Source organism: Phascolarctos cinereus, unplaced genomic scaffold, assembly GCF_003287225.1.
Source record: "Phascolarctos cinereus isolate Bilbo 61053 unplaced genomic scaffold, phaCin_HiC Scaffold_2;HRSCAF=192, whole genome shotgun sequence".
NCBI lineage: Eukaryota > Metazoa > Chordata > Mammalia > Diprotodontia > Phascolarctidae > Phascolarctos > Phascolarctos cinereus.
Window position 1 is genome coordinate 313,700,690 of NW_027555625.1, and position 71,827 is coordinate 313,772,516.

Sequence of the window (71,827 nt, forward strand, 5' to 3'; positions counted from 1 at the left end):
CTCTCTCTCTCTCTCTCTCTCTCTCTCTCTCTCTCTCTGCCTATTCACAACTGACCTTTTTGTTTAAGACAAAATTTGCTTATGCTTCCGGTGCTAATACTGTCACTTCACTTCTCTAGCTCTCAGTTTCCCTCTCATAAAATGAGGAGGTTGGATGAGATGATCTCTAAAGTTCCTTCCAGTTCTAAATCCTGTGTACCTATCTCATGAGCTGTTATGAGGCTTCAATGAGAAAATGAGTACAAAGTCCTTTGCTATCATTAAAGCACCATATCCATGTGTTAATGATTATTATTATTATAATCCATGCTTTTCTACTCATCAGTCTAAGAACCACAAGGCTAGTCATGCCCCTTGTCACTTTCCCTTTTGGGGGTTTCTCAAGTACTAAGCCTAAAGCTCTTATTTTTATTGCTATGCTGGCCAGCATCAATTCATCATTGATGGTGGTAAACAGGGGAAGGTTTGGTCTAGACTGGACCTACTAATCATTGGTTTTCCTCTTCTTTTCTTCCCTGCCTTTCATCTGAAATCCATCTTCTCCTTTCTTTCCTCCTTTCTCCCTGAAGCTTCTGTTTATGGAATTCCAATTGTCTCAAAGTCCCCAAGTGGGTTTCTAGAACATTGTCCATTTATGTTCATTAGACCAGCTTGGCTGGACCTTTTGCTCTGGGTCCTTGATGCTGTCCAGCACAGCCTGCCTCCCTCCCTTCTGTAACACCCCACTTATCTGGATATTGGAGAACCAACTTCTAGTGACCTCAATCATCAGAGCATAATGAAGAACCAGCCAAAAAAAGCCAAGACCAAAACATAAAAACAAACAAACAAAAAACCCCTCAAGAGGCAGTATGTATAATAGAAAGAGCTTTGGAACGGGGTGTCAGGAATTCTAGGTTTTACTTCAGGCTCTCCTACTAACTCATCTAACTAATTGTGTGACTTCAGTCATTTCCTTTTTCTAGGCCTCAGTTTATCACAGCCTGAAAAATAAGGGGGGATGGTGACTAAATAATCCACGAAATCTTTTTAAGCTCTGATATTTCATGATTCATAAGAAAAGATCTCTAGTTCTATCTATATATTGATATATAAATTCTCTTGGGCCAATGAAGTAGCTGTCACAAAGCCCATGCACTTTGTTCTGTAGGAGGGGCTCTTAGGCCACCATTCAGAGCTTATTTACTCTTAATTTACATATAATTCTAACAACATTGTCTACATTTATTTGTTTTTTAGACCACAACAGATCAGAAAAAGCAAATTAGAAGGGAAACAGGTAAAAGGGTAGGTACACTGACAAATCGTAGTAACAGCTGACAGCATGACAACAGTGAAGACAGAAGAAATTACTCTATTATAGCACAGGATAATTACTAATTGTCGCAACGATGACCTTAAGTCATCAAGAAAAGGCTGAATTATCTTCAATATATTCTGTTTAAGGAGGCAGAGACACAGGTGTAACATATTTTAGAAACACTTCCACTAAAATGAACACAAAAGTCTGGCACTTAAGGGGGGAGGGGTAAGCTTCAGTAGTTTGGAACATTTGATTGTTCAAAACACCTCATTCCCCAGTGACTCCAGATGAACGGCCTGCTCTGGGGCAGTTTGCATAGATATGTCCTTTCTGCCCACAGAGATTACACACAATTCCCTTTTTGCAGAACGTGGTGCTATGTCCTTGCTCTCCACACCTGAAACACTTTTCCTGGCTACATGTTAAACTCATATGATTCTTGGAACCACATCTATAGCAGGTCTTTGGCTGTCCCTTATACCAGCTATAGCCCTTCTCTGCGCCTAAATAAAAGGCCCCTGGCAGGTGGGTAATCCCCTCCTCCCCTTGCCATAGTTCGATTTCACACTTATATTCCCCAGTCCAGACCCCAAACCGATCAGCCACTTTGACTGGGGTGGTTAACACGTCACAATGTCTCTTTAACCAAGTTACAATATCCCCTGTATCCACGGTTTCATTCCTAAAGAGGATGAACAGGGTCTTTAGCCTTGGTTTTGTCAGCTGAATCAGCACAAAGTTCTCCCAGCAGTCCTGGCCCTTTTTCTCCTGATACTTTCTCAAAAATAAGTCCAATTTCTCTGCTGATCTGAAGCTCACATCAAACTCCTTACTGCCTGGAATTTGAATGACTGCATATATGTCTCTTGGGTTCATCCCAATTGACTTGATGATCAAGGTCCCCACTACATAGTCTCTCGTTGGGCAGCTGTTGTCCTCCCCTTGGAATCGGAGCCTCAGGATGAATCTTCCATTGAAGGCATCCTCCTGCTGTCCTCTTCCCCGAATGGAGGTTGCATTGATCCTCTTCTCTTCTCTCTTCTTCTTCTCCTCCTCTCCTCCTGTAGCCCTTACAGAACACAAAACAGAAAAACCAGCAGCATCTGCTTTCTTCCTTCTCCCCCCCTTCCTCCTCCCTCTTCTTCTTTCTCACCTCCCTGCCACCAGCCTTCCCTAACTCTTCAGCGTCTCCCTGCCGGCCCTCTCCTTCCATACTCTCGCTTGGAGCGGGCGGCTGACACTCACCATGCCCCTGGCCAAAGCCAGGGGAATATAGTTCTGGGCTGGGCATCTCTGAACTCCCACAGGTCTGCTCCTTCTGCTGTTGGGCTTTGAGTGGTTCTCAGTCCTTCTCTGTCAGGCTCTGGGTGACTTGAGCTTACACCATGCTCTTCTTCCCCTCTGCCTCCCCTACTTCCTTGGCTGCCTGCCTGGGTTGCTGCGGCAACTGCTGCAGTCCCCCGCTCCCCTCCTCCTCCTTCTCCTCTACCTCCTCCTCCTCCTCCCCACCAGCAGTGGCCATGTTACCTCTTTCCCAGCATACACTACTGACTGCCAAGAGGGAAGGAGAGATTTCATTTCAGCCTCACCGGCTTTTTAGCAGAAAAAGCATTTTGGGGGTGCTCTAAATGGACAATTTCTCTCCAGTCCACTACCAGATACACACTCATTCAGCAAATCCTTATAAATACACCTCAGTTTCAGATTAATCTAAGACACACCTATTTTCATTCATTTCCCTTCCCTTGTTGTTTTCCAGTTCTTCTTCCCATATATCCCCTCCTCCTCCTCCTCCCGCAGTGGGCTGCATCTCTAGCATGTCCTCTCTCTTCTGCTATTCCCATGACATGTTGCTGCTTTCAGCATCTGGACCTCACCCATATTGCTGTGAATTTCAGTGCCTCTGGTTCTTCGAGATCCTCATCTTTCCTTTCCTTTCCTTTCTGCCTCCTATCTTTTGGCCCCATCCACTTTCCTCAGGCTCTATGACACCTTCTTTTCACCTGAGTAATTCTCATTTAGAGAGCACTTTCTGGGATTCTGCTAATAAAAGCAAGCAAAATGAGAAAGCCTTAATCTGGCATTTGAAGTCTTTCATCATATGTTCTAGTTTCTCTTTCTAGCCTTATCTCATATATTGTACATTCAATTAAAAAAAAAAAGGATCACTTACCACCACCACTGATCCTTGCCCTGCCCTTTCCTATCTTTCTGCCTTTTCTTGTGCCCAGAATGTCTTAAACCTCCCCGGCAAACACCCTCCCCCCCCAAAAGCAACCAAAGCTTTGAAACCCTTCCCTCCCTTCTCCATAGAACCTTCCTTGATCATCCCTGCCCCACCCTTCCTTGTTGGAAATGATCTCTCCTTCCTCAAATCTCTCACAGAGCTATGCTTGGATCTTTTATTCGCTTTTAGCATAGTGTAGTTTGTATCACAGTTTATTGTGTAAATCTTATCTGTTCTATTTCCATTAGTAGCCTCAATGAGAGAAGAGAGTGTCTCACTTAGTAAAGTTCTATATAAACATGCCATTATTAATAAGTTTCCATTGTTTTCTGAAGAATCAATTGATCCAGGCATTTATGGGTTAGCCAATTGGCACTGGCTCAGGGTGAGACCCTATAAGCCTTAAAGAATAGCTAACCATCCACTGAGAGGTAATATGGTGGTATAATGAAAAGACACTCTCCCTTCTCTCACTGAGCCTGCCAATGGAAATAGAACAGATAAGGCACATACAATTAATTGTGACACAAACTACATTATGCTCAATAGTCCAAGAGGTCCAAGGTTAGCTCTGTGAGAGATTTGAGGAAGGAGAGAGTATTTCCAACATGGAAAAGTGAGGCAGGGGGTATCAGGGAAGGTTTTATAGAGGTGGTAGAAGCTAAATTAAGTGGAAGGGAAAGATTTCAAAGACTTGATGTGCTTGAGGGGATGGGGTTCACATAAAGGGAGTAAGGCTATTCTGGGTACAATTTTGGGCTAGACTGTTGGAGTCAGGAAAGACTTGGATTCAAACCCTGCTTCTAACAGCCACTAGTTGATTGGCCTTAGGTTTAAGTCACTTATTATCTGGGTTTTTTTTTTCATCTTTAAGATAGTAGTGCTTACTTCACAGGGATCTGGAGAAGATCAGACAAATCAAGATATATGTATGAGCTATTCTCATTAACTAGGGCAAGTGTTGGTCTGCTCAGAGTGAGAAGTCATCTTCATCAGTTTGGTTAACACTTTTAAAATATCTATTGTATGCAGAGCACTGAGCTGGGAAGTGAAGGAGATACAAAATTCATCCCTTCCTTCCTTGAGTTTACAGTGGCCTTTAGCATCCATGCTTCAAGGATCCTGGGACAAGACATGGCTTCCATATGTTCCAGGGGCTCAATTGGTTGGAAGGGGGTAGTTCTGGTCCTTTAGAAAGGACTCACTTCCTCAAGTTAGAGTCCCCCAGTGACCCAGGCAGTTGGAGGGGATTCTCACAATAAAACAATGAGAAGGTATCAAGAGAAATATTCCCAGGGGAAATGGGGAAGAAGAAGGATTTCAGGCAAAATGAGGAGGAAGTGGTAAGGAACACAGATTAAGTACCTAGGAAGAACAATGTAGTATGCAGGGAAAAGATAATTCTTGCTCAGGAAAGGAGACAGGGTAGAAGAAACCAGTTCATCTGAGGATCACAGAAGAGGAAAGAAGGAAGAAGAAAAACATTTAGAGAAATGAAGTTAGGGAAAATATTGAGAGTGAGCATCACATAATTTTGTGAGAAAAGCAGTATATTTAGAATTTGAGCAAATGGGTTCAAATGCCAGCTCTGCTACTTATTTCTTGTTTGACCTTAACCAGGTCGATTCATTTCTCTAAGCATAAGGTCTCCAAGACCCTTCCAGCTCTTAAATACAGTACTAGGCACCAAAAAAAAAAAAAAAAAAAGAAAAAGAAAAAAAGAAAAGAAAAGAAAAGAAAAGAAAAAGAAAAAAGAAAAAAAGAAAAAAAGAGGCACGTCCAATTCAATATAGGAAACGTCAATTGTGTATCTAATACATGCAAGGCTCTGTCCATGGTTCTGAGAAGTTGAAACCTGGGTTTGAGTACTAGATCTGACCATTAATGGGCAAGTTATTCAATCTTTCTGAGGCTTAGTTTCCTCCTTGGTAAAAATGAAGGTAAAAGACATTTTCCCTATCTACCTTAAAGGGTTGGTGAAACAATAGAGGCATAGTGTAATGAAAAGAATATAGGATGCTGAGTGTGTAGACTGTTGGAGGGAAACTAGGTGGCAAAGTGGATAGAGTGCTACTCTGTCTAGAATCAGAAAGACTCATTTTCCTTAGTTCAAAACTGGCTTCAGACATTTACTAGCTGTGTGATCCTGGGCAAGTCACTTAACCCTTTTTGCCTCAGTTTTCTCATCAGTAAAATGAACTGAAGAAGGAAATGACAAACCGCTCCAGTATCTCTGCCAAGAAAATCTGAAATGGGGTCATGGAGAGTCAGACATGACTGAAAAACAACAACTTGTTAATCCTTGAGCAAGCATTCTGAGCTTTAGTTTCCTCATCCCATAAAATGGGTCTAAAAATTGCAGCACCAATCTCACAGAGATCTTGTAAAATTCAAACAAGATAATGTATTTAAGGTATTACATAAATATCTCCATGACAACGAGTGTTTTATGTGTAAGTTAAAACCATTCAGGAGGGGCAGCTAGGTGGTGAAGTGGACAGAGCACCGGCCCTAGAGTCAGGAGGACCTGAGTTCAAATCTGGCCTCAGACTCTTGACACTTAATAGCTGTGTGACCCTGGGCAAATCACTTAACCCCAATTGCCTCACAAAAAAAAAAAAGCACTAAAAGCATACAGGATTCCCTCGACAAATGTGACCATAGAGATAAGCCTCAATGACCTTATTATTATTATTATTTTTGGCCAGGCAATGAAGTTAAGTGACTTGCCCAGGGTCATACAGCTACTGAGTGTCAAGTGTCTGAGGCCAGATTTGAACTCAAGTATACCTGAATCCAAGGCTGGTACTCTATCCACTGCACCATCTAGCTGCCCCAAAATGACCTGATTATTAGTGTGAAGCAAGGTATAAAATAGGGAGAGAGGTATATATGCCAAAGTTGTTCACCACTACTATGGGGTATGAACGACATATGGAGAAGGCATTACCAATAATTTCAAGTGCTTCTGTTTCATTTTGTTTTATTTTTGCAGGACTTTACATTTACTTTTTAAAAACATTCTTTTTTAAAGCACCGGCCATGGATTCAGGAGGATCTGAGTTCAAATATGGTCTTAGACACATAACACTTAATAGCTGTGTGACCCTGGGCAAGTCACTTAATCCCCATTGCCCAACCAAAAAAAAAAAAAAACAACAAACCAAAACCAAACCAAAACAAAAGAAAAAAAGGAAAAAAATTGGTGGGTCAAAGTACAAATCATAGAAACAATAAATAATTTCATTAAAGATAACGCCAACAACAGAGGCTCAGGGAACTCACACACCAATTTTGATTTTTAAAAGAAATGTACAGAAGGTAGAAGCAAGGTCAGATAACAATGAACACAAGAGTATGGCATAGTCCTATAAAAACAGCATCAAGGCTGCTGGAGGTCAGAATGAGGTGAGGCTGCTGAGAGAAACTAAGGAAAACAAAGAGTTTTAAACTTATATTGAGAGAAAAGTGAGAATCAAAGAAAGTTTAGAACTTTGGCTTAAGGTAGAGGGCATGATGATAACTGACACTTGAGAGAAGGCAGAGATGCTCAATCCTTATATTGTTTTGGTGTTCTCTGAAAGTAGGATAACCTTTACACTGGATATGACTGAATAGCAATGACTAACAGAGAGTAGGAGATAGTACGAAGACACATATCTGCCATTAAAAAATTCAAATCACTTGGCCCAGATCCTTGGGTCCTGAAAGAACTGGCAGTAGGGACTGCTGAGCCTGTGATGTCTGAAGGATTATAGAAAATAGAAGAGGTACCACAAAACTGGAAAAGGGCAAATGTTGTCCTGAATTTCAAGAAAGGGAAGAAAACAGTTTTGAACTGTAGGCCAAATGAGCTTGCCTTTGATACCAGGGAAAATTCTACAGCAGATCCTTAAAGAGACAGTTGTTCAACATCTGGAAAGGGAAGTGGTAATTCCAAAGAGCCAGGATAGCTTCACCAGAAAACAGGTCATGCCAGGCTAAGCTTATTTCTTTTCTTTTTCTTTCTTTCTTTCTTTCTTTCTTTCTTTCTTTCTTTCTTTCTTTCTTTCTTTCTTTCTTTCTTTCTTTCTTTTCTTTCTCTCTCTTCTCTCTCTCTCTCTCTTCTCTCTCTCTCTCTCTCTCTCTTTCTCTTTCTCTTTCTTTCTTTTTGGCAGGATTACTAACCTAGTAGCTTAAGGGAAAATTGTGTATAGTTACCTAGACCTCAGGAAAGTTTTTGGCAGAGTATCTCATATTCTTCTCATGGAGAAGATGGAGAAATATGGATTAGATGATAATATAATCACATGGATTCAGAACTGATTGGATGGCTGGACTCAAAGATTAAGTAATAATGGTTCAATGGCAGAAAGTCTCCAGTGGAGTGCCCCAGGGATCCGTGCTTAGTCCTGTGCTGTTTGATATTTTAATTAATGACTTGATTGCCACATCTGCAGATGACACAAGGCTGGGTAGGATAGCTAAGACAGAGTAGGAATCCAAAAGGATAATGACAACCACAGCATTGGGCTGAATCTAATAAGAAGAAATTCAAAAGGAGGAAATGTAAAGATTGCAACTGGATACAAAAAAAAAATTAACTTCAGAAGTGTAAAATGGGGAGGCATAGGATGATATAGCAGTTGTTCTGAAAACTATCTGGGGGTATTAATTCAATATGAATTAATTCAATATGAATGCGCCAGAAATTAAACATGAATCAACAGTGGAATACGGCTGAAAAGTTAATTCAGTCTGGGCTTGTGTAAGAAAGAGCAGAGCTTCCAGCAATCGGGAGGCAATAGTCCTACTGTACCCTGCCCTCATTAGACCTTATCTGAAGTATTGTGTTCTGTCCTGGACACCACAATTTACGGACATTGATAAACTAGTGAATGTCCAAAGAAGGACAATCAGGATAGTAGAAGGTGTTAAGTCCATATGATGATCTGTTGAAGGAGCTGGAGACATTTAGCTTGAAGAAGAGAAGATATCATAGATGTCTTCATGTGGTACAGGGATTAAATTTGTTCTGATTTAGCCCCACAGGGTAGAACCAAGAATGATGGGTAGAAGTCCAAAAGAGGAAAGTTTAGGCTTGATATCAGGAAAGCCTTCCTATAATTGGAGCTATTTACAAGTAAAATGGCCTGATATAAGAGGTGGTGGGCTCCTCCTTGGAGGGCTCCAAGAAGATCTTGGATTTGTTATGGTAGGGATTCCTTTTGCATATGGGTTTTGCCAGATGGCTGTGGCGGTTCCTTTCAACCCTCAAATCCTGTAATTCCATGAAGAATTTCAGGATTAAATGCCAGCTATTATTTTTATTGTAGACTGTAAAGCACCGATATCAAAGTGAGCTAGAATTACCATGACCTTGCTTTCTTCTGAGTGGCATTTAAGACCTTGGAAACTGTCCCTGTGTAATTATAGGTTAAATTCTTTCCTCCTAAATCTGCAAGCATAGTGGAAAGAGCACCGGCTTTGGAGGCAGAAGACTTGGGTTCGTATCTGGGCTCTGCTACTTAGTACCCATATGACTTTGGGCGAGTCCCTGTCCCTTTCTTGGCTTTAGTTTCCTCATCTGTAAAATGAGGGTCTTGGACTATATGATTCCCAATCCATCTGCAGAAGACCCTTGGGGGACTGCAGAATTATTGCAAGGGTTTATGAATTCATATGCATGCCAGGCATTGTCATTTTTATTTTCATTTAGCCTAAACAAAATTTGCACCATGACTCAGCATAATAGATATACACATATGGACATTAAAAAGGAGTTGCCCATACTTCAAAAGGCAGGGGAAGAGGGAAGGGAGAACAAAGTCCAGAGCTTAGCATAGTACCTGCATATAATAGGTACTTAATAAATGGTTTTTGGGGGTTTTTTGGCCAGGCAATGGGGTTAAGTGACTTGCCCGGAGTCACACAGCTAGTGAGTTTCATCTATCTGAGGCCATATTTGAACTCAGGTCCTCCTGACTCCAGGGCCAGTGCTCTATCCACTTTGCCACCTAGCTTTCCCCTCAATAAATGTTTATTGACTGACTGAGAACTCCCAGATTAAATGATCTCTAAGATCCTGTCCAGCTCTAAATATAAAGATATTCCAAACCTCTAATTTTACAAGTAAAGAAAAAGTTCTGAATTTGTCTCCAAAACAGATATACACCTCTCAAATGAGTATAAGATTTAGAACTAGAAGAGCCATAGAGCAGTGGGGTTCTTAACCTGGAGAAGGAGGTGGATAAGGGGTCTGTGAACTTGGTGAGGATGAAAATTACATCTTTTTTTTTAAGTTTTCTTTCCCTTGCCCATTTAATTTTTATTGTTTTTTCAAAAAAAAATTAATTTATTTTTAGTTTCCAACATTCACTTCCATATGATTTTTTTTGAGTTTTAAATTTTCTCCCCCTTCTTCTCTTCCCCCCCATCTTTATTTTTAAGAATCTGGAACTGGAATTTAGCACTTCAATCAATTATGATTTTAAAACTCCCTTATTATGAGAAAGGGTTTATAGACATCCCCAGACTGCCAAAGAGGTGGTCTATGACACACACAAAAAAAGGTTGAGTCCCTACCCTAGAGAAAGGGGAAAGTGAAACAGAGGGAGAGTGATTTTCCCAAGGTCGAAGCAGGTCTACAGATTCAAGATGTCTTGCTTTGTCCGTGTTGCTGTTGGAAGGAGCTTTCAAGATTTGCTAACCCAACCCCTCCTCATTTTACATTTGGGAAAACTGAGGCCCAGAGAGCCATCACATAGACAATAAGTTAGTAAATCTGAGATTGGAAGCCCTTGTGGGGAAAAGTGCTAATAGTCACTCCATGCATGCGCCCTTCCTCTTTCTGGGGGTCAGCTTACTCTTCAGTAGACTAAGTGCATCAGAGTGAGACAGTGGGAAGAACTAGATCATCTTAATACACATGGGATAAATCTCCAACCCTGTCTGGGCCTACGTTTCCTCATATGCAAAAGGAAAGGATTTGGCTGGAACCCAGACAAATGGTGCTGGGACCTAGCCGCTGGGTGATCTCGGAGGTGGTGTCCAGCTCTAACTCTTATGATCACTGACAGTCATTCCCCAATTCCGTGGCCGAGATTGGTAAGCAGATGGGCGAACCTCCATGGGCAGGAGGCAGGAGGTGCAGGGAGTTGATGTAACCACGCAGCGTCCTCTTTACCTTTGTTAACTAGAAGGTGCTCAAGGCCGGGTTGCCCAGCAGAGATTTATTTGCAGCACGTATAGGGTAGGGTCCATTCCGGACCGGAAGCCCTAGCCCTCCCTCTGCTGGGAGATCAAGATTTTCCTGGGAATCGCCCCGCAGCAGGAGCAGGTGAGAGTCGCTTCTTGCCCGCCCCTTCCTGGATGTTGCGCAGCTGTGCTGAAGGCGAGGGAGTGGCACGGGGCGGGGCAGGGCTGGGCACTGGCTAGGATGGTGGCCAGGCGCGTAAGTATGGCCCCAACTGAGCCTGCTATGCTGCGGGCGACTGGGGAGGGGGGGTTCTCCGAAAAGGTGCATTGTGCGGAGTGCGTAAATTCCGATTAGGTTCCCAAAAGTCCATCTTTTGATTTAAAAAGTTCCAAGGCTACTTCTCACGCACTCTGCCCACCACTTTTGAGTTTGACCTAGGTGCAAAACTACTCCCACTATCAGAATTCATAGAATGAAGCGTCCCGGTTGCTGATTGATTTTTACCCCGACACTGCCAGGAGGAACCAGAGCCTGAATGTACCCAATGTAGATAAGAAAAGCGATGTGCTTACTTGGTGGGGAGGAGGATGCCTAGAACTCACACTTATAAATGCCTTGTTTTCCATGTGAGGCAGGACGCATGGGAAAAGAGAGCCAGTGGGCTGGGACAGAGAGTTGGGACTGGGCTTCTTCATTTCTGTTGCTTTTTCAACTCAGATTTGTGGGGTCATAGGATGGTAAGATTTAGAGCTGGAAGAGAACCTTTGAAATCATCTGTGGTCTAATTTACCACAGTGCCCTGCCACTCCCCCAGTTTTACAAAGAAGGAACCTGAGACTTAGAAAGGTGTTGTACTCACAGTCACATGGGGTTACTAAATAGTTCCCAGGCCCTTGAACCTAGACTCATGGAATTCCATACTTTCAGAGTTGGAAAGGACCTCAGAGAACCTTTCATTTGATCGTATTTTTTCATAGTGCAGTCGGGGTTAAGTGACTTGCCCAGGATCACATAGCTAGTGTCTGAGGCTGCATTGAAACTCAGGTCCTCCTGACTCCAGGGCTGGTGGGTCTATCCACTTCGCCACCTAGCTGCCTCATTGGAGAACTTCAATGAGGAAAAACCTACTACTTGGAGAGACAGTGTGCCATAATGGTTAGAGTACCGGCCTTGAAATGAGGAAGGCAAGGGTTAAAAATCTAATTTTTGACCGTTATTAGCTATGTGATCATAGGCAATCTCTCTGAACCTCAGTTTCCTCATCTGTAAAATGAGGATAATGCTTGTAGTAGCTGCCTGAAATGGTTGTGAGGTTAGAATTTTAAAGTACTATGTAAATATCAGTTATTATTTTCTAAGTCAGGTCATTTCACTTTGGGGAAGTTCTTATTAAAATTTCTCCTTAAAATCAGCATGTATCTCTCTATAACTTCCATCCATTGTTACTAGCTCTGCTTCTTGGGACAAAGCAGAACAAGTCTACTCTTTCATGGAATGGTCCTTCAAATACTTGAAGACAGATATCATATCTCCCTTAAATCCTCTCTTTTTGAGGCTAGACATCTCTAGTTCCTAGCATGATCTCGTGATCCTAGAATAGCTTAATCACCCTTCTGGGGACAATCTGCAGCTTCTTGATGTCCTCCCCAAAATGTACCTCCCAGAACCGAAGGGAATAATCTGAATGTTGTCTCCTCAGAGCAGAATACTGCAGGCATGTCATCTCCCTAGTCTTAGATAGTATGCTTCTCAAAAAGCTCAGAGGAAGTTTTTTTGGCTGCCATATTATACTGTATATGGAACTTGCAGATCCATACAACCTTTGTATCATTATCAGATGAATTGCTATCTAGCCATGCCTTCTCTATCTTGTAACTGAAAAGCTGATTTTTTGAACTTAGGTGTAAGAATTTATTTCTATTTCACTTTTTAAAAAAGTATCTACTTCATTTTATTAGTTTAGCCCCAACACCTTATCCTGTTCATGTTTTTGAGGGGAGGGGGAATCCTGATTCTTTCTCGCAGTGTATTAGCAGTCCTTCCTAGCTTGATGTCATTTGCAGATTTGATAAGGATACTATATATGCCTTTATATCCAGTACTTCAGTAATCTGTGATTTCATTGGTTATAGGTTCTTCCTTCATCGATGACCATTGAGAGTTGCTGAAGATGAAAACTGAATTATTCCATAGTTATCCTGATAATGAGCATCTTTGAATTTAGTTAAATTTGTCCTCAGATGATGAATATACTCAAAGCATTTTTAACTTGTTAGGACCTTGAGAGATTATGTTTCACTGGCGTAGCCTTCAATGAGGATTCAGAACAGGAAAGCTTAGAGCCAACAACAGATCTCTGGGGTGCTCTAATGAAAAACTCTCTCCAACTGCAAACCAAATTGCAACTCTTTGGGTCTGGCCAATGAACTATTCTAAATCTACACAATTGGGAACCTGTGGCCTCGAGGCCACATGTGGCCTTCTGCGTCCTTGGGTGAGGCCCTTTGACTGAGATCAAGTTTTACAGAACAAATCCTTTTATTAAGGAGATTTGTTCTGTAAAGTTTGGATTCAGTCAAAGGGCTACACTTGAGGACCTAGAGGGCCACATGTGGCCTTGAGGTTGCAGATTCCCCACCCCTGAATTCTAGGTCATGTTTCTCTAGCTCATTCATAAGAATAGCATAAGGGACTTTGTCAAATACTTTGCTAAAATTTACAGAATTTCCTGTCTACTAGTCTGTAACCCTTTCAAAAACAAAATGAGGGGGCAGCTGAGTGGTGAAGTGGATAGAGCTCTGCCTTGGAGTCAGGAGGACCTGAGTTCAAATGTGGCCTCAGACACTTGACACTTACTAGCTGTGTGACCCTGGGCAAGTCACTTAACCCCAATTGCCTCACCAAAAAGCAAAACAAACAAAATTAGGTTATTCTTGCATTAAATCTTTTTTTAATTTAAAAATATTTTATGAGTCCTTTTAATTAAATTTCCTTTTTTCCCCTAGTATCAAGTATTTTTTTTTCTCTCTCCTACCTCCTTTCCACTGGAAAAAAAGAAAAAGAGATAACAAATAAGCATAGTCAACTAAACAAATTCCTATATTATCCATATCCAAAATGTTTGTCTTATTCAGCATATTAGTCCATCACCTTTCAGTCGGGAAGTAGGTAGAATTTTTCATCGTTGGTCCTCTAGCTTCATAATTGATCATTGTGTTGATTAGTTCTTAAGTCTTTCAAAACTGTTCATTTTTACAATATTGATGTTAGAGTATGAATTGTTCTTCTGGATCTGCTTGCTTCATTCTGCATCAGTCCATACAAGTCTTCCCAGATTTCTTATGGCACAATAGTGTTCCATTACCGTATATACCATATATTATTAATAATTATATACATATTATACATACATATGTATTATATATACATACACAAATTATATACCATAATTTGTTCAGCTATTCTTCAATCACTGGAAACCCCCTTAATTTCCAGTTTCTTTCCACCACAAAAAGCTGCTATATTTTGTTACCTATAGGACCTTTTTCTCATTTTTTGATCTTCTTGGGGTATGGGCCTAGAAGTTGTATTATTGGGTTAAAGGGTGTGCACCATTTAGTAAGTTTTAGAGCATAGTTCTGAATTACTTTCCAGAATGATTATACCAATCAGGTCTACCAGTAGTGCAGCAGTGTGCCTATTGGCCTACAGAGACCCTTTTCATTTTTTTTCTGTCAACTTTGCTAGTATGGTGGGTGTGAGGTGGAACCTTAGAGTTGCTTTGTTTTGTGTTTCTGTAATTTAGTAGTTTTCAAAGTGTGGTCTGGGGACTCAAGACCTTTCAGGTCATAAAGTCAAAACTGTTTTCATAATAATACTAAGACATTTTAATTTCTAATATGGTAAATATTAATAGACATAACCTACATAAGAAAAAGCTCTTTGGTGGTTCTCAATAATTTTTAAGAATGTAAAAAGGTTTTGAGGTCAAAAAGTTTGAGAACTACTGCAATTAGTGATTTGGAGCATTTTTCCATATGGTTGTAGTAAAGTTTCTTCCCTTGAGAACTTCTTATTTACATCCTTTGATCATTTATCAGTGGGGGAATAGCTTTTATAAACTTGAATCTGTTCATGAGTTGTTCTTGATGAAACCATATTGCTACTCTGTGATCACTAGATTCTTTTCTAACTTCTCCTTTGTAATAGGTTTTAGAACCTTTCCAGCAATCACTCAGGTTGCCTACAGTTTATAGATGCCACTCTCTCCTTTCTTTTCTTTTCTTTCCTTCTTTTTTTTTTTTTTAAAGAAATCTGGACTGTGCTTTTCCAGTTCTTCTCTCTTGTCATTCTCCATGAACTTTCAGAGATCAGCTAAGTCCAAATCTAGAGTTCACCACATGAGATTTAGAAGAGAGGCAGAGATCAGGGCAGGGTGTGAAACCACATTGATACTTCTTATACTCTATATGGACTAAAGTACTTTTGCTGGAGTTAAAAAAAAAAAGTTACTTTTCCCTTCCAAAAAAAAAATGGCTCCACCACTAGCTACATTTTGACTTAATAATGCTAAAAGTCAAACTGGTAACAAGTTTGCAGTGTCATGGAGTATGTTGAGATTGTGGTGACATTGGAACAAGCCATTGGAATAGAAAGCATTGGGGATGGCCAGACTTGTTTTTTAAAATAGTTACGAAAACACTGGTTTCACACGCTCCTGGCTTTGCTATGAACTATCCATGTGACCATAGTAAAATCACTGAGTCTCTTTGGGCCTGTTTACTCAAAGTCCCCTTTGCCTGGAATGTCCCTCCCTCCTCTTCCACTTGTTTAAGAGCCAGCCTTCAAGGCCAAGCTCAAGTTTCACCCTCAAAATGAAATTCCTGCTCACACCATGCCAGAATTCATAGGATCAAGACAAGGGATCTAGGGTCAGAAGTACTGAATTCAATTTCTAGTTCTATTTAGACTCAGTTTCCTGAGCCTCAGTTCCTAAAGAACCTCAGTTTCCTCATTTGTAAAATCACAAAATCACAGAATTGTATAGTTGGAGGGGACATAAGTATGCAACTACTACAGTTCATACTTAAAGATGTCTCCACTCTAGAATCTCTTATAAGTGCTGACCTCCAAGGAAAGGGAACCCACCACTTCTTAAAACAGCCCATTTCATTTTTGGACAATTCTAAGTGTTTAGAAAATTTTCCTGACATCGAATCCACACTGGCCTCTTTGCAACTTCCAAGCAGTTTCTCGGCGTAGAAAGCCCTTCATTTGGCCCCTGTGCAGCTAAACAGAATTATTATTGTTATTATTATTATTATTATTATTATTTATTATTATTTTGGCAAGGCAATGGGGTTAAGTGACTTGCCTAGGGCCACACAGCTTATGAGTGTCAAGTGTCTGAGGTCGGATTTGAACTCAGGTCCTCCTGAATCCAGAGCTGGTGCTCTATCCACTGCGTCACCCAACTGCCCCTAAACAGAATTCTTCTGCATGATAACTTTTATGTGGCTGTAGCTATCATGTCTCCCTGAGTCTTCTCTTCTTGCTAAAACCCCTTAGTTCCTTTAACTAATCCTATAATATGGTCTCACTGCCCTTCACCTCTCTGGTTGCCCTCCTCTTGACATTCCAGCTGAACAGTGTCTTTCCTATTCATAGAACCCCGTGCTCTAACGAGGACAGAGTATAGTGGGACTAGCCCCTCCTTATTCCTGGAAGCTGTGCCCCTTCTTCTAAAAAATATTTATTTTTGAAAAATTTTTATTCATTTTAAACTTAAATACCAAATGAGAAAAGAACAAAAAAAAATTTCCATGTATACATCAGAACATAATTTATGAGGGGACTGAATATAATGCAATAAATTTCCACTTCAAGAAAATCTATGTTATTTTCAAAGCTACCCAATTTTTCTTTGTTTCCTTCTAGATTTTCTTTTGTTCTCTGCTGTGTACTTTTTACTATATTTTTTTCTCCCTCACCCCCCTTCCCAAGAAGGCTACAATTAAACTTGGATATGTGTGTGTGTATATACACACACACACACATGCACAGATATCTATAAACATACACATATGTACACATATATACTCATACACATACATATAGGATCATACTATGCATATATTTGTCATTTCTTTCTCTGGAGGTGGATAGCAGCTTCCTTCATAGGTCCAAGTCTCTCCATGTTTTTCTAAATCAGCCAGCTCATCATTTCCTATACCGTAGCAGTATTCCAACACAATCACCTCCTATCTGAGAGACTGTGAAAGTTTTTCCCAGTTTTCTGCAGCTGTGCCCCTTCTAATGCAGCCCAAGATCACATTGACCTTGTCCTGACTCAACTCAAGCTTATAGTTCACTAAAATGTCCAGAACATCTCCAAACTGCTGTCTAACCATGCCTCCCCAACTTGTATTGACTTCTATGCCTTTGTCCCAGTTGACCAAAAATGTTTAACAGCACAGGGCCAAGTGCAGACCCCTGGGGCACTCCACTGCCACATTGACATTGAATCATTAACAACTATTCTGAATCTGGCCATCAACTGGTTTTGAATTCATCTAATTTTTTTTTTAACTCTCTAATCTATAACTCTTCATTTCTACAAAATAGTAGTACGAGACATTATGTTAAAAGTTTTGCTGAAAGCCAAATAAACTGTTATAGCATTGCCTTCATCTTAGTAACTGTCAAAAAAGGAATCAGGTTTCCTAACTTTTCTGTTTCTGGCACAATTGCTCACTTTTCCTTGTCAATCAGATTTGAAACCTTGAGATCATCTTTGCCTTACACATCAAACTATTTGCCAAGTTCTGTTTTTTCTGAGGACATCACTTCTTTCTTCTTTCTTTCTAACTCTGATGACATATTCCCCTGGGGGGCTACAGAAGACTATAACAGTCCTCAAAAAGGCCTCCCTGCCTTTCTTGCTCTTCCCTAATCTGACCTGCAGACATTGCCTGAGTTATTTTCTTTATGCCCAGTTCAGACTGTGTCCTTCCCTTGTTCAGAAACCTTTAAAATCTAAATTCATTCTCTTGGCATTTAAGGCCCTTCCCCACTCCAAATCCTATTTTCCAGACTTATTATTTCTAGCCTCCTAGCCTTAATATTATTTCATGCACTCTAGGTTTCAGCCAAACTGGATTAGACTACATTTCCTAATCTTGCCCTGTCCTATCCTGTTTTTTGTTTGATTTTCTTTAAAAAATTTTTATTTTATTTTCCAAAAACTATTTACCATTTTCTCTCCCCCCCACTTCTCATCCCACCCATTCCCATTGAAAAAACAAGAAAAACAAAACCCCTACTACAAACTCACTGGTTTTATTCTAGAATCTCTGAATTGGAAGGAACCTCAGAAGTTATCCAGTCCAAATTATACCTGAACAGAAATAACCTCAATGATGATAATGATAATTATTTGCCCTTAGACATCAGCAATCATTTATTAAGTGCCTACTATGTGCCAGGCACTGGCACATCCCCAGTGGAGATAAAGGAAAGGCAAAAAAAGTGCCGGCTCTCAAGTATCTCACAATCTTATAGGGGAGACAACACCTAAACAGCTATACAAACAAGATATATACAGTATAAATAAGAGATAATCTCTGAGGGAAGTACAAGCATTAAGAGGGTTTAAGGGATCCCACTTTAAGTTTGCAAAGTATTTTATATGTATAATCTTATTTAATCCTCCTACCAACTCTGGGGGCATTTTAAAGTCAAAGCTGAGGTTCAGGGAAGTTAAATGATTTGCCCAAAGTCACACAGATACCAAAGGCAGGATTTGCCTAGGTTCTCCTGACACCAAGGCCAGTAAGTACTCTATTTACTGTACCTCAGTGCCTCTGCAACATTCGTGAAAAGTGATCATCCAGTCTCCCTCTAGTGATAGGGAGCTTACTACTTCTCTCTTTTTTAAAAAAAAAAAACTTTTTTAGGCAATTGGGATTAAGTGACTTGCCCAGGGTCACACAGCTAGTAAGTGTCATGTGTCTGAGGTCATATTTGAACCCAGGTCCTCTTGACTCTAAGGCTGGAGCTCTATCCACTATGCTACCTAACTGCCCCTGGAGCTCACTACTTCTCAAGCCAACCTCTTTGGCCTAACTCTAATTGTTAGGAAAGTTTGGGCCATCCCCACCCCCCATGCCTGGGACAGATAGATGCCACTCACATCACCATCTAAATTTCGTGGAAGGAGCACTGGTCCTGGGTTCAGAAAGCCTGGGTTTCAGTCTTGGCCCTGCCCCTTGTGTGAGCAGGCAAATCACCAAACCAATATTCTCAGCATCATTCTCATTGTCTGTAGAATTTGGGTAGATCAATATTTGCATCATCTATCATGCAAGGTTACAAACCTTAGAGAGCCAGTGCAATATGAGCTGGTATTATTAGGAAGCTATCTTGACCCATCAGGGAAGGGAGATTGTCAGAAAGGTGAACGTCAGCTGATGAGAAGGGCCTGCTGTTGCCAAGGCAGTTAGCAGCCCAAGGCAGTGGACTGAAGAGCAGCCCAGCTGCCTGAGGAGTGAACTGGGGGTTGGTGTTGTTATGCCAGGCAATGAGGAAAACATCCTGCTGGTTCTAGCTAGAGCTGGCAGATGTCAGTGTGTTCTTCCTAGCTGATACAGCATTCTGTGGTGCAGGCATCCAGGGCCTTCCACAATCTGGCGTCAATCCACCTTTCCAGCCTAATTTCATACAACCCCCTTCCATTCGTGTTGTGCTTCAGCCAAGCTGAACTACTACTCACCATTTCCCTCAAATGTGCCTTGCACTCCCCTACCTCTGTGTCTTAGCTCATATGGCTCCCTACGCCTGTTCCCCCTCCCCTTCTTTTCCTGTTGAATTTCTAAACTTTCTTTTTTTAAAGCAGAACTCAAATGCTACTTCCTACATGAAGCTTCTGGTCTCATCTTCCTCTTCAGACTTTATACAGAACTTTGCTCATGTTTGCATCTCTACTGCACTAACTATCATGATATACAATATTGCCCAATCTCTGGTCGTGAGAAAAGTATTTTATTCTTCCCACTTAGACTGTGAGCTCCATGAGGGTAGGGACCATGTCTGATCTAAGCGCTATGCCTTTTCCAGCCCAACACACATAGTAGGATGTTAATAAGCATTTGCTTAATAAATGTTTGTTGCATTATGTTTGGAGTAGCCCTAACTGGTACAACATCTGAGACTGCTGGCTGTAAGACTAATCACTCTTTCTTAGCATGGCCTTTGAGTCCCTCCACTATAAGATTTATATGTTCCGTATATATTATGAAATGCAATGTCTACCTTAATAGAATATCCATGTTATGGAATATTATATCCACCTATAAGTTTATATGTTCTCAAGCATTGATTTCCAGCCTCCTGGTAATTTCAGTCTCAAACTTTGATTCAGCAGATTTATTCTCCTCCTAAAAATGTTTTGAAAGTTTTCGTTTTAGGGTTTTTTGGGGGGGGGGAAGGGGGCACAACTTTTAGAAAAATTTCTCAAGGACAATTAAGTAAAAAAAAATTTCTTTAAAAAAATTTTTTAAAATATAAATTTATTTTCAGTTTTCAATATTTACTTCCACAAGATTTTGAGTTCCAAATTTTCACCCCATCTCACCCCTCCCCCCATCCCAAGATGGCATGCACTCTGAATATCCCTTCCCCTAGTCTATCCTCTCTTCTATCTCCTCCCCCCTTCTCTTATCCCCCTCCCCCTCTATTTTCCTGTAGGGCAGGACAGACTTCTGTACCCCATTTCCTATATTTCCCATTTCCCAGTAGCATGCGAAAACATTGTAAAAAAAATTTCTTAAGCACTCACAGTGTGCCAGGCAGTGTGCTAAATGCTGTGGATCAAAAAAGGCAAAAGCATAGCCTCTGTTCCTAATGGCAGAAACAACACCTAAATAACTAAGTACCTACAAGACATATACAGTACGAGACAAGCGGCAGTGGTAAGGCCTGGGAAGGCTTCATGAAGAAGATGGGATCTGAGTTGAATCTTGAAGGAATCCTGGGAAGCAGGAAGCCAGAGGTGAAGATGGAAAACCTTCCAGGTATGTGACAATGAACAGGAACAACACAAGCAACATTAGGGCCGTAGCACAGATGGCACTCACGTTCATTACTCTCATTACGGTCAAGGTCCACTAGAATAAAGCAGCCAATAGATCAAAAGCCTCTTGCATGCAAACTGTCCTGGGATGTGAGTTGTTACTGAGATACACGCTGCTTCCATCAGTCCTAGCCCACCAACCAAACTCTCCTACTCCCTGGGAGCCCTCTCTGGGGGACGATAACACATACTTGCCTTTTAAGAGGCCTCTGCTGAGGGCCTGCCTACTTCTTCTGCAGCAGCTAGATAGGACTGTCCCTCACTTCATCCAGGGGCTCAGGATTACCACTAAATTAGCTAAGGGATATCCTTTCTTCCAGGTAAATTTTCAGCCACCATGAGGGGTTCAGGGAGGACTAGCACCTCTATTTTCAGAGCTACCCATCCACTTTTGATGTCCACCTTTCACCCAATTCTTACCTGTGCCTCTAAGAAGCTGTAAGCATGAGCAGCGGCCACTGCCTGGTAAAACTATCTCAGCAGCTGGGCTAAACTGGGTTGAGAGTAACTGGCAGGCCTCAAACCTGTCGGTGAGTCAGGGGGATGTCTCCTCTAAGCATGTGAAGACTTCTCCTGGCAGAATGGGTGGATGAGGACACTTTGTTCCAATGACCATAAAGGCAGCTGAAGCTGGTGCTGTGGAGTGCTTAGAGCTTGGTCGGGTACTGAAGACATCAAGGTCATCCACTGCATCCTGGGTCATCTCCAGTCATCCTGACTTGTCACTGGACTTTGATGACTCAGCAAGAGAGAGTGAGGCCCAGGACTTTGTGCTACTCTGTTTCCCTTAAATCCAGTTCACTCACAGGTCAAGACATCACCCTGTGATGTCATTGGTCCTCTTAAAAAATGAAGGATAAACAACAACAGTTAAAGAGGCAGTTTCCCCTCCTTTCATGTCATCTCCCCATAATTCTACCCATAGTCCCCCAAACACTTTCTGGGAAGGGGTTGTCTGAACCAAACTGGGGAAAGAAGAGCTATCATTTGAAGGGGACCTGAGCCATTTTCCCAGGATATATGATGACTCCCTTAATAGGAAGAGACTATGAAGATGTGGTGACTTGGGGTGGAATAAAGAAGGACCAGAGTGGGTCAGTTAGGATTATATCTAAAAGCGGACCATCTTTATCTGGTAAGTCTTCTTAGAGGCCAAATCCAAGAAACTATTGGACCAGACATTCTTTCCACTTCCTAGAGTAGCATCAATTTGTTGGGGACATGGTTTCTGGGAGATGGGACACCCAACTAAGTTAGTCAGGGCTATGATGGCAAAATCATTATTTCCCAAGGCAATTCCAGACTTCAACAATGCCTGCTACATAAGGATGATTTGGGAGATGGAAAACCCAATATATGTGAAGGCATCATTTTTGAGGTGAAGTGGGTACCCTGATCAGAGATAATGGTGCAGGGGGGTTATAAGGATTAAAGATGCATACTGTGAGAACTTAGAAGGTAGCTGCTATGGCAGCAGACTCATCTAGCATAGCAATATCATATCTGGAATAGGTAACAAATGCATTACAGGCAACCTTTTTGTCCTGAGATGTGAGAAGAGGGCCAATATAATCCATCAGTTGGAAAGAAAGTTGGGGACCACATAGGATTATACCATATTGGTCTTTCCAGAGGTGGGTGCTCCAGTTGGCAGAAGAAACACTGTTGAAGTCAAAGTAGCCATTTTGTCCTTAGGAGAATCATAGTGTCTCATGTTCATCACAACATGGCATTGTGGTTCCCATGTCCAGGTTGGTGATAGAACAACTCCCCAATCTCTACCGTTTTTGTAAGGATATCAGCTTGGCTGTTCAGTTCACCAGAGGTGTGTGATTTCTCTGATGGGTGTTGACGTGACCTACAAATAACTATTTGTGGCAAACCAGCAAAATTCCTCTCTTGGTCATGTGCTGAAAGGGGAGAGCCTTTGATTGTCCATTCTTGTACTTACATGTGGACTCCAGTCCATGTGGCCAGCCCATGGCCACTGTGTGGGAATATAAATATATGAGTATATGAATATATGAGTATATGAGTATATACTCATATATATGTATATATAGAAGTATATGAGAATATATGAGTATATATGAGTACAAAGGAAGTTGTTATCTCACGTTCTTATCTCTTCTGTCCCTTAAAGCTTTCTCTCTCTCTCACACTAGCTATTTGGCCATCAGTTTAGTCCACTGGGAGGATTTGCTGAGGATGTATCAAAGTGCCAATTTTATCCTCCTCAAATGCACAGGTTCTTAAAATCTGGCCTGCTTGTATTGGCATCACAAATACTGCAGACTCACTAGCAGTCTGGCCTGCCTCTATTGGTGTTACAATAAACTTGCTACTTGGACTGAAAGAAGGCTTGAGTGGTTGAATTCTTTCAAGGCAGACTCCTGCCCTGTACCCTTGCATTTTGGGGTTCCTAGCACCCCTAGACCTTTTAGTCAGAGACAAGGTTTATTATGTTGCAAATAGAAGAGGGCCGGATTCTTAAAGAATCTGCACATTTGATGAGGATAAAATTTGTACTTTTATACAGAAAGACTGGAAAGATCTGGATGGGGTCTAGGAGTGGCAAGTAGCCTGGGGTGGGCCAGGTATACACAATGAGGGCCACAACGAAAGGACAGTTAAAAGGATTATTGACTAGGGTGGGCTGGGTGCCTCAAGTGAACATCAGAGATCTGGATTCAGGGGCTTTGAGGTCCAGGTCCCAAAGACATGGTCTTTTCCTTTTAGGGGTCCAGTGCAAATCCTATCCCCCATTACTTCTATTTCTCTGAGTTGTTACTTTTCCCAAAATTACCTTAAATTTGTTTTGCATATATTTTGTACTTCTCTATCAATATGTTGCAACCCCCACAATAAAATATAAACTCTTGGAGGGCAGAATGTTTCAATTTGGCCTTTATCTCTTCAGCACCTAGCACAGTCCCTGGCACATAGCTGTTGTTTGTCCTTCATTTCAAAGAGCACCAATGACATCATGGGGTGATGACTTGACTTGTGAGCGAATTGGATTTAAGTTAGGCAGAGTTGCACAAAGTTGTCAGCCTCACTCTCCCAGAGGCATCTAAGTTCAGTGGTGAGACAAAAGTCGGGATGACTGTCGATGGCCTGGGATGTAGTGGATGACCTTGGAGTCTTATCCTCATCCACCCATTTCACCAGGAGAAGTCTTCACATGCTTTGGGTTTGAGGTTAACTTACCAATGGGTTTGAGGCCTGTTAGTTACCCTCAACCTGGTTTAGCCCACCTGCCGAGATGGTTTACTGAGGTGTGGCCACTGCAGGTGCTTCAGCTTCTTGGAGCTGGGTGACAGGTGGACACCAAAGGTGGCTGAGCAGCTCTGAAAAGGGTTCAGTAAGCCCTTATGCCAGAGGTGCCAGTCCTCTCTGAACACCTCAAACAGCTCCACATAGTAGGTGCTTAATGAATGCTTATCTGGGAGTTATCTGCATAAGAGGGAGTTAGAACCAAAGGAGTAGATGAATGATCAAGGGAGAAAGGGTAGAGCCTACCAAGAAAGGAGCTGAAAACAGAGCCTCTGGAAATGCCTATGTTTAGAGAGCTGGAAGAAAAAGTGGAACCATGGAAGGAAACATGAGGAACAATCAGAGAAATCAGAGGGATAAAAACAAGGGCCCTGTCCATCCCATGTCAGAAGCCAAGAGAGTGTCAAGTAGGAGGGTTGGTCTGCAGCAGCAGGGTCAACCTCAAGAGAAGCCCAGGTGAATGAAGGCTAGGAAAAGACCACTCAATTTTGTAGTTAATGCTGTCCTCGGTGACCTTTGGGAGAGCAGTTTTAGCAGTGGGGTGGAGGTGGAAGCCAGATGCTAGGGGTTGAGAAGTAAGTGGGTGGTGAGAAAATGAAACAGGGTGTGTAGACTATTTGAAGTTTGTCATAGAGGGAAGAAGCCAGAGGAGACAACTGTGGGGCGGGGAGGGTATCAGGGTTGAAAGATTATTTTTAGAAAAGGGCAGATATGAGCATATTCATAGCCTGAGGGGAAGGAGCCTACACAGAAGAGACTAGATACAGCAAAAGCTATTGGGATTAATGGAATGGAACAGGTTTTGGAGGAGGTTAAGGTAGCCAACCAGGTTAGGAGGCAATAGTAGTACAGTTCCTTCAATGGCAGCAGGAAGTAATGGGTCAAAGGGTGGAATGAAAGCAATCACTGCTGTAGTGGAAAGAGCCTGGATTTGGAATCAAGAGGACCTGGCTTTGAATGCTGAAGCTGTTATTAGCTGGGTGACTTTGGGCAAGTCTCTGGGTCCCAGTTTCCTCATCTATAAAATAAGTGATAGTCTGTATTCCTGTTCTAGAAGTTACACAGACACAGGCTGTCAAGACCAGGCTGAAGCTCCTCTACTCCCTTCTCCCTGTTAGAGCAAGAGCTTTCTAATAACAGTACAGCACACAAATACTCTCTTAGCGAAGAAATAACTTTTTTTTGGGGTCTCTGAGTTCCTTGCACACATAGCAGGTGACTGGGTTCTAAGGTTGGCACTCCGTGTGTGTGTGTGTGTGTGTGTGTGTGTGTGTGTGAGAGAGAGAGAGAGAGAGAGAGAGAGAGAGAGACAGGTACAGATATCGTCAAAAAGTCTGCTTTCAAATGTCACATCTACTGTTTACTGTCTGTATGACCTTGGGTAAGTCACTTCACTTTCTAGGCCTCAGTTTTCTGATTTTCAAAGTGAAGGAGTTGGATTCAATGACTTCTAAGGTCCCTTCTAGCTATAATGTTCTATAGGGTTGGAGAAGGGGAGAAGTCTGTTAAGAACTAATTTGGGGAGTAGGAGGGAACCTTTTTTATATGAGGGTGGAGAAATAATGGAGGACTGGATCCAGATGTCATTGATGGGGATGGGATCTGAACCCCAAAAAGGAAAAGTCCTGGTGGCCCAGGTCCCTGGTGTTTGCCTGGGGCAATCAGCCCTTCCCAGTCAATTAACTGCTCTTTCACTGTCTGTACCTGGCCCCACCCTAGTCCTCCATTCCTTGTTCCTACCTAGACCCCAGTCTCCCTTGGCCACTTGGTTCAGGTCCCTGGTGTTCTACCTCCCAGTCACCCCAGTTTACTGGCCACTCCCATCCAGATCCTCCCTAGACCCCTCCTCACAGTCACTTCAGACTACTTGGCCACTCCTAGATCTCTCCCACTGTCTTTCTGCATATAAGGTCTATTTTGCCTCCATTAAGGTCCTCAGGCTCTTAAAATCTAGCCAATGGCTGAGATTCACTCTAGTCAATACGAGTGTCACAAATGCCCAGCTTCCTTAAGAGTCTGGCCAATATGGCGAATCTTTAATAAACCTTGTCTTTGGCTGAAAGAAGGCTTGGATCAAATTCATTTGGGCAGGACTCGCGTATTGCTGTTTTGGAGTCCAAGCACCCATAAGCCCCAAAACCTCAACATTCAACAGCACCCAATTGCTGGGGACTGAAGCTCCACATGGAGAGAAGGGTATGGCCTATGAAAGGTGCTTTTCTCTCTTCTTTTTTTAGGCAATTGGGATTAAGTGACTTGCCCAGGGTCACACAGCTAGTAACTGTCAAGTGTTTCATCTGAGGCTGGATTTGAACTCAGGTCCTCCTGACTTCAGGGCCAGTGCTCTATCCACTGCACCACCTAGCTGCTCCTTCTCTCTTCTTTTCCTCTTTGTTTCTTGTCTTCCTTTTGTTCAGTCAGGTAACAAGGATTTAGGGAGCTCCTATTGTGTACTTAGCTCTGACTTGGTATTCTGAGGGAAAGAGAAGCATAATGCGTATCCCTGCCCTCCAGAAGCTAACATGAAACATTTGTGACTAGCCTACAATTAAAAGGTAAATAGACTATAGACTGTGTTGTGGAAGTTCAAAGGAGAGAAGAGTCAGGAGAGATCCAGAAGGTGGGACTTGATGTGGAGGACTGGGATAGGGCAGAGACCGGAGAACATTCTAAATGCGTGTGTGGCAAACTTCTTTTTCCTCTTCTTTCCTTAATTCCTTAGGCTCCCCCACTGTTCAGTCCCAGTACTGTAGGGAAAGGTTCAAGTATCTGAAGGGCATGGTCATATGGCAAAGGACTGTACTTGTTCTGGTTTTACTAAGAAGGTAGCTCCAGCCCAGGGGAGCTTTGGGATGTAAAATGGAGAGAAGTAATTTCAGCTCAATGAAAAGGAAAACCCTCCGAACAATTAGAGCTACCCAGAGTTACAAAGCGATGCCTTGGGAAGGAGTGGGTTTCCAATCCTTGAAGGTCTTCTTTTGGAGGTGGTTGAAGACGACTTGTCTGAGATGCTATGGAGGGGATCCCTGCTCAGGTTGGACCTCAGAGGACCCTCCCAGCTTGGGGACAGGCTTTCAAATATCTGAAAGGTTATCACATAAAAAAAGGATGAGACATACATATATATATATGTATATAAAAATAACTTTTTTTTTGTCAGAAGGCAGGATTAACGGGGTTTAGCGTCAAGGAGATAGATGTTAGCTCAGCCTAAGGAAGAACCTCCAAACAAGGCTGCTGTTCAGAAGTGGAATGGGCTGTTCACTCTCCCTCGCCTCCAATAGGGATCAAAGAACCAGAGCTGGAAGTGACCTCAGAGACCATCTGCTCCAACACCCTCATTTTATAAAAAAGGATTCTGGGGCCCAGGGAGGTTCAGTGATTTGCCCAAGGTCATAACACAACAAGAAATATTTATCCACAATTACTATTAGGGGCAGGATTTGAACCCATGTCTTCTGACTCCACTGCAACACATTGCCTCACTCTCATTTCCAAACAGATGCCCAGTCTTGTTGATGTTACCTTGAATCCATCCCCTCAGGGCCACCACTCCATCATCTCTCTCCTGGGCCTCCTAATTGGCCACTCTGTCACCAGTTTCTCCCCTCTCCAATCCATGCTCCATAGAGCAGCCAAAGGGATATTGCTAAACACAAGTCTGACTATGTCACACTCCTGGTCATGAAGATGCCAGTGGCTCTCTATTGCTTATAGGAGCATTTGAAGACCTTCACCATTCTTCTAAATGATGCCCTCCTGGTCCCCTCTCAGCTGCTAGTGTCTCTTCCCCCCGCCCCCCCAAAAAAGGTAATGATCTTGTGTTTGCTTTGTATGTATTCTGTATCTCTTTAGATGTGTACATGCTAATTGCCTGACAGTCAGTTCCTTGAGGGTGGGGGCTGTTTCATTTGTCTTTGTCTCCCCAGCACTCAGCACAAAGTCTGCCATATATTAGGCATTTCATATATACTCACTCATAGATCAATCACTGCAGAGATAGTGAGCTCTAATAAAAATTATCTCACAGATCTATAGGGCTTTAAAATGTACAATCCAATTCATGCTTGCCAAGTACCTACTGACTGGCAATGTGGCAGAGAGGGACGGCCTTGGAGTCAGGCCTGTGTCCAAGGCCTGTTGCCTCTGGCAGGCTTCTGAGGTACACCAGTGGGGACAGCTTCCACATTGAGAGTTCCTGATATAGATGAAATCAGTGGTCTGCCCTCTCCCTTTCCTCTCACTTTGTGCAAAAGGCTTTAATAACATTATGGGGTAGGCAGAATAAGTATTATTATCCCAATGTTATGGATGAGGAAATTTGGAGTCATAGAGGTAAAGTGACTTGTCAAGGGTCACCTAACTAGTAAGACCTAAGACTTGAACCTAGAGGTTCCAATTCCTCCATAATGTTCTTCCCACTCTTCCATACTGGCTCTCTCTCCCTGGAGGCCTTCAAGCTGAAGCAAGGTGACCCCATCTAGGAGGATGAATAGAAGAGATTTCTTCTCAAGTTGGATTTTGATGCCTTCTAAAATCCCTCCCAACTCTTGAGATTTTATGATTCTATGGTTTGGCTCATCTCTGTGCTCCTAGCCAGTCACTCCAATTTCTGAGGGCTTCTTTTGTGTCCCTAGGATCGATCATTCTTCAAGACTCTCATGATGTCACAGAGTGATGGACGCTTCATCACTGCCGAGATAAATGGCACAGAAATGCAGTGGAGAAGCATGAGAGAGAAGTTCTTGGGGTATCTCAGGAAGTTACTGGAGAGTAAAACTAAGAACTGTAACCTGTTTACCAAAGAGAAGTATTGCCAGCTCATCAAGGAAGTGATGGATGCCAAGGCAAATGCAAAGAAGGAGTCCCTTGATTATAGGTGCTTGGCTATATTTGATGTGATCATTACACAAGGTGATGAGAAGCTGATTGAGTTACTAAAAGGAAAGTCCTTTGAAATTCAATTCTATGTTCAGAGTTATTTGACATTTTGCATGAGACACATCACAGTATTGGTCATGGTGGGTGTACTTGCATGGAAAGAGAGTTACAGTGGAAATACAAGAACATTTCAAGAGAAATCATTAGATTTTACCTGATACTCTGCAGACCTTGCCAACAGCAGAACAACATGACCAAAAAGGGTTTAGGACCAAAAGGGTTTTTTTTGGGGGGTTAGGCAGTGGGGTTAAGTGACTTGCCCAGGGTCACACAGCTAATAAGTGTCAAGTGTCTGAGGCTGGATTTGAACTCAGGGCCTCCTGAATGCAGGGCCAGTGCTCTATCCACTGCGCCAGGACCAAAAGTTTTTAAGGAACTTAATTTGATGTGTCAAGCTGATCTCATTGATATGCAGTCAAATCCTGTTGGGATCTACATTTTTATCTTGATTTTACAAGACTAATCTACAAAGTTTGTTTTTTTACATCCACTTACCTCAAATAGGCCCAGGAAGTGGCACAGGTCCTATTGGATATCTTCACAGTTTTGGGGACATCCAGTGTTTTACAGTCCAACAACAGCAGAGACGTTTCCATCCAGATAGTCAAAGAGATCACTCAGATGTGGCCAGAGTTGAAAACAGTCCGTAGCCAAAGGCAGGGCTCTGTGGAAAGAGCTGAGATGTTCAGAATATGCTGACCACCTGGGTGCAGACCAGCAACACCTAGCATTGGGCTGAGGGTTTGCGTTTCATCCAGATGATGAAAAATTGAGCCAAACGTGAAGGCATCTGAAGAAGTCCCTATGAAGCTGTATTTGGCTGTGAAGCCAAAGTTGGCCTGGCTACTTCTAAGTTACCCAAGGAAGTTATCACTCTAAGAACAGAGGAAGATTTAGAAAGGGCTGAAAGGCAATTGGAGAATAGTCTTCAAGGTCAACAAGATAAAGGCAGTGATGCTGGAAGGCACAGCTGGGATCTTGGGGAGCACCTTGAAGCAAATCCTGAAGTGACCAGACAGATAATTCCCACAAGCGGGGACCTAGGTCTTCCAAACCTGCTCAGTGAGTGAGAAAGAATGCCTGGATATCTGCTGTTCCCTTGAGTGTGATCAATACTTCCGTGAAAGCTGTGGTGTGTTTCCTAGTAATGAGAGTCAGGACTACGTGGTGAGGATTGTTTGTGCTCTGCCACAAGGCCAACACAATAAAGAGATACTGCATGGAAGTTCACAGCAGCTTGCTTATCCAGGCTTCCAAAATGATCAGTCAGAGTCCAGGACACCAGTTCCCCATTTGGGCTCAGTAGAGGCAAGGCCATGCAAACCTGGCCCAGACTGCAGTGTGCTGAAGAATCAGTTTGTTGGGAGACAGTTAATAGTTTGCCCCCCAAATCTAATTATTGTAAGCAGCCCTCTCCAGAAAAAGCAAACACTGCCCAGCGTAACATCCAGACAACCTCCAATGGGAGGGAGAGGAAGATACACAAAGTACTCTTGCACTCAGAAGAGTGACTCCAAAAGATGCAAATGTAAATGAGAGGCAATTTTGTATAATTCTAGATGCCATTATAGTTAAGACTATTGTAACAAATGAGAAACGCACCAGCCTTTTGGTGGGATTGGATCTTAATTAAATATTCACTTTAAAAACATGCTTTCTTGTTTTATTTATTTATTTATTGGGAGGGGAGCAGGAGTAGGTGGGGTGGGGTACTATGGAGTTAGGGATGCCTACTGTAAACAGAGTAACTGAGAACTTGGGCTATTTCATTAATTTATCTGTGCTTAAAGGTACTTGAAGCAGGAAAGGGAGGAGAGAGAATCCAGAAAGGGTGATCTGGCCGTGGAAGAGATTATGGCTTTAGCTGGATTTAGAGATATAGTAGAATATAAAGATAATCTAATCTAATTCCTCGGTGAGCAGGAATGAGTCACTTACTCAAACATCCTTGGACTACATGGCCTACTAGGAGGTCACTTCTAGCTCCAAATTAATGGTATATTACAGAGGAAGCTGAGACAGGTCACCCAATAAGCAACAGAGCCAGAATTTGAACTGAGTACTCTGTCTCCCAACCCAGTACACTTTCCATGATATTTTGAATCTATTCCTGGGCCTCGTTTGAAAGGTGAGAGAAAAGAATGATAGAGAGGATTGGTTGGGGGGTGGGGGGAAATGGAAAGATGAGCTGGGATCCTTACCCACCATGGTCTTAAAGCAAACTGTGAGTCAAAAACCATGGCAAATCACAGAAACTTGTTGAATACCCAACCAAATCTCTATTTTAAAAAATTGAAGTTAAAGCTTTTTTTTTAAACCACAGCTTAAGACAATGCAAATCAATTCAAACAGGCATCAAACATAGATGCTTTCTAAAACCAATGAACAAGAAAAATATAAAAATGTTTTTGTAATAACACCAACTCCCATTCTTTTGGCATTTTAAGGCTTATAGAACACTTTCTTCACAACAACCTGGTGAAGCAGGTAGAGCATTTGGGGAGTGGGGAGGGAAGGGGAGGGTATTGTGGGCCTGGGATCTTACCCTAGGGAACTCCCAGTGTGAAAACTCTCTTCACTGAGGCAGATCAGCATCTTTTGTCATTTACAGTCATTTAGATTACAGAGAGTTGCTAAGTGATCTGCCCAAGGTCATCTCAGAGATATGTGTGAAAGGTGGGATTAAAGCCAGCCAGCCCTCTATCTATGACACCACAAGTTCCTGCCATTTGTATTATCTCCATTTTATAAATGAAGAAACAGGCAAAGAGATGTGATAGGATGCTGGAGCTGGAAGAGTCCTGAGAGATAATCCAGGCCAGCCCCTTCACTTTGTGGATAAAGAAACTGAAGTCCAGTGAACTGCTTTACCCCGGGGAATACACCTAGGAAGGGTTGTAGCAGATTTAACCTAAGTCAACTAATCCTTTCCACTCTATCAGGACACCTCCTAATAGAATGGGTATCTCATTCAGTTTAGGTCCCCCAAAAAAGGATCTCAGTTAAAATCTCCATCATTCACCCACCTGCACCAAAAGGTGTCATCTGGCCTTTGTGTCAAGATCTGGTGGTATTTGGCATTCAGCAGGGGACTTGTTTCAGGAACTTGGGTAGTGGGCAAAAGCAGATTTTTTGGCAGGAGGAAAGAGCCAGACATGTCTGCACTGAACTGAACGATGTATTTGGGGGGCAATGAGCTCAGGAATAAGGATGTGTATTTGGGAGGTAGAGCTGAAGGAAGGGCAGAAGGTGGGAAGCCTGAGAAGAGGAGGCATCTGGAGGGGATGAGAAGTGGAGAGTGTTTTTTTCTAGCTGGTACACGAATACAAACATAATAGTTGAGGGACGGGGGCACATCTATAACCAGGATGGGAAAAGCAGAGCTTGGCTACAGGGCATTAATTGAATTTAGAGGGCACCTAATTGATCACAATGATATGTGTGTGAGGTGGGGAGAGACATACATATGGAGGATGGTAAAAGTTGTCAAGACTTCCAGTACTCAGTTCCTCTGGCAAATGTGGTTTGTTTGCCACTGAAGGTACCACGGGGTCTGGGATGTTGGAGTTAGCCATTACCTCTTTGCCAACCAAAGCTTTAATACCCAGGAGCCTCTCACCCAAGTCAGGCTAAGAGTGAGATCTTGAGCATGGGAGTTAATTAGTAGGCCTGCAATCTTTTTTTTTTTTAACATTATTCTTTCTTTTAAAATTTTTTTATTTTTAGGTAGGCAATGGGGTTAAGTGACTTACCCAGGGTCACACAGCTAGTAAGTGTCAAGTGTCTAAGGTAGGATTTGAACTCAGGTCCTCCTGACTCCAAGGCAGGAGCTCTATCCACTGGGCCACCTAGCTGCCTCTTTTAAAAAAAATTTTTTTTTTTTGCTTTTTTCTTTTTGGTGAGGCAATTGGGGTTAAATGACTTGCCCAGGGTCACACGGCTAGTAAATGTCAAGTGTCTGAGGCCAGATTTGAACTCAGGTCCTCCTGACTCCAAGGCAGGAGCTCTATCCACTGGGCCACCTAGCTGCCTCTTTTAAAAAAAATTTTTTTTTTTTGCTTTTTTCTTTTTGGTGAGGCAATTGGGGTTAAATGACTTGCCCAGGGTCACACGGCTAGTAAATGTCAAGTGTCTGAGGCCAGATTTGAACTCAGGTCTTCCTGACTCCAAGATTGGGAGGCCTTCAATCTCAAACCTTTGGTATGAAGAACAAGCTAGGTAACTCAGCACAGGGGTAGGGATGAACTTAGGCTTGTTCTGTCCCTTCAGAAGGGCCTGGGCAGTCAGTTACCCCGCCTTCTCTGCCCCAACCTGTCCTCAGTTAGTAATCCAGATTGGCCAAGGGGCCAGGACCTAACTTCAGCCATAGAAGTGGTATGACTGCCCTGCTTAGTGGCAAGAAGGAGGGGGCATCCTTTGGGGACAAGTGCTTTAAGCTCCTGTTCTCCTGATTAAAGAGTTCTGTGCCCTTTCCTGCTCTGGGCATCCCTGAAGATTGAGTGGAGGAAACAGGTTCTCAGTCTTTTGCCCCACTTCATTTCCCTGATCCTTCCCCTCCCACCCTCTGCCCCACTCCCCACCATCTGAGCATTTATCTACGTGGCCTGAATCAGGTCTACAAGTAGGCCCCTGTTCCGGTCGCCTCTGAATCTCCTGGGAGGGTCCAGTCCTTTGCTTTCTCTTGCCTGGGGCCAGGCTCACTCAGCATCATCATCAAGCGTCCTGGCTTTAGCCTGCCTGTGGACTGGAATGGTGATGATGGAGGGGAGAGGACTGACCTTCCTCCTCCCCTCAGATATCTCAATTTTTGCTTGGCCTTGTATAGCCTAAGTAGCACCTCAACTCAACATGTCTTAACAGGAATTCCCAATTCTCCTCCTAAACACACCTACCCTACACACTTTCCCATCTCCATTGAGGAAACTGCCATCCTTCCAGTCATCTAGATTTACCACCTCAGTCATCCTTGACTTGTCACTTTCATTCAACCCCTACATCCAATCAGTTGCCAAGTCTTATTAATTTTCTTCCTCAACATCTCCTGAATCAATTCTCTTATTTCTGATAGCCACCACTCTACTTCAAGTCCTTATCACTTCATTCTTTTTTTTTTAATTTTTAGGCAATTGGGGTTAAGTGACTTGCCTAGGGTCACACAGCTAGTAAGTGTCAAGTGTTTGGTCTGAGGCCAGATTTGAACTCAGGTCCTCCTGACTTCAAGGCCGGTGCTTTATCCACTGTGCCACCTAGCTGCCCCCTTATCACTTCATTCTTGAACTATTGTAATAGCTTTATTGGTCTTCTTGCTTCCAGTCTTTCCTTTCTCTATTCCATTTTTCTCACAGCTGCCCAGATAATTTTCCTAAGGTACAGTTCTGGCTATCACCTCTCTTGTTCAAAACACAGGAATACATTTGCCAACTATGCCTTTCTGAAACTTTATCTTCTTTCAAAGTTCAGCTCAGGTACCTCCTTCCTGAAACCTTCCCAAACTCCTTTCTCAAATGACCTTGAATTTAATTTTTACGTATATGCTCTAGCTGAATGTAAGCTCCCTGAAGGCAGGGACTATTTTCTTCATCATTGTCAAATCTCAGCTAACATACCACTGAAACCCCTGTCCTAAAGCCTACTGGTATGGGACTCTCTCTTTATTGATAGATTTGAATGCCCTTCTCTACACTGCATGAGGTGCAGGGTAGATCTGTCAGGAGGTGAGGGAGCTGCAGGCTTTGTCAGTGCCTTTTTGGGAACTCATCATTCTGGTTCACCCAGCTTCCAACTCTGAGAGAGAAGATGGAAGAGACCAACTCCACTTCAGGTTGCTGAAGGAAAAGACTCTGGGAAGACATGAAAGGAGCAGATAATTTCCATCATGTCCCTATTCCCAACTTGCCACTGTAGAGACTTTGGAGAGTTTCCCCTTGGGTGAAATCCAAAACCTCTCTCAATTGAGCTGGTTTACCTCATTCCCAATGGGAAAGCTCCTTCAATCTGTATTGTCTGGTAGGTGTACGTTCTCTGATTTCAGTCTTGTTATGATTTGTACAAGTGGGTTTCTTTGTTATTTTCTATGTGTGTTCATTGTGTATTAGGTGGGAAAGAGTTCAAGCCTTGGTTACAGAACTTGGGGTCCCCCTTCCCACCAAAATGACAAAGTGATCAAAAGTTAGATTGAACTCAGTCATACCCTCTAAGTGAACAATATTTAAAGAAACAAAAAATATGTTTCTAGCCTGGTACTCCCTCTTACTAAGGACAGCAGATTGGCTTCCAGCCTCAATCTCTTGCTTCCTCTCCTGGAAGGAATGAAAGTCTCCCTTGGAGAAGGGAGGGTGGTAACAAGAGGCTGGAGATGTCTCTTCTGCCTCCCTTTGAGCCACACAAGGACAAGTCCTTGCCACTGGTGGGTTCCTCTCTACATCTGGGTGTGTTCCACATACTACCTTCTGCAAGAAGCCTTTCTTCCTTAACCTTAGTGTATCCCCTCTGGGATTATCTCCAATTTGTCCTGGATATGTTTTGTTCATACGTAGTTGTCTGCATGTACATTAGACTGAGCTCCTTTAGGGCAGGGACATCTTTTGTTTTTCTTTGTATCCCCACTGTGCTTAGCACAGTGCCTGGTACATAGTAAGCACTTAATATTTGCTATTAATATATAATGTATAATACAGTGCCTAGCATAGTATTGTACACAGTAAGAATATTTTTTGAACTGAATGTTCACACTGAGAGTTGTCTATACAGGCACGATGACAAATTCATATATATGTGCCACTAACTTTATTTGTGGCATTGGGTAAGTTATGTTTACACATCTGGGGGCACTTCTGGCCATATGTGCACAGGAGAGGTTTTAGGTTGTCTATCTTCATCCAAGTCCCTTGAATTTGACCCCAGCAACACTGGGAGAGGCAATAAAGACTACTGGATTTGGAGTCAGCCAACCTAGTTTTTACCACCTTTGTGACTTTGGGGTAGACACTTAACTTCTTTGGGACTCAGTTACCTCATCTGTAAAATGACTAGATGAACTTCTAAGGCCCCTTTCAGCTCTAAATCTGTGATGAAGAATGAATATGAGAGGCCTCAGCTTTCTGCCCTATCCCCACTTGCACTAACACCTTCTAAATGGTCTCTTTTCATCCCGTTCCTACTCTCTCCAAAGTTGCCAAAATAATCTTCCTAAAGTATGTTCTTCCTGTTCTTCCCCTTGCTCAAGAATATTCAATGGTTTCTTTCTGCTCCTAGAATAAAACAAAACTACCTGTTTTATTTTTTATTTATTTTTTGCTAGGCAATAGGGTTAAATGAGTTCCCCAGGATCACACAGCCAGTAAGTATCAAGTGTCTGAGGCTGCATTTGAACTCATGTCCTCCTGACTCCAAGGCCAGAGCTCTATCCACTGCGCCACCTGGCTGCCCCCCACCCATTTTACTTTTAAAAAAAAATAGTATTTTATTTTTTCCAATTACTGTAAAAGACAATTTTAATGGCCAATTAAAAAATTTGAGTTCCAATTTTTTCTCCCTCCCTCCCTAAAACTAAGTAATTTGATATAGGTTATATATGTGCAATCATGTAAAACATTTCCATATCAGTCATGTTGTGAAAGAAGAAACAGATCAAAAGGAAACACACACACACACACACACACACACACACACACACACACACACACAAACCCCTGAAAACAGTATGCTTCAATATGCATTCAGACTCCATCAGATCTTTTCCATCATGGGTCCTTTGGAATTGTCTTGGATCATCTTATTACGGAGAAGAGCTAAGTCATTCACCCCAAACAATGCAGCTGTTACTGCATAGAACGTTCTCCTGGTTCTGCTCATTTCACCCTGTTTTACTTTATAAGCTCTCCACAATCTGTCCGCCTTTCCAGGCTCATTTCACATTATTCCCCTTCTTCCACTCTACAGTCTAACCTAACTGGTTTATTTGCTGTTTCCCCAACTTGGTATCCCATCTCCCACCTCCACTTCTTTGCACGGGATTACACTTCTTACCATCCTCTGGCTTCCTTCAAGGCTTCATTTAACCTGTCACCGTTCCTGACTCCCCCTCCCCTTTTACACGTTGTATTCTCCTTGACAACGGGAATGTTTTTCATTGTCCTTTCCAACCCCCATTGAGGACATGGCCTTTCACCAAGCAGGTTCTTGATAAATGCTTGGAAGCTACCAGATGATGCGTCCTATGATCTGTCCTTTTTCTTTTCCCTTTCTTTTCTAGACGCAAAAACTCCCAGCTACAGCTCTGGGGTAGGGATAGGGTGGGGAGGAGGCAGAACTCCGGGAATGTTTGGAACCTGGACAGCGTGAAACCTCTCCCACCTCGGGCACAGCTTTGGGCAGTTGCGCCTTTGGCGCAGCAAGTCCCTTCCCGCGGCCCTTAGCCCCGGTCCTGTCTCCTTGGAAACGCCAGCTAACGTAGGCAACGCTTTGAGAGAAGGGCGTGCGCCATGCAGCCACAAGAAAAGTGAGCAAATGGTCTCCTCCACTTGCTTAGGCTTCCCGAGCTGCCGCCACCTCAACCCCCGCGGACACGAGGCCGCCTCTGCCGCCCCCCTCCCTCCCGTACCCCTCTTCATTCTAACCTGGGGAGAGGGAGGGGCGCTTGTGGGCGAGTGCGCTTGCGCAGGGCTTCCGCCAGTCTCTCCTACCTCTGCTTCCAAAGCACTGAGCACCGCTAGGTACACTTTGACAGCCAGGGTTCCACCCAGGGGTAGAGCGCATGCTCCGGGCTGAGCCTCTGCCCCACCCCCAGCCCAGCCCCCACCCCCTTGTTCGCAAGCACTTTGCAGAAGGATGGGGAGAGGAGAAAGGCGCGTTCGCACGGCCTCGCCCATTCTCTCCCAGCCCCTTCTGTCCCCTCAGCCACACGGTGGCGCTCAGTCTCTTCAGTCTTCCTCTCCTAACGGTTCGAATCCTGGGTCCACTCCTTGAGCCTGAAACGCCGGTCTTTGCTGGGAAGGAGCAGTTATTTTTTGAGACTTGTCTGCTGCATATGGCAGCTAATTGTCTCATATGGGTTTCTTTGCTCTTTTCAGAAAGGAAGCTCACTTCATCACTAGAATCCCCAAATACTGTCCCATGGTGAGTTTGGGATCTGGCAGCTGTGGAGTGGTCAGTGGTAATGACCAGGGAGGTTGTATTGCCCCAAATTCTGACACAAAGAGTGATACCCGACCCCATTCACCATCCCAACCTAAAATGCTTTCCTCCCTTACTCACTTAAAGTCTACACCCACCTTGTTAACCATTGCAGGTTCTGCTAGATTCACCTAGATTACCTCTTCCCAGAAGCGTTCCCTGAACTTCCTCTGAGCCCTGACATACAGTCCAGACCAAGCTGATGACTCTGTTTCATGAGTGGGATTGGGTGGAATGGGAAGAGCACTGGGTCTGGAGCCAGAAGGCTGGAGTTCAAGTTTTGGCTCTGCCTTCCTAGCTGTAGACCTTGAAGTCTCAACTTCAAGCAGATGGGTATCTTTGTAAAAAGAGGGGGATTGGCTAGATGGGTTTCAGTTCAGACTGTATGCTGTATATTCCCTATGGCATTCTTTTCTCTCTAGCTAGTCTGGATTTGAAGAGGGAATGGATTAAGTCCTCTGGTTTTTTGTATTCACCTATTCACCCTAGCTGGGCATGGGCTTAATTCTTGAGGAGATGCTTGACACCTTTTTTGAGATTCTTTTTTTTTAATAGTATTTTACTTTTTCCAATTACATGTAAAGAAAATTTTCAACACTCATTTTCTGAAAGATTTTGAATTTCAAATTCTTCTCCCTCTGTCCTCTCACCTTTCCCCAATATGATATCAGTTATACATGTACAATCGTATAAAACATATTTCCACGTTAGCTTGACATGTTTCTTTATTGCCTTCTTTCCCACCTGGAAATTAGGATTATAACCAGTGGCAGCAGTCAAAGAAGAATCCCAGGTTGAACCTACCTCAGATTAAAGTTGCCTCAGGAAAGCAGATGTCAGGGAGGAAGGCCAGTCCTAGATCAGGTGGGCAGAAGTACTTGAACTTGTTAGGATGGAAGAACGTCAAAAAATTTAATATACAAAACATTTCCCTCACTCATAGGTGCCTGTGAGCGACCCTAAAAGCCTTTTTCCTTCCCTACTGAGTTGGGAATGGGAAGAGGACTCTTTTTCCATGGCCTTTGAAGAGATAGGGTAACCAGAGCCCCATCCTTTGAGTGGCTTCAGAATGCTAGAGAGACTAGACTACTGGATATACATCATGACATGGTGAAATTGGTGGGGAGGGGGATGAGCAGGGCAAGCTAATATAGAAGGGATGCATAAACTCCTTCACCAGGGCAGCTTGAGCACTGCGGAGCTGGCTATGTGTTAGGTGTTATCTATGCTCACTTTCACAATATGCGAAAACTCATGTTCTGCTGTAGCATGCTACCCACAATGGTGCATACAGTTTATTAAACTTGTACTTTAGGACTTGTCCGTGTTCTGTGAGGTGGCCTGGAGGTACAGTGGATGAAAGCAGGAATACTTAACTTTAAATCCTACCTCAGACAATTGTACCCTGGGGAAGGAACTTAGTTTCCTCATCTGCAAAATGAGGATAATAATAGCACCCACCTTATAAAGTTGTTGGGGAAGCTAGGTGGCAGTGGAGAGAGTGCTGGGCCTGGAGTCAGGAAAACTCATCTTTATGAGTTCAAATCTAGCCTTAGACACTTACTGTGTTTGCCTCAGTTTCTTCAATCTGTACAATGAGCTGGAGAAGGAAATGGTAAACCACTCAAATATCTTCACCAAGAAAACCTTAAATGAGGTCACAAAGGGTTAGACACGACTGAAAAATGGTTGAACATTCAACAACATAGTGTTGTTGTGAAGATCAAATGAGTTAACACAAAAGGCACTTTGCAGACCTTAAAATCCTATCTAAATGTTAGCTATGATGTTGAATTTTCTGCTCTTATCCTATAGAATACTTTACAGGTAAATTAGGAACGGAAATATCTCCTGTCTACCTAAACACAAAAGGAAGGATATGAGTGGCCAGCCAGGAGCCCAACTAGTGATTTATCTTTTGTCTTAAGTTACCAAAGCATGAAGATTTTTCTTTTAGGCATTTGGGGTTAAGTGACTTGCCCAGGGTCACACAGCTAGTAAGTGTCAAGTGTTTGGTCTGAGGCTGGATTTGAACTCAGGTCCCCCTGACTTCAGGGCCGATGCTCTATCCATTGCGCCACCTCGCTGCCCCAAGATTTTTTTTTTTGCTCATTTTCTTTTCTCTCAGAGTTTACCAGGACAAAATTCACAACAAAGGAGGTATCTGTCTCTAATGTGGTGAAGAACCAGCAGCAAAAGATAATTGGGAATGAAATGGATCTGGAGAAAATCCAAGCCGACATCCGAATACTAAGAGTGAGTGGGTTTGTGGACAGGAGAGGGTGAGGGAAACTATTTTAGCACCATGAGATGTACAGCTGGTTACTGGACAAGAGGGAGTACTGCTGCAGATTTGTTGAGGGGAGTGGGGTCATAGAAGGCTTGGGGGAGGGATCTTATTCAGGATGGGGGAGACTTGGAAGAGCAGCAGAGGCCTGAGTTTCTAGATTCTGCCTGGGAAACACGTTAGGGAAAATAGATTGGGCATAATTACAGGCAAAGACATTGGAGATAAGGAAGGGATAGTTATGAGTTGTTTGTCCTTCATTCTTGAAGAGGACCATGACATCAAGGAGGTGATACTATGAAATGCAAGTGAATTGGATTTAAGTGAGGAAGGGCTATGCAAAGTCATCAGCCTCACTTTCTCCTCTGGAGCCATCTGGGTCCAGTGGCAAGATATAAATCAGGATGGCTGGTGGCTCTAAATGCAGTGGGAGACCTTGCCCTTTTTAAGCTAAGATCTTTAACAGGTCTCACTATGACTGAGGCAAAGCCCATTCAGTGATTAAGAGTAGGTAAGAAATGAGGCAGAGAATGGCCTCTTTACCTAGTCAAAAAAAAAAAATCAATCTGGGAAGGAAAGACTCTCAGGGTTTTTGGCCAAAACAGAAACAATTGCTATTTACACTCACTCTGAGCCAATCAGGGTCCAAACAATGACCACGTGGCCTGGGACCTGTTGTTGGCCAGTCAGTGAGAGCTGGTGGTTTGGCTTTAAGGCTTAAGAAAAAAAAAGTTCCAGGGATCATCCTTCATCCAAGAGCTAGGCAGGGCTGAGGAGTCAAGAGACAAATCTGTCATAGAAAAGAAGGAGGTGAGAAGCAGATGGGAAATTTCAGCCTAACTCAGTAGCCTGCTGTCCAATGGGACTTTGCTGACCAGTGTGGGGAGGTATGTTCTTGGCTGTTCTGTTGCATAGCTTGGAGAGATCTCTCTTTTTCTCTATAACAATATAATCTCCATTCAAGACCACAAGGGGGCAGGATAACCACCAGGTAACAATGACTCCCTGTTACCCTCTGGACAAAAAACCAGACCCAAGGGATGGTTTTTAGTAGAGGTTTTTAACCTTTTTGGTATCACAGACTCCTGACCCCTTATCAAAATATTTTTAAATGCCTAAAATAAAATACATAGGATGAAAAAGGAAACCAGTTTTATCAAAATATTGTGATCAAAATATTAAAAAAACCCCCCAAAATACTTCATGAATTCCAGCTCAAGAACCACTTGTCTAAAAGACAATTAGCAAACCTAGGAACTCCACTGAGACCGTCTAGGTATCAAATCACTTTTTTTCCTCTCCTTTCTGACTCCCACAGGCAATACTTAAGTTCAGGACAGCCTCACTAGACGAACTTAAAAAGCATGTCACCTTTCTCACTATCAGCAACCAGCAGCTGGCAAAAAAGATCCAGGACATAGAAGCTGTCACTGCAGAGAAAGTGCGGAAGCTTCTGCAGCAGCAAGACACATTTGGGGTGAGAATGAGTGACACTGAGAAACTTCTAACCCTTTGGAACTACTTTCCAAGGTGCCTACCCCTCTCCCCCATCTACCCTTTGCGGTGTGACCTGTCATATTTCTGGACCTTTTCCCATCTGCAAAATAGGGACTCTTCTTCCTACTTTAGGGTTATTCTAAGGGTAAAATAATATAATCATCATGATCTCACTTTGAAGATTTTTGCTATATTGCTTCTTTTACAGATGAAGCAATGGGTGCTAGACTGGGGCCAGGAGAAATCTGGGTTTGAATCCTGTCTCTGACCCTCACTATCTCTGTGAAAACAGGCAAGTTACAACCTTTATGAGCCTCAGTTTCTTCATGGGTAAAATGGGGGTAAAACCTGTGTCTTGGTTTACCTCAAGTCACTAGGCAGGTTTGTTAAGTGATTACTATGTAACCACTTAATCCTTACTCAGGAATTTACATTCTAATGGAGACAACATGTATACAACTATATTGATACAAGATATAGAGTAGATGGGAGGTAACTTGAGAGGGAAAGCCATTAGGAACTAGGAGGATTGGGAATGGCCTTTCTGGAATGGGAGGAATTTGACCTGAGTCTTAAAGAAGTCATAACACTAGTGATCATGGTGAAGGGGGCAGAGCATTCCAGGCAGAGGGGCACAGCCAATGAATGTGTGGGTACAGGGAAAGGGGATGAAGTGTTGTGTTCAAGGAACTGGAAGGAGACCAGGGATGCTGAATCATAGAGGGAAGTAAGGTGTTATAAAAAGGCTGGAAAGATAGGAAGGGGATAAGTTAGGAAGAGCTTTAAATGCCAGTCAAAGGAGATGATGTTTGATTTTGATAATAGGGAGCCACTGGAACTCATGAACAAGGGGGAGGGGAGGGTGACAGGTCTATGCTTTAGAAAAAAAAACCCTTGGCAGCTGAATGGAGGATGGATTAGAGTAGGGAGAGATTAGAGGCTGAGAGTCCAGTTAGAAGGCTAGTGCAGTAGTTCAAGCGAGAGGCGATAAGGGCCTGAACCAGGGTTGTGGTTGTGAGTAGAGACAAGGGAATATACATGAGAGACATTGTGAAGATGGAAACTATAACATCTGGCAATGGGTTGGACATTGAGGTGAATGTGAGTGAGGAGCTGAGGATGACACTGAGGTTGTGAGACTAGGTGATTGGGAAAATAGTGGTACCATCAATAGTCATAGAGAGCAGGGAAGTTTGGAGGAAAAAATGAGTTTTGTTTTGGACGTGTTGAGTTTAAAATGCCTATGAAACATCCAATTCAAGATATCCAGAAGGGGGAAGGAGAAAGGAATAAGCATTTATATAGCACCTACTATACCAAGCATTTGTTATAAATATTATCTCATTTAATCCTCACAACAACCCTGCAAGGTCACTGCTATTATTATCCCCATTTTACAGTTGAAGGAACTGAGGCAGATGGAGGTTAAATGTCTGAAGCCCAGTGTTCTATCCACTATGCCACCAGTTGCCTCTCCAAAAGGCAGTTGGTGATGTGACACTAGAGCTCAGGTGAGAGGTCGGGGCTGGACCTATAGACCTGGGAATCATCTGCATAGAGATGATAATTTATCATGGCACCTGATGAGATCACCAAGACAGATATTCTATAGGCAAGAAGAAGGCCCAGGTCACAGCCTTGAGAGATAACCATGGTTAGTAAGTATGGGTGCAGAACCTACAGAGGACACAGAGAAGTGGGGCAGGTGAGAGGAAAGCCAGGAGAGAGCAGTGAGGAGAGTCAGGAAAGAATCATAAAAAAGGGGAAGTGATCACTAGTGCTACATGCTTCAGAGAGGCTAAGAAGAATGAGGATTGATAAATGGCCATTATGTTTGGCCATTGAGAGGTCACTGGTAACTTTGGAAAAGGCAGTTTCAGTTTAATGATGGGTTTGAAAGCCGAATGTAGAAGGTATATGAGGAGGAGGGGAAAAGCTCTTGACAAAGGTTCTCCATTTTTTTTGGTGCAGTATGAGGCAAGGTTCTCAGCTGAAAAGCTCAGGGAAGGGGGTCGTCTGGGAGGGTTGAGGAAGGATAAGAAGGCATGGTACAGCCACTGTGGGGAGGAGGATGGCAAATTGATTAGAGAGGAGGAGAATGTTTGCCTAACTGCAGCAAGGGCCTAGTTGAGGTCAGATGACATAAACTTATTGTGAGACTCTAATCAGGGCAAGTTCTTGATTTTCTCCAGCTCATATTCAGCAACACCTGAATAATAGTGAAGGAGGTGAATGTTGGGAGTAATCTAGGGTTGGAAGTAAGTCAAGGGAGTGAGGGATTTAAGAGTAGAGGCTAGTGGAGAGTTGAGTTGGTTCACCAAGGGAGTCGAGATAGGAAAGAGAGGAGAGTATAGCCAGTGCAAGGATGATGGTGTAGGAAAGGACTGGAGGGACAGAGACAATGGCCATCAAGTTGAAGTTGAAGAACAGAATTAAAGGTTGTAAGACAGTGAAAGATGGAATGAGAAGAGATTATGATCAGGTGGAAGAATGTTATAGCTTGTGGACCAGGAAGTAAAATCCTGGAAGGTGATGATAGCAAGATCAAGAATATGACCATCTTCATATAGAACTGTGGTGGGGTGGAGGAGTAGGTTATGGAAATGGAGGAGACCGAGAAACTTGGAAATTAGGTCATTTAAAATGGCATCAATATGTAAATACCTTATTATGAGAACTGAGAGAGACTGGGTACTGAAGCCATTGAGGAAGGGAGGAGAATGTTTTGGGGGCTAGTAGATAGCAGCCACCAGGATCTGTATTGGGTGATAAATTTGTATAGCACAACCTCAGGGGAGGAGAGGGTGTTGAGTGAAGGTGGTAAAGGCAGAGTCTGGCGGTGGCAATGGGGGACAACAGCATGTCCCAACCCTCCAACTACAACCTGTGAGTCTGAGAAAGAGTAATCAGTACTGGAAAGGATGGCAGGGGAAGCAGTGTCGTCATGAAGTAGTCAGGTCTCACTGAGGGCCACAAGATGGAAGGGTGAGAAAGGAGGAGGTTTATGATGAAAGAAAACTTGATTAACACGGATCAGAAATTCCAGATGGCACTGTGGAAGAGGGGACCACATCTAGAGAGCAAGACCTTGGTGGGGATGGAGTCAAGGTGGCCAGTTGTGAGGGATCAGCACCGAGCTGAGAATGTGGGATGGGGCTTCAGGATCCCTGGAATGAGGCAAGTACAAGGGCATGGTAGCAATTGAGGAATGAGTGCAGGCACAGTAACAGTGACTGGAGAGAAGGTCCATGAGGGAAGCATGAAATTAGACTCTATGGGTCCTCTCTTGAGTTTCGGCTCAGCAGCAGATGGTGATCCTTTGTCCTGTGAAGCCCCAGCCCTTCCCCAGAGGAGGCAAGAGCAGGTGGAGCTAGTGGGAGCCTGGTTAGGAGACTGTGGTGCTTTACTTGCCTTAAAGTAAGCACTGGGGACAGGAGGTAGAAGAGATGTTGTGCCTAGAGGTGTTGAGTGCCGGAGAGATGGTCCTGGGATAGAGTCAGACTGCAGTGGGAGAAAGGCAGCCACCCCCTGGGTGCCAGGCTGGAGGCGGGGAAGCTGTTGGGCACTTGGGCAGTTCAGCCTGGCACCAGAGAGAGGTTCCTGGATGGAAGAGCTGTGAGGATCAAATGACTTATTTGTAATACACTTTGCAAATCTTAAAAGTGTTATATAAATGTCATTATTAATTATTCTACGCGAGCACTTTATGTACTGCTTACTGACTTTTACATCTATTGTATCATTTGATCCTGAAAACAGCCCTAGGTGGTAGATAGGTGGTTATTCTTGTTGTTGAGTTGTGTCCAGCTCTTCGTGACCCCATTTGGGGTTTTCTGGGCGTGGATACTAGAATGTTTTGCTGTTTGTTTCTCCAGCTCATCTTACAGATGAGGAAACTGAGGCAAACAGGGTTAAGTGACTCACTCAGGGTTACACAACTAGTAAGTGTCTGAGGTCAGATTTGAATTCACAGAAGATGAGTCTTGCTGATTCCAGGCCCGGTACTCTATCCATTGCACCACCTAGGTGCCCTGTGGTAGGTAGGACAGGGATCGTTTTACCCATTGTCTAGTGAAGAAACTGAGGCCTCTATTACTGAGTTGCTCGGAGTCACCTAGGGAGCAAGTGACAGAACTGGGATTGGAAGGAGAGAAAGAGCTCATTCCCCTTGACCTTAGTCCTGTTGTTCTTCCAGGGTTCCTGTGCTGGTACCCTCTGAGCTGAGCAAGCTTCACTAACTCACGTTAATACAGCCCATCAACCTTCACTCCTCCCGAGAGCTTGAGGGCCTGAGTTAGGCTTGGCATAGACGAGGAGCCACCCGTTCCCAGGCCCACAGGGGCCTTTGTAAGCTTTAGACTGAGAGCTTATTGAGGGCAGGCACTGTCTTTTTCCTTTCTTTGTATCCCTAGCACTCAACATTTAGCACGGTGCCTGGCACAGAGTAGGTACTTAATAAATGTTGACTGACTGACAAATAAATTTTCCATCCCCACTGTTATATCTATTTGTGTTTCTATGTTTAGTGACTGTAATAGGTAACCCTTTGTGGATAAGTCAGAAGGCCTCTTTGTCTCCTCTGGGAGAAATTTAGGTGACCCAGGGGTTAGAGAAATACAAGGTCGAAGAGGAGAGAGGCATTTGAGCTAAAGAGAGAGAAAAAGTCAGAAAAAGCCGAGCATTTCAGTCAGAAGTGGTTTGTCCTCTGATGAGTTCAGACTTCCTGGCAAGCTTCAGGAGTAAGCTTAACTTAGAGAAAAAAGGGGAAAGATGGATTTATTAGGGAACTAGGAGTAAGGACCCCAGAGCAGGACAGGGCAAGAGTTAGATTGGACAGATTGGATTGAGTTGTTGAAATCGAGGGCACCAGGAAGAGCTAATCCTATGATCCTCTGGGCTGGACAAAGCAAACCCTGTGTAGCATTTCTACCACTAACAGCCTTTCAGGGTTAGGTCATATGTTGGGTCCATTGTAACCAAGCCTCCCCTACTAAAATACTCAGCCCCAGCAATAGGAACTCTTTGAGTATTAGTCTGCTTACTGTTCCACTTACAATGCTGTTCCTATGAAATGAATAACAGCAATAATAATTATAATAAAAGTTCATATTTGCATAAGTACTTTTCTCACAACATCCCTTTGAGTTGGGCAGTGCCAATAGGAGCTATGGTTTTCAGAGGAGGAAACTGAAACACTGAGTGATGAAATGACTTGCCCATAGCCACACAGGTAACCTGTAATAAACTGACATACCATCAGAACTGAAACCCAAGTCTTCTGCAAAGGACATACCTTTCCCCTCCACTCTTATAGGCCTGGGTAACATTTCTCCTAACAGCATGTTTTTTTTTTATTTTAGAAAACTTATTTAGTACTTTATTTTTCCCTAGTTAAATATAAAAACAGTTTTTTAACATTCATCTTTAAAACTTTGAGTCCCAGATTCTCTCCTTTTTTCTCTCCTTCCCCATTGAGAAGGTAAGCAATTCAATATAGGTTATACATATGTAGTTATGCAAAACATTTCCATAATAGTCATGTTGTGAAAGAAAACATAGACAAAAATAAAAAAAAAACTCAAGAAAAATAAAGGGAAAAAAAGTATGCTTCAATTTGGATTCAAACACCATTGCAGTTCTTTCTCTGGGGATGGAGAGCATTTTTCATCATAGGTCCTTCAGAGTTGTCGTAGATCATTGTATTACTGAGAATAGCTAAGTCATTCACAGCTGCTCATCTTACAATACTGCTATTACTTTGTACATAATACATTTTACTTTGCATCAGCTCATGTAAATCTTTCCAGGTTTTTCTGAGAGCTTCCTGCTCAGCATTTCATATAGTACAGTAGTATTCCGTCATAATCATAACCACAACTTGTTCAGCCAATTGATGGGCATCCCCTCAATTTCCAGTTCTTTGCCACCAGAAAAGAGCTGCTATAAATATTTTTGTACAAATAGATCCTTTTCCTTTTTGTTTTTTGTCTCTTTTGGGATACAGACCTAGTAGTGGTATTGCTGGATCAAAGGGCAGGCATGGTTTTATAGACCTGTGGGCATAGTTCTGAATTGTTCTACAGGAGGTTGAATCAATTCACAACTGCACCAGCAGTGCATTAATGTCTCATTTTCCCCATATCCCCTCTACTATTTGTCATTTTCCTTTTTTGTCCTACTAGCCAGTCTAATTAAGTATGAGGTAGTGCTTCAGAATTGTTTTAATTTGCATTTCTCCAATCAACAGTGAGTTAAGCCATTTTTTTTCATGTGGTTATAAATACCTTTGATTACATCTTATGAAAACTGTTTGTATCTTTTGATCATTTATCAGTTGGAGAATGGCTCTTATTTTTATAAATTTGACTTCGTTCTCTACATATATGAGAAATGAGGCTTTTATCAGAGAATCTTGCTTCAGTTTTTTTTTCCCCCTACACTAACATCAAGTTTTTGTGGAATCAATTGGTGATGTGAGGTAAAGCTATACCTATTTCCATATCTGGATGCAGTCAGGTCCTGGAGCATTCATAGAATCATTGTAGCTTCTCACTTGGGCAACACTGAAGACACTTCCCAAGTGGCCTTCCAGCCTCTTCTTGGACCTGTCCAGGGATTGCCTTACCTGTAAATTATCTACATCCATGTTTTTGCTACTGCCTACAATAAATTGACTAAATTTTGCTGCATTCAGGAGTGCTGACCTGAGAGTATGTTGTGATCTAGATGACTCATGGTGAGGAGGCTCACAGGGAAAAAGTGTTGGCAGAGGCGTAGTGATAACTGTGTGTGTGTGGGGGGGGTGCCCATGCAATCCACTGCCCAGAGCCTCCTCACCCACACCTGCCTCTGTATCTGTGCACACAGACTCTCATTGGCACTCTGGAGGATGCAAACCATAAGCAAATGCAAGACATGAAGAGCAAGCTAGAGAAGTGGACAGCGCAGGCAGAGGTCAAAGTGAATGGTGAGTGTCCCTGTGGCAGCGGCATACTCTTGGCCTTGTGGCTCTGGGTTATCTCCTGTGGTCACAGACTCATGTGGTTTTAGGCTAGAAGGGGTGTTTGAACCTAGGCTGTCAGAACCAGAAAGAACCTTAGAGCATAGAATTCAGTGAGGCAACAAGATATTACATGCCTACTGTGTGCAAAGCAATGTGCTAAGTCCTGCAAACCTAGAATGAATAAGAGAACATAGAATTTTGGAGCCAGAAAGGCCCTTAGAACTTAGAACCCAATGTCAGCTAGAAGGGATGTTTGTCTAACTCTCTAACACTATACATGAGGAAACCGAGGGGCTAAGAGGGAAGTGATTTGTCCAAGGTCACACAGCCTGTTGATGGCAGAGCTGGGACTTATGCAGGTCTCCTGATTGCTAGTCTAATTTCATTTATATTGCCTCATATTATCTTATATGTTTTATCTTCTATAGTTAAACAGAATTACTGAAAGCAAAGTCTGTGATTTCCATTTTTCTGGTATCCCAAGTGTGAGCCCTTTTCTTTCTTTCACCAACATGCCCCAGAACCTGACTTGTTGACATGACTTTCTTCTGGTTCCTTGCTTCCCTGCATGTGCTGTCTGAGATGTACCCAGCACACCAGCTTGGCCTGCAGAAGAGACAGGTTTTTTCTTTCTCCATGGAAGCTGTGTGGCCTCTGAGATCACTGGTCTTATTCGCTCTCCCCTTCTCTAGCTCCAGGCCCCCATGCTGTCTCTACTCTCTAGATAAATGTTATTCTTATTTCTACTCAGTGCTCTCTGGGGACCCTTTTGCCAAATTTCAAAGAGTAGGTGCTCAGCTCATCAGTGGGACTGCATTAACCAGCAGACACTGGAGCCATGAAACAGTGGCATCCTTTTCCTTGGCCTTTGTGTTTCATCTCCCTGTCTCTCTGTGTTCAAGTAAACCTGTCTCCTATTGCTTAAGTTGTTGGTATGTCCCCCTCCCCAGGAGAGTTGCTTAGTACAGTCCATGTTTTGTAGTTAAAAAGAAATGAATCCAAACCTATTTGAACCATATGGTAAATAAAATGGACAACTCTTTCTCCTAGTAAGAGCAGAGTATGGTATTACATGGGCACATAACTTTATGTGTGATAGATGCTTGATAGATTTATGTTAACTGAGTGCAGTATTGCCTCTACCTCCCTAGAAGGAGAAGCAATAGGAAAGATAGACAAGTTGATTTAGGTGACCCCAGCCTTCTCATGACTAGAAGTTTCAGAAGGATACCCTCAACAGAGTAGACAGGATTTTTTTGCTTAGGTCAATTCAGACGTGACTATGGTAAGGGAAGAGGGGAGGGAGAAAGAGGAAGATCACCTGTGTGGAAGGTCCCCTCTCTACCATAACCCAACTTCCCACTGCAGGGGAAGCAAGGAAATAAAAGTTATATTCTATTAGAATGTAAGCTCCTTGAGGGCAACAGCTATTTCATTTTTGTTTTTGCATCCCTAGTGCCTAGCATAATGCCTGGTACACAGTAAGAGATTAATAAATGTCTGTTGAAATAATCAATAGGACTGTTTTGCTGCAGAAGAGTGGAGTTGGTCTATAAGTTATGTCAAGTCTCCTGTAGACCACCTTTCCCTGGGGAGAAGGTCTGGTGAGGCCCTGGACCACAGAGCCTATCGATCTCTGCAGTGGAGTCAGCATGATATAAAGGGAAAATCCCTAAATGAGAAATTTGATTCTAGTCTATTCGGCCACCAATTTACTGTGAGATCTTGGATAAATCGTATAATAGCTTTAGGGAAGTGGCTTATGGCTGAGGGGTGTGACCTTTGGTGCAGGGAGCTTCCCTTTTTCTTCTCTCCCTCCTTCCCTCAACCTTCACTAGAACTGCAGCAGCAGCTGACAAAGGTGAAAGTGAATATTCGTAAGGCCCAAGATGAGCTGAATTTCCTGACCACCTACATGGACCAGGAGTACCCAGTTAAGTCTGTGCAGATTGCTGACCTCATGAGTCAGATCCAGGATATGAAAAATAGGAATGAGGTAAGGGTTCTCCTGCCCTTCTGTTCTAGGTGCCTCCTCAAGGGAGGCCGCAAGGCCAGAAGGTGACTTCTTTCTCTTGGCCACCAGGATGAGCTAGAGGAGTTGCAGGAGATACGCAAGGATGTGCTTCAGACATTGTCAAAGAAACTGATGGTGAAGACAGAGAAGATCTTATATGTCATGGCCAAGGTGAGCAGTAGGTCCTGTGGACCTTCTGAAGACCCCACCTATTGGTGGGAGTGTGATTGGGAGGTACTAAGGCCTCTTTTTCTCTCCCCACCTCTTTGCATTAGAGAGGTGCCTGCTGTATGTAGGAGGGGCCTTTAGTTGCCACCTGCTTTTGCATCTGGCTAATCTCTCCCACCTCCACAGAGAACCATCCTTCCCTATCAAGCTGCTCTTATGAGGAAGACGCTAAGTAACCAGCAACTATTGAAGCAGATAGTCCAGTTCAGAGTGGTGAGTGAGACCCCAGAGAAAACAGGGATTAACGGGGGCAGAGTCAGACACCATTGACCCGGCTCTGAATTGCTCAAGCTGAGGGCTATAGAGCGAATAAGTCTAGAAGTTCTACTGGAAATATCATAGAAATGGAAGCATTCTCTTGACTGTCCTCTTTTTATTAGGATATTTGAAGGATTTGGGGCAATACTTACGACTTCAGGAAACAATCCTGCCCTGGACCTCTGATGATGTGAACAACTGACTAGCTTGGGGCATTCTTCATCACTCTAACCCCCAGAAAATTATAAGAAATACTTGTGTGAGGAGTATATGGGGAGACTCTTCATTAAAGCTTACCATCCATCATCAGCTACCGTTCCCCAGCACCTCCCCTCCCCAGTCACCTGTCTTGACCATCTCTGTCCATGACCACCTGGGAATTCTTCTACTTTCTTGCCCTGAGGGAGCTCATACTGTCAGGAATACAGACTAATAGTGACAACCCATTTTCAAAAATTTCTTTCTTTCTACCTTTTTTTTTTTTGGCTAGACAATGGGGTTAAGTGACTTGCCCAAGGTCACACAGCTAGTAAGTGTTATGGGTCTGAGGCTGGATTTGAACTCAGGTTCTCCTGACTCCAAGGCCAGAGCTCTATCCATTGTGCCACCTAGCTACCCCTCTACTTTTTTTTTTCAAACTTCCTTTCTCTGGGGGACCTGAATCTCTTTGGAAAGGAGACAATCAACTTTCTACTCCTTTCCTCCCATTTCTCTGCCTCTTCAGCACATTGACCGTATGAAGAAGGAGCTTCCCAGGCTAAAGGGCCAGGTACAGGATCTCCAGATGCAGAGAAAGGACTCAAGGGAAGTGGTCTTTGCCAATGTCCTGCTTCGGAAACCCAAGTATGTGCTGTACAATAGGTTGCCTAGGATACACTTGCTCTGGGGCCCTGACCCAGTCGTGGGGATCCCTTCGCTATGCTGAGGAGGTAGTGGGGCAGAGGGGCAGGACCACTAGAAAGGAAATCAAGACTCTTGGGATTTATTCTTAGGTCTTCCACTAACTGGTTGAGTGATCTCGAGGAAGAAGAAAGTGATAAGCCCAAAGAGGAGAGTGAGTGGATTAGTTGTTTTTAGAAGCAGCAACATCCCTTTGCTCTTTTCAAATGTTACACTTTATCCATCCCATTTGTTGGGACTTGGAGAGTGAAAAAGGTTTCAGTAGGTGGAGTGGGGGAGAGAAGGAGGTCATACCAAGCCTGAGAGAGAACACAGTAAAAGGCCTAAGGACAGGAAAAGGGCAGTATTGGATTGGAGATCTGGAGGCCGTTCCATGGGGACTCAGGAACCTGATAGTGTTCTAGTTCTCCCACGGGCATCATACCTAAATATTGTCCCTGTCCTAGGACAGCAAACCTAACAAGCCACTTCCCCAAAGATTGTAGCTTTAGATTTTTTTAAAGCCGTTGCTCTGTTTGTGGAGTAATTTGGTGTGGGGGTTTGGGTTTGGGTTTTTGTTTTTTTAGATAACTCTTAAGTGTGGATGTAGCCTTTGGGGATGAGGCTTCTCTGTTGTCCCACTATATCCTTGTTTGGTTTTTGTTTGTTTTTTTTGGAGGGTGAGGATATTGGGGTTAAGTGACTTGCCCAGAGTCACACAGTTAGTGAGTGTTCTGTGTCTGAGGTCAGATTTGAACTCAGCTCCTCCTGAATCCAGGGCCGGTACTCTATCCACTGAGCCACCTAGCTGTCCCCCACTATATCCCTGCTACCAGCCTCCTTTGAAGGAGAAGGCCCCTTACACAAGTGGCCCCACCTACCATCCTCCTCAGGCCTCTGTCTGTGGGAGCTTTGTCCTAGAGATAACCACTGAACTTGCATGTTCCCCTCACTATAATGTGCTTAGTCTCTCTCCTTCCTCCCTCGGCCTTCCACCAGGTGTACTCCAGACATGGATGTTATCCTCAATATCCCTGAGGAAGAAATGCTTCCCTTTTAGCCCTGGCGCAGGACAGGACTCTACCCTGGCTGGTCATGTCCAAGATCCCTTGTCTTTCTCCCAATCATCGTTGTTCTCCATCCTGGGAGCTATGTTCCCAGCTTCATGTAGGACATCTTAGTCCATCTAGAGGAGTTTTCAGCAACTTCTTCACCCTCTGACTTTCACCTCTTTTTCACTTAATGCCACACTCTCATTTTAACTAATAAAATTAGATTTTCATTTGGTCAGCATGTGATTTACAACTGTCGGGGTGAGGGGGGGGGAGTGTTCTGAGGTGGCCACAATAGCTATTCTATCTTCTCTGCCTCTCTGTTGGTTGTGGGCTCTGAGATCCCAAGCTCATTTGCAGGTCTGTGAAATGAGGGATTGGTGTCTAGCAACAAAGGGCCACCAGCAGGCTAAAAGGTATATGGTCCTCTCCCTGTATGTCAGAGAGACTTAGTAGTTCTCTTTGGTGGGGTGCACTGTTCCATTTCTACTTGGACAACTTGGTGTAATAGAAAGTAGATTTGAAATTAAGAGATCTAGGTTCAAATGGCATCATTGCACTTTACCGTTTGTGTGGCTTTAGGTAAGTAACTTCACCTTAGTTTCTTTCTCATTTGTGTATCTCCTCCAGCACTGGAACTTCAGCCTCTCCCTGGTATAACCATGTGCAAAACCAGTCCCTGTGGTGCCCATTGTCAGACGGACAAGGGAGAAGCTCAAGGAAGCTGACTTCAGTGATCCGTTTAAGATTGTTGTCTAAAGCTAGTGTTTCCCAACTCTTTTCAACCTGTGACCCATCTGGGATCATTTTATGCCATCTTCTAGGGTCCAGACAGCCATCTGTTCATCCATAGCCCTTGTCTCAATTCCATCTATATGTCCATCTGCACGAAGCTATGTACACAAATACAAACAATACCAGGGAACCACTCAGAAACACTCAAGTTTTATAATCTTCATCACAGAGCATGTTTCAGTGACATACTTTTTTTTTTGGTGAGGCAATTGGGGTTTAAGTGACTTGCTAAGGGTCACACAGCTAGTAAGTGTCAAGGCCAGACTTGGACTCAGGTCCTCCTGACTCTAGGGCCAATGCTCTATCCACTGCACCACCCAGCTTCCCCCTCAGTGGCATACTTTGTTAGAAACTTCATTACCAGTGGTAGATGTAACTCTGGAAGGGACATGGAAACCTTCCTAGATATAGATTCTTTTTGTGTGCCCTCCAATTAGGATAATAACTTTTAAAATAGTTCAGGGCCCTGAGATTGGTTCAGCTATTCTCTCTATACATTAGTCTTGATGAGTTAGTGTAACCACAAAAAAAAAAGTTCATCACTTGGTGGACAGCTGTTTTGGCGATGAGTTTCAGACACAGGCCCTTTTGGGACCTGTGTTCTAAGTCCTGTCAGCCCCACTGAAATCCTTTGAGGCTTCATCAGGGCAGGGCGCAGAGCCTGTCAGGTCCTTCTGGGACAAGCAAGAGCATTATTGTTAACATCTAGAGAGGGCTTTAAGGCTTAGAAAATGCTTTCCTGAGGCCCTTTGGCCTGGACGAGGTAGAGATGACTACTCCGGTGCCCTGTGAGACGAAACACAGCAGCGGCCTTGACTGTGGGACTTGTGTACGCCTTGCCGATCAGTTCTTTTGAGTCATGAGGTTGCGTTCTTCCCCTCGGCTTTGGGATGTGGTTTCTACTGCCGTTGACCTAGTGTTGACGCTGGAACTTTCCTTGATCCTCTTCATCCCCTGTTTTTCTTTGGGATTTGTTAACCAAGGTAAAATGATACCCATACACAAAAACATATACGTGTTCAGACACTTATACACTTGAACTATCTAGCCTTTCCAACAAAAAGAGGATGGATACCTCCCGTTATCTCTTGTGTATTTTATTCCCTAGTTCCAAATTGGCAAAGGGAGTGAGAAAAACCAGAGGGGTATGACTGCCTTCCCTCCCCCTCACCTCATATATCTTTCCAGTGCTCCAAATGTGCTGTTTGAGAAATGGGTTCTGCCTTCGTTTATTTTTAGGTCTTATTTAGGTTTTGGCTATCACAAGTAAAGAGTGAATTTAAAATTGAATTCTTTAGACATTTTTTAGTAGCTTAAAAAGATAAGAATATTGCTTATGTGTGGATATTACTCACATGATGTTGGCAAGCTGTCAGTACAATGATTATACTATTTGTGGTGGTATAAGTATGCAGGTGAGGTGTGCATATGTTTCCTCCAGACCAGTGGTTTCTTTGCTTTTCTTCTTGGCTTCCAGTCTGCATGTCTGTCAAGGCATAGTCAGCTTTAGGTCACTTGAGTGCCAAGTTCAATAACCCCTGGCCAAATGACTTTACTTGACCACCATGGAGATGAGTTGTTATAGTCCTTCTGGGGGCCAACATCCATTTGCTCTTTTCAAATGTCACACTTTATCCATTCCATTTGTTGACTGTTCATGCCATGTCTTTGGAATATCCTTAATAGATAACACTTAGTAGGTCAGTTGTATCAATTCCTAGTGATAGGTTCTAGCTAGTCAAACAGTAGAGTATAGTGAGTGCCTTGGTGGGATTCCCCTGTTGGCCAAATTAAATATTTGAGTGTTCCAAGCACCACAGCAGCAAAAATATTAGAAATTGAGCGTATTACAAAACAGTTCACTTTATCCACCAGTGAAGGGATTTCAGGTAGTAAATGAGGGGATGCCCTCTTAGCATCATTTAGTCCAGGGATGAAGAATGAAAAAGAAAATCCAATCCAACAAGCATTTGTTAAGCATCTACTGTGTGCCTGACCTTGTCCTGGGGACCTGTGGATACAAAGGCAAAATTAAGACCAACCCTGTCCTTACTTTTGGGATACCACATGTAATCAGATAACAAACTTGATAATATAAGGTGGAGACAGTGCTGACAAGAGGGATCAGGAAGGGTTTCCTGTAGGAGGTAGTTCATGAATGGACACTTAAATGAGGTAAAGGATCCTAAAAGATGGTGGAGAGGAGGGAGAGCATTCTGGGCATGGGAGACAGCATGTGCAAAGGCACTGGGGACAGGGGATGGGATGTCAAATTTTGGGGGAATAGTAAGTAGTCCAATTTGGTGGAAATGTAGAGTTCCTGAAGAGGACTACAATTGAATAAATTTATCAAGGTAGACTGGAATTGGATTGTGAAGGGCTTTAAGGGTAAAATAGAGTAGTATGTTTTATCCTAGAGGTAATAGGGATCCCCTGAAGATTCTTGAGCAGAGAAGTGACACAATCAGATTCGTTTAAGATAATTTGGCAGGGGTGGGAGGTGGATTGGAGAGGGGAGAGACTAGAAGCCTGGAGTTTAATTAGGAGTTGACTGTAACAGTCTAGTCCAGACCTACACAGCTTGGCAGTAGGTAGAGGCCAAAATTAAAACAGGTTAAACTTCTTCAAAACACAGGTTTTTAGTGGCTCACTTTCAAAGTAAAGGTACCATTTTGCAATTAAGACATATTAAAAAGACAGAAATTTCAATAAATATCAATTAAGTATACTTATTTAAGATTTTTATTTATCATGAAATCAAATTAATGTTAAAAATTCCTTTGCTAAGTGATGCAAGTTTTAATTTAAATATTTTTCAGGTTTTCTTCCTGTTTATAGTTAATGGGATGTATTACGCTTCATGTCAGCAGTTTATCAAACTCTGAAATCATGTTTGAAATTGATTTCTTTAGAAATCTGAAAACTAACCTTAGTAGCTGCTTCATTTTCTGAGTTTACTTTCTTGAAAAACTGTTGTTCCCTGCTGAGATCTTTCAACTATTTAGACTTTTTAATTTGCTTTTCGTTGACGTCCAGTTTGATAAGTCAGGATGTTTTAATTCGAAATGGTGATGAAAATTGTATTCTTTCGGAACAGCTTTTACTTCTTGGCAAACAAGGTGCAACATCTTGTCTCTCATGTAAGTAAGCAAGTATCTGTTTGTCCACTTCAGATTAAACACTTTATCTTCTGATTCAATCTTCCATTTCTTTTTATCACCCATTTTACAACGTCACCCCAAAAACTTTAATGTTAGAACCAAAAAATCTCCACAGCAACTGTTCACGTACAAAGAAGTACCGAACTGAGTGTCTGACCTTGGAGAGTGCCAGACACTCATATAACTTGGAGGGCGGCCGTGCAGTGAGGGAGGGGAAGAAGCCCTCCCATTGTTGCCACTCGTTGCATGGCAGGCGTCAGCTGCATTGGCGTGTGGTTGCACTCACTTTGTTCCTGTTCAATGCCAGTAATGACCGAAAACACAGGGTAAAGATATGACTCTTCCTCCTCTCAGACTAGAGACTGACAATGGTTGGTTGCCATGGGTCATGTGACAAATAGGAGAGAGTGTGCAGTGGCCACCCACCCGGCAAGTTACATGACAGGCACAATGGTGACTAGTGGAGGCGGGTTAAGTGGGACGTGAACAAAGCACTCATTACATCTTTACTTTCTTTTACATCCTCTGCATTTTTTGTGGGCCTTCCGAAATCCTTTGGCAGCCTGAAGGCCATATGTCATACAGGCCTGATCTAGGCAAAGAATGACAAGGGTTGAATTAGAGTGATGGCTGTGTGAATAGAGGTTAGGAGATGGATATGGACAAGACTTTGCACCTGATTGGGTTGGGGAGAGACAGAAAAGTCAAGAATGACTCAGAGGCTGCAAATGTGGGTGACTGGAAGGATGGTTGTGCCCTCAACAGAAATAAGAAGGAAGGTAATGAGTTGTGTATTGGACACATGGCTTCTGAGCTCCTATAGTACATGCAGGAATAGATGGTGATTCACCTGGCAATTGTTGATATAGTCCTGGAGTTCAGGAGAGAGATTAGGGTTTGATATGTAGATCTGGGAGTTACCGGCAAGAGAAAATGATAGAATCCAGGAGAGCTGTTGAATTCATTGGGCATATAAAGAGAAGAGGGCCTATATTAGTGTCTTAGAGCAGCACTTCTTAAACTGTGGGTCTCGACCCCATGTGGGGTTGTATAACTGAATGTGGGGGTCATGAAAAATTTGGCAACAGTAAAAGGTTTCTGAATGCACAACAACCAAAATTTAATTCAAAATCAAATGTATAATGAATCCGAGGTGTTTCTGGCAGTGCTTGCCCATGTTGCATCATGCAACTTCACTGCAACCTTAGTTCTGAATACACAACATGAGCACTTTGCACTGCGAATGCTGTCGTGCCACGCAACAGCAATGAATGCTTCCAAAACACCTTGGTTCAGATTCGAGACTATTATATGTTATGAATTGCATTGTTTTTACTGTACATACAAAATAATTAAATGAATTTTGGCTTGGGATTAGGACAGAATTTCCAACAATTTCTGAAATGTCCCTAAATATGCTTCTGCCATATTGTACCATGTATTTATGCGAAGCAGCATTCTTAACACTGATGATTATAAAATCAAAATATTGATCAGTTCTGAAGAACATTGAAGATACTCTACATCCTGCAGTATCAAATATTCTACCAAGATTTAATTCTTTGTGTAAAAATAAACAAGCATATCCATCTCATTAGTATGCAAATTTGCTTTCATCTTTAATAAATGGTAAAATTATATGTATACCAAGGAACTGTTTTAAAATAAATTTCTTTATGATTTATTATCAGTAAATGTTTGATTTGTAAACCTATTTTATATACCTATATACCCTGGGTCGTGTAAAAATTTCTCTGGTGAAAAGGCATCACAAGTGGAAAAAGTTTAAGAAGCCCTGTCTTAGAGAATACCCACAGTTAACGGGACGTGTCTCTAGGAAAGAAGATTGAGAAGGAGCAGTCAGACTGGTATATAGAAGAAACAGCAGAAAAGAGTGTCATGAGAACCAGGGAAAGTGAGATTACCCATTATTTGAAAGTGATCCAGAGTCAGATGCTGTAGAGCAGGTCAAGATGGATAATGACTGAAGAAAAGGCATCAGATTTAGTAATTAAGAGGTGATTAGTAACCTTGGAGGAAATAGTTTCAGTTGATCAATGACTTTAGAAAACCAGATTATAAATCATTGAAAAGGGAGTAAGAAGAGAGGAATGCAAAAAGCACAGATGGCCTTTTCTTGCAATTTAATATCAGAAAGAAAGAAGGCTATAGAACAATACCTTGAGGGGATGATAGGTTAGGAAGGAGAGGCCTGAGCCATTTTAGGCATCAGGGGAGGAACCAGGACATAAGAAGAGGCTGAAGATTAGAAAGGGGAGGATAGAAGGGGCAAACTTAAGAGGTTATAGGAGGGGATGGGATCAAGGGCATGAAGAACAATTTGCCTTGGCAATGAGAAGCACCGTCTCTTCCTCAGATCCTGGAGCAAAGTAGGAAAGAATGAGTGATGATTTCTAAGGGTTTTGACATAAAATAGGGAAGAAGAGTAAGCTCACAAATGATGTTCAATATTTTCTAAGGAGGGTAGTGAGGTGACACAGTGTAGAGAATTCCAGGCTGAGTTCAAATCTGGCCTTGGACATTTACCAGCTGAGTAACTGTGGGGCAAGTCATTTAGCCCTGTTTGCCTCAGTTTTCTCATCTATAAAATGAGCTGGAGAAGGAAATGGCCAACCATTCCACTGTCTTTGCCAAGAAAACCCCAAATGGGGTCACAAAGAATTGTATATAACTGAAAGAACTGAACAACATTTTTTCAGGAAATTATGAGGCCAGATTCCCAGCTTAGAGAGATGAAGGAGAGGATAGTGTAGGAGGCTTGAGAAAAGATTCACATTGCGAGAGCTCCAGTGGAATTAGGGAATATAAAATGACTGCTGTGTCATAGTAAGAGTGCGCATTTCAGATTAGATAACGAATTTGTATTGGACCAAGAACCAAGATAATACGCAATGGAAAAACAGTAGAAGTACCCCCCTTAATAACAGGTATGACTCAAGGACACCCACCTTTACCACTTTTACTTGACATCCTATTAGAAATTCCAGCAATTGCAATGAGGAAAAATGGATTAACTTTGAAAACAGAGAAGCTAAATGATAACTATCTGTAAATAATATGATACTGAATCTAGAAAATTCAACTACTTCAACCAAAAATTAATGTAAATAAATGAGTGCAGCAAGGTTACAGGATTGAAAATTATTCCACAAAAATAATTTATATTCTTATTTACTTGTAAAGATGGTCAAGAAAGCCTAATAAAAATTCCTTTAACAATAACAAAAACTATTGTTTCATCTTTCTGATGGTTCCTCCTATTGGTTTTAATTTTTACTTACACCTTCACTAATGTGAAAATATGTTTAATGGGTATGTAAATGTAAAGCCTATATCAGATTGTGCGCCATCTTGAGGAGGGTGGGGGGGAGGAAGGGGGAGAAAAATTTTCAACTCAAAAGCATATGGAAGTGATTGTTGATAAATCAAAATAAATTAATAAACTCAAAAAAACCCCAGTAACAAAAACTAACCAGTATCTGGGTATTGACTTATCTAAATACACAGAGGACTGCATAAGAATAATTACAAAGCCATAATGAACAAAACAAAGGTGGATCTAAACAATTGTTGAGATAGCATTTGTAGACAGGCTATATGACAATTCATTCAGCTTTCTTGGGTAGTTATAGTAAAAATGACAATGGTTCCCAAAACTAATTTGTACACAAAATGCGATACTAATCAAAATACCAAGGGGTATCTCTGATAGAACTGAGTGAAATCATAAAGAAATTAATATGGAAAAACAAAAAGGCAAGACTATCAAGGTTCATGATGAAGAGGAAAGTTGCTGAAGGTGGTCATGTATTCTCAGACTTCAAAACATGATAAAGTGCTTATCATCAAAGCTAGAGAGTACCAAAAAAACCAAAACCAAAGAGAAAAATAGATCAGTGCAACAAAATCGGCATCCAACTAACCATATACTCAACTCAAGATTTATGTTTGGTAAGCCTCTAGAAAATAAAACTGGAGAAAAGGTTCATTATTTAATAAGTAGAGATAGGGAACATTGGTTGGTAATCTGGTGGGAAGGGGATTTAAAACCCACACTTTATGCCATATCCTCCAATGCATTCTTCCTGGATAAGACACTTAAATATAAAGGAACAAACTATAAAAATTGGAAAGAGGAGATGAATTCTTTTTTCAATGAATAGAAATAATTAGAGATAAGACAGATACTTTTAACTACATGAAAAATTTTAAATCTACAACAAAAATTAAAAAAATTACAGGCTGGGAAAATAATGGCAAATATGACAGATGAAAACAATATCTAAAATAGTTATTAGGATAAGAGCTGGACCTGTGATTTTATCAGTATAGACAACCTGGATGAAGGAATTTCCTCTGCTAAGAAAGTCAGCACCTTCTTTGCAACATATTATAGTCTTAGAGAATGACTGAGTTCTGAGAGTAGGTTAGTTGAATGACTTCCTAGTGGCTAGAGTCATATATCTAGTATGTGTTGGAGGTGGGCCTTGAGCTCTGGTCTTCCTGGTCTTTGAGGCCAGCTCTTTACTCATTATGCTATGCTGCTCCACAAAAATATATTTGGACTTGTTAAAAAAAATCACCGTGGTCGTTCATAGTCCACAATGGATAAGTGATCAAAAGATATGAACAAAATTTTTAAAAGAGGAAATCAAAAGTAATGACTTTTTAAAAGTTCAACCTCATTAATAATCATAAAAATGAAAGTCAAAGAAACTTTGAAATATGAAAAAATAATTCATCTTTATCTTGATCTCCTTCAAAAGGGCAAAAATCAAAGCAATGAAACTAGTCAAGGTTGTGAAGAAGCCAATATAATTGTCCTCTGTTGGTAGAATTGCAAACTTACAGTAATAAAAGTTACATAAATAATCCTATCCTTCGACATAATAATTACATTGTTCAGCATATACCCTGAAGGTGTTAGCAAAAACAAAAAAGGAGCTTATCTGTGCAATTATTTTCATAGCAACATTATAACCACAAAACAGGAACAATTAAATTGTGGTACACGAATGTAACGGAATAGCATTATTCAATCAAGATAGGCATATAAAGCTGTCTGAAAAGATCTGAAAAAATTCTGGGGATTTTAGAAGATTGTGAGCTTGGACATGAGCTTACAGCAACAGAATAGCTAAAAAAGCTAATGTGATACAGAAATGCGTCAACAGAGGCATGACTTCTAGAAATACAAGAGAGAGTCCCTCTGTATGTTACTGTATTCAGATCACATCTGGAGTACTATATTCAGTACTGGATACCACACTGAGAAGCCGGAGAACACCCAAGGATAGTGAAGAGCACTGAGTCTGTATCAGAAGGACTGATTGGAGGAACTGAGGGTGTTTCACCAAAAGATAAGACTCCAGAAGAACATGTATTAGAAGGGCTGTCATGGGGAAGATGAATTGGACTTGTTCTGTTTGATTCCAAAGGGCAGAACCAGGAACAGTGAATGGCAGTTGCAAAGAGGCAACTTTAAGCTTGGTGTCAGGAACATTTCCTAACAATTAAGACTTATACCAAAGCGGACTGGTCTGCCTCAGGGAGGTGATTAATTCTCCTTCATTGGGGGTCTTCAAGCCTGGGGAGTCCTTCTGGGTGTGGGTTGGATTAAATGTCTTCTGAGGTCCCTTTCAACAGAAAATCTGTGATTTATATGAAATAACGAAAAATTAAGAAAGCAAGTCCACTAACTTCGACCATAGATGAGGAAAAGTAAGTGAGAATGAACACAGAGACTTGACTAATGACTGAAAAACTGTTCCATTACTTTGTGTGTTGAAATTAATTTAAATGTAAAAGACAAGCAGTTTAATGGGTTGCATTATTGATCAACGTTAATCTTCTAATAAAACTTTTTAGAAATTGTAGTGAACTAGTCAGCTCTGTCATATGACATTCAGCGACTTGTAAGTAAGAAGAATAGAGAAGACAGATTAGTCCTTCTAACCCAGGGCTGGGGATTGATAAGGTAAGAATGGCAATAGAACAAAGAGTCCACAAATCTAAGAGTGGAAGACAGTATGCAGTTGAATTGGTCAATTATCAAGCAAGTATTGATTAAGTGCCTACTCTGCACTAGGCACATCCAGATGCCAGGGGTATAAATATAAAAGAGTCTCTGACCTTGAAGAGTTACATTTTACTAGGAGGATGTGCCACATATGGGACATACTGTCATGTTCTTTCTAGTAGCAATGGTAACAATGGAATTATGTCAAAGGATAGGATTACTTATGTAACTTTTATTACCATAAGTTTGCAATTCTGTCAACAGAGGACAATTATACTTGTTCTTCACAAACTCGCCTAGCTTTATTGCTTTGATTTTTGCCCATTTGATGGAGATCAAGATAAAGATGAATTATTTTTTCATATTTCAAAGTTTCTTTGACTTTCATTTTTGTGATTATTAATGAGGTCGAACTTTTAAAAAATCCCTGAACAAAATGAAAAGTGGAGCTGGGGAGAGGTGGAGTGGTGGCAGGGCAGATGGCCAGAAGCTAAAACTGGCTAGGCTGTAGTGTCCTAGTGGATGACTGAATGGCATTAACCATGGCTGAAGTTTCCTTCTTTGAAAGGTAGAAAATGAAGCCAGAGCAGGGCTGATGCATTGGGAGAGGGTTGTGTTGGGCATGAGGTAGAATGACTGGAGGTCATGATAAAGAGGATGAGTGGGTTTAGGAATAGTGAGACAGAGGAAAGGATAGAAAGTTGTGATTAGAAAGGGACATATCAATGTTCTGGATCATGGAGATAACAAAAGTGATTGGTGATGGTGAGATCAAGTTATATGATGCTCATTCCCGTGAAGAGAGTGAAAGTGAAGGACATGGGAATTGAGGATGATGACTTGGGAGGCTAGGGGTTTGAGGGAGTTAATTGATATAAGTGAAAGTCCATACATATAAGGGCAGGAGTTGGGGTGGAAAGAAAGCCTGTCATCTATGTTCCTTAATGGTAGTTACTGAAACCAAAATCTGTATGGGGCAATGTGGATGGAGAGCATTACGAGAAGAAATTGGCAGAGAGAGGGTCTGGAAATGGCAAGAAGTCACTATATCTCCTAGACCAGTGGGTCAGGGAGCGTGAGAGGCATACTAGAGAAACAGAGAGTGTAGCTAGGGATATTGTGTCTTCTGGGAAGAGCCAACCAAATTTCTGTGAGTGTGGTAAGACAGAAAGGGTGGAAAAGGAAAAGCTCTAAGATGAAGAGGAGTTTGAATGAGACAGAAAGGTATGGGAATGGGGAAGTTCTGGAAGGCATAATGGAAGGGGAGGGTAGAGCAGGAGAGGAACTTGAAAGGGAACTTTTCATTTAGGCAAGTGGAGTCAGGGCAACACGTGGTAACCTCTCTGAGCCAGTTTCATCATCTGTAAAATGAAGGATTTAGGTTAGATAATCTCTAAGGTTCCTGCCAGACCTAAATTCTATCATCCAATGAGCTGGGAGACACTAGAAGACTCCTCACCCCTAGTTGAAAATATCTCTTCTGGCTGCTTCAATTCAGATTGAGAGTCACTCCTTTGAGTTAAAACAGTGTGTCTAGGACCATATGAAAAGGCCTGGCTTTCCATGTCCTCTAGGGAGTTTATTCCACCAGCTCCCATTGATATTTGTAACTGGGTTCTCAGGTTATTTACCAGTCTCTTTTTTTGTTTTGTTTTGTTTTGCTAGGCAATGGGGTTAAGTGACTTGCCCAGGGTCACACAGCTAGTAAGTGTCAAATGTCTGGGAGGCTGGATTTGAACTCAGGCCCTCCTGACTCCAGGGTCGGTGGTCCATCCACCTTGCCACCTAGCTGCCCCAACTTACCAGTCTCTTAATGTGGGATTCTGAGGAAATCAGAATCAGGGAAAGTAAGGTTTTTTAAAACCTTTTTTCAATTACATGTAACAACTATTTTTACATGTATTCATTTTTTACATTTACATATATTCATCTTTTAAAATTTTCAGTTCCAAATTCTCTCTCCCTTTCTTCACCCCTCATTGAGAAGGCAAAGCAATTTGATATAGGTTATACACATGCAGTCATGCAAAATATTTCCATATTAGTCATGTTGTGAAAAAAAGAAAATTAAAGACATTAAAAATATGCCTCACTCCACATTCAGACTCCATCAGTTCTTTTTCTGGAGATGAATAGCATTTTTTGTCATGAATCATTTCTAATTGTCTTGGATCATTACATTGCTGAGAATAGGTAAGTCATTCAGAGTTGATCATCTTACAATATTGCTGTTACTGTGTACACTGTTCTGATTTTGCTCACTTCTCTTTGCGTCAGTTCATGTAAGTCTTTTTAGGTTTTTCTGAAAACATCCTGCTCATCATTTCTTATAGCACAAAATAACATTCCATCACTATCCTATACCACAATGTGTTGAGCCATTCCCTGATCAATGAGCATCCCCTCAATTTCCAATTCTTTGCCACCACAAAAATAGCTGCTATAAAAATTTTTATGCATATAGGTCCTTTTCCTTTCCTTTTTAAAAATCTCTTTGGGATACAGACTTAGTATTGCTTGGATCAAAGGGTATGCACAGTTCTACAGCCCTTTGGGCACAGCTCCGAATTGCTGTCCAGAATGGCTGGATCAGTTCACAACTCCACCAACAATTCGTTAGGGTCCCAATTTTCCCACATCCCCTCCAGCATTTGTCATTTTCCTTTCATGTCACTTTAGCCAATCTGATAGGTATAAGGTGGTACCTCAGAGTTGTTTTAATTTACATTTCTCTAATCAATAGTAATTTAGAGCATTTTATATGATTATAGATATCTTTGATTTCTTCTTCTGAAAACTGCCTATTCATATCCTTTGACCACTTATCAATTGGGAAATGACTTGTATTCTTATAAATTTGACTCAGTTTTCTCTATATTTGAGAAATAAAGCCTTTATCAGAGAAACTTGCTGTAAAATTTTTCTCACAGTTATGATTGCTGTTTATTTCTCTCCGTCATATTTTGCCCATCTGTCTCTCTCTCTCTCTCTCTCTCTCTCTCTCTCTCTCTCTCTCTCTCTCTCTCTCTCTCTCTCAACACCCTGCTGTCCTGAAAAGTGTTTTGCTTCTGATTACTACCACTCCCAATTTGCCCTCCTTTCTATCAGTACCTCCCCTTCTCTTATCTCCTTCCTCTTCTTCCCTGTATGGTAAGATAGATTTCTATACCAACTGAATGTGTATGTTATTTCTCCTTTGAGCCAATTCCAATGAGAGTAAGGTTCAAGTGTTGTCTGCCACCATCTCCCCATCTTTCCTTCTACTAAAAAGGTCTTTTGCATCTCTTTCACATGAGATAACTTACCCCATTCTATTTCTCCTTTCCCCTTCTCCCAGTGCATATCTCTTTCTTACCTCTTAAATTAATTTTTTTAGATGTCATCCTATCAAAGTCAATTCATACCCGTACCCTCTTTTTATGTAGACTCCTTCTAACTGCCCTAATAATGATAAAGCTCTTAGGAATTACAAGTACCATCTTCTCATGTAGGAATATAAACAGCTTAACCTTATTGAACCCCTTATTATTTCTCTTCCCTATGTACCTTTTTGTGTTTCTCTCGACTCTTGTATTTGAAAGTCAAATTTTCTATTTAGCCCTGCTCTTTTTATTGGGAATGCTTGAAAGTCCTCTATTTTACTAAATATCTTTTTCCCTCTGAAGGGTTATACTCAGTTTTGCTGGGTAGATGATTCCTGATTGTAATCCTAGCTCCTTTACCTTCCAGAATATCATATTCCAAGCCTTCCAATCCTTTAATGTAGAAACTACTAAATCTTGTGTTGTCCTGACTATGACTCCACTATATTTACATTGTTTCTTTCTGGATGTTTGCAATATTTTCTCTCTGACCTGGGGGCTTTGAAATTTGGCTATAACATTCCTGGGAGTTTTCATTTTGGCATCACTTTCAGGAGGTGATTGGTGGTTTCTTTCAATTTATATTTTATCCTCTGGTTTTAGGATATTAGGGCATTTGTCCTTGATAATTTCTTGAAAAATGATACCTAGGCTCTTTTTTTTTTTGGTCTAGGCAATGGGGTTAAGTGACTTGCCCAGGGTCACACAGCTAGTAAGTGTCAAATGTCTGAGAGGCTGGATTTGAACTCAGGTCCTCCTGAATCCATGGCCGGTGCTCTATCCACTGTGCCACCTAGCTGCCCCTTCTAGGCTCTTTTTTTAATCATGATTTTTGGGCAGTCCAATAATTCTTAAATTATCCCTTTTGGATCTATTTTTCAGGTCAGTTGTTTTTCCTATTAGATATTTTGTATTTTCTTCTATTTTTTTCATTCTTTTGATTTTGTTTTGTTTCTTGATATCTCATAGAGTCACTAGCTTCATTTGCCCAATTCTAATTTTTAAGGAATTATTTTTCTCCAGTGAGCTTTTGTACCACTCTCAGAGGGCTGCTTTTATCATTTTAATTGTACTTTGGTGTGGGACTGTAGTTGTTTTTGGGTGTGTTGCATGGGCTGCATTATCTACAGCATTTGTACAATAATAACTCTAGAAAAGGCAGTATACTTCACTGATGCTTGTCTGGTAATATCACTTCTGTGTTATAATGGAAGAGTTTTTTTGTGATGTATGAAACTTGTGGGTTTGTTTGTTTTACATATAAATGAGTAGTTTAGACTAATATTGTGATACTGCCTGCTTTCATTTGTAAGTAGTTAAGTTATGTACACAAGGTATTACTTTCAGCCATTTGGCCAATTCTGCTTTTAAGGAGTTCTTCTCTTCAGTATATTTTTGTGTTTCTTTTACCATTTGGCCTATTCTGTTTTTTAAAGTGTTATTTTCTTCAGCATTTTTTGTGCCTCCTTTACCAAGATGTTGACTCTTTTTTCATGATTTTCTTGCATTGGTGTTATTTCTCTTTCCAATTTTTCCTTTACCTCTCTTCCTTGATTTTTAAAATCCTTTTGGAGCTCTTCCAGAATTTTTTTTTTTGAGTCTGAAACCAATTCACATTTTTCTTTGAGGCTTGGGATGTAGCAGTTTTGACTTTGTTGTCTCTGAGTGTGTGTTTGGATCTTCACTGTCGCCAAAGTAAGTTTCTATGGTCAGGTTCTTTTTTTATTGTTTGCTCATTTTTCAGCTTATTTGTTGACTTTGAACTTTATGTTAAAGTTGGGTTCTGTTCTGGGGGTGGAGGGGACACTGTCCCAAGCTTCAGATTTTTCATGCTGCTACTTTCAGAGTTAGTTCTAGGGGTCTGTAAGTTTTTAGTTTTTCCAAGGTGCTGTGATCTAAGGAGGTATAGTCACTGCTTTTCTGGCCCATGGTCTGGGCTGTGAGCAACCACAAGCACTCTTCTCTGCCCCAGAACTGTGACTAGAGCCCCTGCTCTTTTGCAGCCACACACTCTGCTATGCTAGTGTTTCTCCTCACCCTGGGACTATGACCCAGAATGGTCAGTGTAACAGAGTCCTGCACCCACTGCCAACAAAGGGACCCTTGTAATCTCCTTTGACCAGTTGTTTGATCCCATTACTGTTCATGGGCTGAGGGCTCCAGAAGCCCCCACTGGCTACTCAGTTGCCTCCAAGGCCTGCTGCTGGCTTGTCAGGATGTGGCCTGAGCTGGACTGTACTCCACTCTCACCCCAGTGAGACACAGCTTTCCTGCCAGCCTTCTAAGTTGTCTTGGGCTAGAAAATTTACCCCATCCTTTTGTTGGTTCTGCTGCTCCAGAATTCATTTTGAGATGTTATTTTACTATTTTTTTTTTTTTACGCAATTGCCCAGGATCACACAGCTAGTAAGTGTCGAGTGTCTGAGGCCAGATTTGAACTCAGGTCCTCCTGACTTCAGGGCCAGTGCTCTATCCGCTGTGCCACCTAGCTGCCCCTTGAGATGTTATTTTAATTATTTATATTATTTTTATATTATTTAATTAATTGTGTTATTTGCAAAAGAATTTGGGAGAGCTTAGGTGAGTCCCTGCCTTTATTCTCTATCTTGGCACCACCCCCAACCCCAAAGTAAGTTGTAATGAGAGGCTAATCAAGGATGCATGTACAAGCGGTGAGTGTGGGGGTCACTTCCCTGACCACCTCAGCCTATACCTCTTCCTCTGAATAAATTCACTCTCTATACCATTCACTTAGCATGTAATACTTTGTATTGTAGCTTTCCTTTCATGTATATACATACCTTATCCCTCCAACTTAACCATTAAATCACCTTCTGGAAGGCAGGGAGCTGTCTCACACTCTGTGTCTGTCATGGTGCTTTTCATGGTGCTGGGCACCCAGAAAATAACAGGCAGCACTGAATCTGCAGGTAAACCTGGGCTAAGTTCCTTCTCTGCAATCATGTGACCCTGGGCAAGTTCTTTAGCCTCATGGAGCCTCAGTTTCTTCATCTAAAAATGGAGATAGCAGTAATACTTGCATTAGCTATGTCTCATTGTTGTTGTAAGAAAAGCACTTCCTAAAACATAAAATGCTTTATAAATGTGAACTATTATTAAGTACATGAGAAGCAGCATGGTAGAGAGTGGATAGCAGGCTAGCTCAGGAGTCAAGATGACCTGGGCCCAAGTCATCATGGTTCTGACATGTTGACTGTGTGCCTCTGGGCAAGACCCTTAACCTCCCAGTGCCCCGCAGAAACTATGTAAGAATGTAAGTTGTGGAGAAGTTATTGATTTACATTGGTAGGGCAGATTTCCCTACCAGGAGTTCCCTACATGGATGAAATCATAGGTCTGAGCCAAGGGAGAATTATTTATATTCATACTTATTTGATAAAGATTTGAGCCCATTAGCTAGGTGGCTCAGTAGATAGAAAGCTAGTCCTGGAGTCAGGAAGACCTGAGTTCAAAGATGGCCTCAGGCACTTATTAGCTGTGTGACCCTGGGCAAGTCAATTAATCTCTGTTTGCCTAAGTTTGCTCAGCTGTAAAATGGTACTGTAAATGTAAAATAATTGCACCTACTTCCCAGGGTTATTGTGAGTATTAAATGAGATAATATTGTAAAGCATTTATCACAGGGCCTGACACATAGTAGGGGATTAGTAACGCTTGTTTCCTTCCTTCCTGATGAATAATCTAGACTCTGTTTTATGAGGGAAGCACCCAATGTTTCCCCAAATGCCAGCTCGGAGTATATTTCTTAGCCCTTTCAGTGCCACTTTGAGGGGAACCAGGATAATATCCTTGAAGTTTTCTAGGTTCCCTAGGTAGCACTTCAAAGAGATGAACATGGAAGTAATGTGTTGTAGTGAGGGGAAAGAACACTGGGTGAGGAATTAGACCTAGTGCCATGTCTGGTACTAGTGCTAGTGACCTTGGGCAAGTCAATTCCCTCTTCTGAGCCTCCCTTCCCTGTCTGTAATGTAATCCAAGGCTCAAATTATATTTTTTGTAGGCTAGGACAGAACATCGAGTCTTATACAAATGGGCTTTGTGGTCTTGGTTTGCAATAAAATCAGAGAATGATAGGAGAGATCCTCTTTCAGGTAGCTTCCAGGTGCACTAAAGTAGCCAACCTAGGTCCCCAACCCCTTCCCTGCCACATTCCTAGACTTCCTTCATCCTTCTGGGTGTCGGTATTTTGTCTTCTGATTCCCTGTGCCACTGAAAGGAAGGCCCTGCCTTGGGCTCAGGGTCTGCACCTGACTCTCTGGCTTATTGGGCATTTGCTCCACTTGCTTAGTGACGAATAGCCCGCCTAGGCTTTGGCCACTAGGTGGCCACAAACACCACATCCTATGAGGAAGAGTCTGCAGTTATAGGATGAGAGGAGGGAGGCCTTTAGAACCAGCACCAAATACAGAATTGAAGCCTTGGAATGGATTTCCGATCCCTACGATATCATATCTGACAAGCGGTCCCTCTGCCTTTGCTTGAAGACCTCTGATGAGGAGAATCCATTAGATCCTAAAGCAGCCCATTCCAATTTTGAGCAGCTCTAAGTGTTAGGAAGTTTGTTTTTGGTTTTTTGGGTTTTTTTTTTATCATCAAGCTGAAATTTGCCTCTGTAACTTTTGCCCATTTCACGTTGTTTTATTATCTGGAGCAAAACAGACCAAATCTCATTGCTCTTCCAAGAGACCACCTTTCAAATACTTGAATACTGTTATCATGTTCCATCCCTCTCCTCCCCCTACCCTTCTTTTCCTAAGATGAAATCCCTGCATCAAAGTCATTTGGTAATGAATATGAAACTTATTGGTGGCGATGAATGACCTGCCCTGTGTGAGGGGTGGGACCGAGTTGGCCAAGAGTCAAGAGAGCTTCAGTTCTCAGCCAGTCCCCTTTTGGGTTCTTCAAGCATCTGCCTTCTTCAGTGTCCTTAAGGACTCTTCAAGCTTCAAGCATTCATTGGGATTCTGCAAGTCACTTTGGGCACTTCTGGCTTGCAGTTTTGA

General features: G+C 42.3%; 1 protein-coding gene and 1 long non-coding RNA gene across 4 annotated transcripts; one reads left to right on the forward strand and one right to left on the reverse strand.

Moving 5' to 3' along the window:
- Positions 1 to 20,313: 20,313 nt before the first annotated feature.
- On the reverse strand, positions 20,314 to 37,780 carry LOC110211408 (uncharacterized). Of its 3 annotated transcripts, XR_013484789.1 has the most exons (5): positions 37,672 to 37,780; positions 29,549 to 29,717; positions 22,452 to 27,194; positions 21,257 to 21,677; positions 20,314 to 20,870 (listed from the first exon to the last, which is right to left on the reverse strand). It is a non-coding gene; the product is annotated as an uncharacterized LOC110211408 (long non-coding RNA). The 3 variants fall into 3 exon arrangements; XR_013484788.1 differs by having other exon boundaries at positions 21,257 to 27,194; XR_013484790.1 differs by lacking the exon at positions 22,452 to 27,194 and having other exon boundaries at positions 20,324 to 20,870.
- Positions 37,781 to 37,978: 198 nt separating this feature from the next.
- CUNH20orf96 (chromosome unknown C20orf96 homolog) lies at positions 37,979 to 53,636 on the forward strand. The gene is made up of 10 exons (XM_020990680.1): positions 37,979 to 38,170; positions 38,983 to 39,091; positions 40,356 to 40,483; positions 41,833 to 41,991; positions 48,879 to 48,978; positions 50,853 to 51,010; positions 51,098 to 51,199; positions 51,383 to 51,469; positions 52,239 to 52,357; positions 53,393 to 53,636. The coding sequence occupies exons 1-10, from the start codon at positions 38,102 to 38,104 to the stop codon at positions 53,451 to 53,453; spliced, it is 1,092 nt and encodes a 363-aa protein (XP_020846339.1). The 5' UTR covers positions 37,979 to 38,101; the 3' UTR covers positions 53,454 to 53,636.
- The last annotated feature ends 18,191 nt before the right edge of the window (positions 53,637 to 71,827 follow it).

Bases quoted from the DNA above. Each gene is read 5' to 3' on its own strand.
- CUNH20orf96 (XM_020990680.1), top strand. From the start codon at position 38,102: ATGGGTTTCTTTGCTCTTTTCAGAAAGGAAGCTCACTTCATCACTAGA. The intron at 40,484-41,832 runs GTGAGTGGGTTT...TGACTCCCACAG, and splicing joins CCGACATCCGAATACTAAGA to GCAATACTTAAGTTCAGGAC. The intron at 51,200-51,382 runs GTGAGCAGTAGG...CCACCTCCACAG, and splicing joins TCTTATATGTCATGGCCAAG to AGAACCATCCTTCCCTATCA.